We start from the raw sequence: 70,974 nt of genomic DNA, 5'->3' as shown, positions 1-70,974 counted from the left end.
ACAATTGGCTGCGCAATTCAATGGATAAAAACGTTGCTTTCTTTGACTCTCATTTTCTCTCCCGTTCTTTTCCCACGTTTCTCAACCAGCTACTCCCCAAAACAAAAGCCTCCCACAGTTAACCGAGCACGCACATAAAAAAGAGCTTCTCTGCGCGAGGATCAAGTTAGTGGTCCGCAAACATTAACCGAACAGAAGCACAAAGCCGAGGTGGAAAGGGGAGGAGCTGGATGCCAGGGTCAGGAAAGAAACAATCACAAGGGTTCAGGAACATCCAAATCTCCTCAGCGGTTAAACCGACTTCAAACCACTTCTGGGAAACCACCAGCATACACTGGTTTGGGGAACTTTAGATGCTCGTTACGCCAAACACTCTCAAAGTAAGCAAATCCCCAACCGACTTGCCCCTCCACAGAGATGCCTGCTTAGCGTCTAGGAGGCGGGCGAGCGAGCTCGGGGCAAAATTAACCTCATCACTGGGTGAAGCGTGAAGGTGGCCCCACGTGTCCCACGTACCGTCCCCACCACCCCGACAGCGAGGTGACCAGCAAATTGTAGGTGCGGTGTCCTGACGCTCCCCGCACTCTCGCCCTGAACCGGAGCAATCCTTGGGTACGAGGACTTTTGAAGGATTGCGGAGCTCACTTTCCTGCGGGTCCCAGGACCTCACAGACCCCTGGTCTAGCTGAGGAACCAAAGAGGGCGACCCAAGCAGAGCCGGAGCCGGCGTCCGCAGACGCTGACTCCTCGCTTAAACGAGGTGTCTCCAACCCCGGACAGCGGGGCCCTCGGGGCCCGAGAGCCCCACGCGCGGCGACCGCAGGGCCCGGCGCTGACGGGAGGAGGAAACGAGCGCGGCGGGGCAGCCGCCAGGACCGTGCCCCCGAAGACCCTGGGGCGCGCAGCGGAGGGGGCGGCGAGGGAGGCCCCAAGCCAGGGTGAGGTGGCGGGCCCCCCCCAGCCCGGCCCTGCACGGCCCCTGAAGAGGGTGGGAGTGGGAGGCTGTCCGGGAGAAGGAGTGTGGAGGCAGAAAAGGGATAAGGGGGGGACTTACTTTCCCCGCCGGATCCGACACCGGAACAGATTCTCTCAGGTGACTAGAGCTTGAAGAACCAGAGGCGACGGGAGCGGAGGCGGCGGTGGCGGCGGCAGCAGCGGCGTCCGGCTCTGCCTACCTCCCCGCCGCCATCTTGACGCCCCTCCCCCCAACCCCCCCGCCCCACGGGGAGGGGGTGGGGCGACGGATGAGGCGCCGCGCGCACGCAGCGCGCGCCGCGCGACCCACGTGACTTCCTCCCTCCCCCCCCCCACAACACCCCACTCCCTAGCACCTCTCCGCCCCGCCTCCCTCCTAGGTGAAGGAAGATGATTTCCACCCCCCCATGACTGCCCCCTGCCTTCGCCGCCAAGCACGAACTCCGTCGCTCCTGCCGACCGGGTACCAGTGGTTGGATCCAAGGGAATTCCGGAACTCAAACGGTCCATTACGGCGGCTCCCGGGTGGGCGAGGGGTGAGGGGGCCGGGTTTCCGAGAAGGGGGAGGGGGGGAAGGCGAAGGCCGCCTAGGAGAGTCACGTGTCTACTGCTTCCGCTGGCGCTCGAAAGACCTCGCGAGAGTTCCGTTCCTCCGCCCTATCTCCCCCGCGGGCTGTCGGGAAGAAGGTCGGTGCTTTGACTTGCCACGAGGAGGTCAGCTGGTGGGCCGGGCGCATGCGTGCCACACCTACTTTCAAAGTCCGGCTAGGAGGGGCCTGAAGCTGTTTTCAAAACGTTTTTGGTGTGTGGCTTTGGTCCAGGAAGTTATCTAGTAGTGTCTCTGTCACTTTGAAACGCTTGTTACCTTAATGAATTCTAGAAGAAAATATTCGCCTACTTATTGCTTCTTAGGCTTGCTCAGAGCACTTTATTTAATGTGAAACCGCAAGTAACTGGAGCTCCTCGGCTGTTTCATTACCATAATCAGATCCTAAGGAGTGAGAGCGCGGTTAGCCCCTCTTTCTCTTTTTCTCGCGCACACCCACTAACCTGAACAAACTGTTGCTCTCAATTAATGATTGCTGCAGGTCTGTTGCTACCCCCTTCTCTTCCTTATTTTTGTATTCTCCGTTATGATTTTTGTTACTGGTACTACTACTAAATGACCTGACCCAGAATAAACAAATTAACTTGGTAACCCTTTTGTAAAGTCATCCTGAGAATGCTGTTTGAACCCGTTGCTTAGGTAATGGGCACGCTGAGTGATTCTTGCCCCCTACCGGTGGCGCGTCGAACTCGCCTTGTGCTCAAAGCAAATTTAGTGGTTTGGTTAACTTGGAGGTAAAAGTGTGAGCTCTTCTAGAGACAGTATGGGGCTAGGGGAGAGAGGGAAAAAAATTACGGCAAGAATAATTGAGTCTTCCAACGTAGTGTCTATATACATAAATATGTATTGTTCAGTTCAGTCGCTCAGTCGTCGTGTCCGACTCTTTGCAACCCCGTGGCACAGGCCAGGCTTCCCTGTCCATCACCAACTCCCTGAGCTTGCTCAAACTCATGTCCATACAATCAGTGATGCCATCCAACCATCTCGTCCTCTGTCGTCCCCTTCTCCTCCTTCCTTCAATCTTTCCCAGCATCAGGGTCTTTTCTAATGAGTCAGTTCGTCACATCAGGTGTATTGCAGCTTGAGCGTCAGTCCTTCAATGAACATTCAGGACTGATTTCCTTTAGGATGGACTAGTTTGATCCCCTTGCAGTCCAAGGGACGCTCAAGAGTCTTCTCAAACACCACAGTTCAAAAGCATCAATTCCTGTGTATTATATATGTGTGCTGCTGCTGCTGCTACTGCTACTGCTAAGTCACTTCAGTCGTGTCCGACTCTGTGCGACCCCATAAACGGCAGTCCACCAGGCTCCCCCGTCCCTGGGATTCTCCAGGCAAGAGTACTGGAGTGGGTTGCCATATGTGTACATATAAATAAATATTTTAAAGTATGTTAGTGGCTCAGTCGTGTCAGACTCTTTGCGATCCCCATGGACTGTAGCCTGCGAGGCTCCTCTGTTCATGAAATTCTCCAGGCAGGAATACTGGAGTGGGAGACCTTCCCCACCCAGGGATTGAACCCAGGTCTCCTGCATTGCAGGCAGATTCTTTACTGTCTGAGCCACCAGGGAAGTCCAGGCATTTTAAATTGAAAGTTAATTACTTTGCTGTTCACTTCTGTTATTTCATTTACTGCATACACACACCTATAAAGATAAAAATAATTAAAATAGTTCTATAAGAACAATGCCTTAGAGGAACTTCCCTGGCAGTCCAGTGGTTAAGACTTTGCCCTTCCATTGCAGGGGCTCAGGTTGGACCCCTCATGGGGGGAAGTAAGATCCCACTTGCCCCACAGCAAGAGGTGGAAAAAAAAAACCATTGGAAAGCAAAGTCATTCAACTGTCTTGTTCACTACTTTCCAGTAGACTAGTTTATAATCTAGTACAGTTGACAGCAAACAAGCAATTGTCATATTATGAAAGAATGCAGCAAAGAAATCTAAGACAATGTAGTTAATGCATCACTGCCTTTGAAACTTGGTTGGAGCAATTCAGTTTCCACGTGGCCCCCAAACTCTAGCTGTACACTGGGACTTGATGAGTCCGAGATCCACCTTTTTTTGGTACTTTCTGAGCATTTAAGCCAGATTCTAGGGACTTCCCTAGCAGTCCAGCAGTTAAGACGCAGTGCTTCCAGTGCGTGGGGCGAGGGTTCAGTCACTGGTTGGGGAACTAAGATATCCCATGCTGTGTGGCTCAGGCAAAAAAACCCAGATCCTTACTGCCATCTCTGCACCATCTCTTTACCCTGAACCAAAGTAAAAGATGGAGTTTCGGGGCATATTTATACAACTGCACATATGCACAGAAATGTTATGCACAGAGTTATTCATGGCAGTAGCAATTTGCAGAAGCAAAAGATGGGAAACAACCTTAATGTCTTTGAAAAAAAGATGAACTTACTAAACTATGGTACTTTCCTACAGTGAAACAGTTGTTAACAAGAATGAAGCACTTCTGTCTATGAGAATACATAATATATTTTAATTGAGTGTACACTCGGGACATCTCAGAATGACAACACAAGTAGTTTGTATCAGGGGATAGAAACTGAGATACTGAGGGTCAGAGGTAGAAGGAAAACTTACTGGAAACACCCAGAATAGAGATACTGCTGGAAGCAGATACTTCAGAAAAATTCCCTTTTCAGGCATAGTGTCAACTCCTCCTCCCCTGTGGCTATTATATTTACACTATACTTTTTATTTCATTCAAAAAATATTTATTGAGTCAGATATGTTAGAGGTATTGTGTTAGGGACACAAGTTTAAGAATAACAAATCAAGGGGGGGGGGAGCGGGGGATGGTCCCCTTACAGAGTAGTAGGCGTTAATCCTCAAATTTCACCAAAAAATGTAAACTTGTAACTGTGACAATGCAACATAAAAGCTAACAGAACCTATTAGAATAATTTGATCTCATCAGGGAAATCAAATAAGGCTTCCTTGAGAGAGTGATAACCTCCATAAGATTTGAAAAATAGGTCTTAACTCCTGGAAGTGAACAGGGAACTTCAAGAAGAGGAAACATGTTTCTGTAACAAATGTTCAATGTAACAGACAGGAGCAAAGCTGAGAGAACAGACAGTAACAAAGCACGTGCACCAGTTATTAAGACATGGCTTTTCTGAACTTTCCTGGTGGTCCAGTGGCTAAGACTCCATATTCCCAATGCAGGGGGCCTGGGTTCAATCTTTGGCTAGGGAACTAAATCCCACATGCCACAACTAAGAGTTCTCATCCCATAAGTAAAGATCCTGCATGCTGCCAACGAAGATCCTGAGTGCCTCAACTAAGACCTGGTGCAGTCAAATTCATTAAAAATATATATATACTATTTCTCGGCTCCAAACTCAAGCATCTGTGCTCTCCTTAGTGATGCACTGCAAAACTACACTGCTGCTTTGCCAGCTGTTTCAACATTACACTCTGCAAGGCTACAGGGAGGCTGCTAGGCTTGAGGAGGAAAAAGTTTCCAGTGAACTTCATCCCAGCAACACCTCTTCACCCTGGCACATGCCTTTCCTTCGTACAGGAGGACCTGTATCCGTTTTGCATTTTTTTCCCACACTTTATGGGTAGAGCTGGCCTCAACACACCAAACTCTCCTTCCAGACACGAGGACCAGTGAGAGCATCCACAAGGTCACTCTCTAAGCTCAGAGACACCAGCTGAGCAGAACCCCCTCCTGGGAGTTTGGGTATCAGCAACATGGGGCCCCTCCTTTACTTTTTAACTTTCAACCTTTACTTTTTTAATTTTTTACAATTTTTTGACAATTTTGAAATTACCAGGAAGACCACTTGGTTTTTATTTTATATTTATTTTTATTTATTTGGCTATACTGGGTCTTAGTTGGGGCATGTGGGATCTAGTTACCAGACCAGGGATCTGACCTGGGCCCTCGGCAGTGAGAATCCTAACCACTGGACCACCAGGGAATTCTAGGGAGAATTCCTGCTTGCATTTTCACCCTATGCATTTAATGTATTTATAATGAATGCCCTGCTATTCATTTTTATAAACTTTCTCTTAAAAACACCATATTTAAATTATTAACTTAAAAGGATACTATGGGATACTAAGGGTTATGGGTTCAACTGTGTCCTTCCTGAATTCATATGTTGGAGACCTGACATAAACCTCAGAATGTGACCTTATTTGGAGATAGGGTCTTTACAGATCTAATCAAGTTAAAATGAGATCCTTGGGGTGGGCGCTAATCTGACATGACTGTGTCCTTAAAAGGGAGATTTGGAGATAGACATGCAGAAGAGGAGAACACCATGTGAAAATGAAGCCAGAGGTCGGGGTGATGCTTCAACAAGTCAAGAAAGCCAGCCTACCACCAGGAGTTAGGAGAAAGACATGGAAGAGACTCTTCCTAACAGTTCCTCAGAAGGAACCAACCCTGCCAGGACCTTGGTTTTGGACTTCTAGCCTCTAGAACAATGAGGTGATACATTTTTGGTACTCAAGTTGCTTAGCTTGTAGGGCTTTGTTAACAGCAGTCCAAGCAAACTAATGCAACTATTAAGAACAAGTCTCACAGGAATTCCCTGGCGGTCTAGTGGTTAATGATGGTCTAGTGGTTAAAAATCCGCCTTCCAGTGTAAGGGGTAGTGGTTCGATCCCTGGTCAGTGTGGGACCTGAGATTCCCACATGCCAAGGGGCTACTAGAGAAAACCCGGGTACTGCAAATAAGACCCAATGCAGCCAAATATATATATTTTTTTTTAAAGATTAATATTTCCTGGAAAAAAAAAAAGCCCACACAGAAAAAAAGGTGAGAAAAATCCCATTCTAAATTGAACACCCTGAGCTGTGTTGCTAAACCATCTCTAAAATGAATTTCAAAACAAAAAACTACCCTTGCTCATCAATGCATACATTTTCCATGTGCTTTTTCAATAAAATTATGATTTTTAAAACTGTAAGGAATTCCCAATCAATCGAACAACTAGCTTGTAATACCTTTTCTTAAAGAGAGATGTGGCAGTGGGGAAGGGGGGACTGGGAGAAGGGGAGGGCAGTGGGCATGGGGGTGGACTTTCCTGGCTGTCCAGTGGTTAAGACTCTGCACTTCCACTTCAGGAGGTGCTGGTTCAATCCCTGGTTGAGGAACTAAGATTCCACATGGCATGCAGCAGTGGCAAAAAAAAATTTTTTTAATACTCTGAAAAGAGATACAGGCAGAAAAGATAGATCTGTTTATTTACAATAGATGAAAAAAAGGCCCATCAAACATAAAAGCCATTTGCTATTTTTCATCGTATGCCAAATTTTTCACAGCATTGGCTATTTCTCATCCTATGCCAGATTTTGGGCTTCCCAGGTGGCTTAGTGGTAAAGAATCAGCCTGCTAATGCAGGAGACACAGGAGACCCAGGGTTCAATCCCTGGGTGGGGAAAATCCCCTGGAGGAGGAAATGGCAACCCACTCCAGTATTCTTGCCTGGAGAATCCCATGGACTGTAGCCTGCCTGGCTCCTCACAAAGGGGTCGGACACGACTGAGCACTGAGCACACACTTGCCACATTCTATACTCTCAATACCATTTTTGTGTTCATTCAAGTTTTGGTCTGCCTTCTAGAGAACCAAAAAAAAGAATGAGAAGAAAGTGTTAATAACTCCAAATTACAACAACTCATTAAGATGCAATTTTGTAACTTTATTTAGAAGTTAATTGCTAAACTTCTACATCCCCATACATTTTATTTTTATTTTGTCATTTAATTCTTTATTTTTGCCTGCACTGTAGCTTGCAGGATCTTAATTCCCCAACCAGGGACTAAACCTGCACTCTTAGCAGTGAAAGTGTGGGGTCCTAACCACTGGACCTCCGAGAAATTCCCCTCTCTCATTTAATTCTATCAATAAACCTATGAGGTAGGGAGAGTATTGTTTTACTCTTATTTGCTTGAGTTCCAAGTATATATGTATGTACTATATGTATATAGTACATATTAACATATATGTGTGTATTTACATATGGGGATTTTATATATTTTATAATCTGTGCACATCTATCCATACATATTAAACATATATACACACACATATAATGGGAAAATGTATGTATATTATATATTTTGTTGTTCAGTCGTTAAGTCATGTCTGACTGTTTGTGACTTGCGACCCCATGAACTGCAGCATGCTAGGCTTCCCTGTCCTTCACTATCTCCTGGAGTTGGCTCAAACGCACGTCCATTGATTCAGTTATGCTATCCAACCATCTCATTCTGTCACTGCCGTCTCCTCCTGCCCTTGATCTTTCCCAGCACTCACAGATGAAGGAAGTTAGCAGATTACAGTGACCATGAGTGTGGAACACATACCCTATTTGGTAGAACCCTATAAGAACTCACGCCAACGAAAAAGTATTTAGGACCTCTCTGGTGATCCAGTGGTTGAGAATCTGCCCACCAATGCAGGGGACATGGGTTCGATCCCTGATCTGGGAAGATTCCATGTGCCGAGGGGCAACTAAGCCTGAGTCACAACTACTGAGACTGGGAGTCTAGAGCCAGTGCTCTGCAAGAAGAGAAGCCCCCACAATGAGAAGCCCATGCACTACAATTAGAGAGAAGCCCCTGCTCACTGCGATTAGAGAAAGCCTGTGCACAGCAACAAAGACCCAGTACAACCAAAAAATAAATAAATGAATAAATAAAATTTTTTAAGTATTTAACAACAGCAAAAGCCTGGAGCAAATATTCATGTAAAGATAACAGTAGAGTAAGGAAAAATCATCTCAGCACTGGAGTGATTACACCCACATGGTATGGCCCTCTTAGGAAAATGGAGATCATTAAATAGACATTTCTAAAGCATGTCACGTTATTTCAAGATTCCAGGTCTCAGTGCAGATTACTGTCATTTAAGTAGCTATCTGCAGTCCTCTGTTTGCGTAACTGTTTGCAAAATTACTCTTTAGATTCACAAATCTATCCATCTACCCTTGGCTTAAAATCATGTAGTGGAGACTTCTCTGGTGGTCCAATAGTTAAGAACCTGCCTTGCAATGCAGAGGACGCAGGTTCACATCCCTGACAGGGAACTAAGATCCCACGTGCTGCAGAGCAACTAAGCCCAAGAGCCACAACTTGAGAGTCAGTTCATAGCAACAGAAGATCCCTCATGATGCAACAAAAATCCTGTGTCCAGAAACTAAGACTCAACATAGCCAAATAAATATTAAACAAACAGAAAACCATGCAGTAGTTTCTTATCAAACTTGCAATAAAAATCTCAGTCCTTATTAATGGCTTTTGGGTCCATCAGGGTCTGGTCAGGAAAACAGAATTTTAAATAGGTTGTTCATTAAACAGGTGGCAGAGGATTGAACAAGCAAAAAGGGAACACTGAAGTAATTTAATCATAACAGCAGGAAGCAGTTCCCACTTCTAGGGCCAGAGAACAAAGAGAACAGTTGGGGTTAGCAGAGCAAGAGGAATCAGAAGAGGATTCCTGGAGGGCTGGTTCTTATGCCTCTGAGAAAGGGTAACCGTGATGTTGGTGCTGGCCTTCAAGAGCCTCCCCTTGGCAGGGGAGGGGCCCTGCCAAGCTGGGGCTCAGAACTCTGAAAAGGGGCTGTTGCTGGCACTTCTGAGGTAGCACACAGGCTATTTCTGGAAAGAACCTGGAGAGTGAACCAAATGCCCTGTCTGAAGCAAAATGTCATTACTTACCATGATAGGAATAGCAAGTAAAAGGGCATGCACGAGTGAGTCCCTCCCCCTGCCTTCCAGTCTCCTCTCCTATTGACAGAACCTGAAACTAGCTGACAAAGGTGCAATACAGTCTGCAGGATGGATACTGCTGGGCAGGGTAGAGAAGAGTGCATCTGCAGCTGAGACCAGCACAGCCTTCAGTGGCCTGTTCGATCTAGCCCCTGCCTACTTTCCCAGCCTGATCCCCTCCATTCTCCCCAAAAGTGAAAGTCGCTCAGTTGTGTCTGACTCTTTGAGACCCCATGGACTACAGTCCATGGAATTCTCCAGGCCAGAATACTGGAGTGGGTAGCCTTTCCCTTCTCCAGAGGATCTTCCTGACCCAGGAATCAAACCGGGGTCTCCTACACTGCAGGTGGATTCTCTACCAACTGAGCTATCAGGGAAGCCCCATCCATTCTCCCCATGATATACTCAATTCCAACCACATTGGGTTTCTTTTTCTTTCCTAAAACATCCAAAGCTGACCCCCAATTCTAGGGATTTGTTTTCACTATTCCTTCTACCTGCAAGTATCTTCTCCCTTGGGGTTCACTTATTCAGGGTACAACCTAAAGTCACGAACTCAAAGAGGATTTCTCAATTTCCTCAATCTATAGAAGCAGCCATCTCCCCACACAGGCTCTGTAAAATTCCCTATTTTCATTTTACCCACAGCATTAATCACTATTCAGTATTATCTTTATTTTTAAATTTGTTTAAAATTTTTTTGGCTGCTCCCCATGGCATTTGGGATCTTAGTTCCCTGACCACGGATCAAACCTGTGCCCCCTGCATTGGAAGTGAAAATCTAAACCGCTGGACTGCCAGAGAAGCCCCTTAATATTACCTTTAAAAAGTGGTTTCTTATTTCTTTCCTAAGAAATTTAGGCATCTGTCTTATTTGCCACTGTGTCCTTGGGGGATCGGACAGAGCCAATAAACAGCTCAATAAATGTTCAATTAATGCATTTTAGTGAAAGTAAAAACCTCTGTATATCTATGGAAGGTGGAAGGAATCTGGCAGATCACAGATGACTCCATCATTTGACAGCTGGGTAAGCTGAGGACCAGAGAGCTGAAATGATATACCAAAAAGCACAGTGAGTGACAAGTGTTGCTTCCTACCTTCCCCACTGCTTTCACATATATCACCTTGTTTTGCTCTTCTACTTTCCTGGTGTAAATGATAGGCTCCTTGGGCAATGGTGGGGATTCCAAAATCATCTCGGGAACCAAAAAGAGAGAATGGACCTCTGCTCCTATCTCCAGGAAGGATCCCCAGGGAAGAGCTGTAACTGAACACCTTATCTGTGTTCAAAGCAAAGAATACCTAGGATACCTGTGCTTCTCAGGGACTTAACCGACAGAGGCTCCTCTGGGTGGGGAAAGGCGCAGGGTTGTTTCCCTGGGGTGAGGGAAGCCCTCTAGTGGACTAGCACTCAAAAGATTGATCCAGGACCCAGAAATAAACTGTTCCGTGACGTTGGGCAGCAAGTGAGTTACCTGTTCCTTCTGATCCTCTGTTTCCCCATCTGTAAAAACAGTTGGGGTATGTTGGGCTAGGATCGCTGTGGTTCCAGGAGGCTGACTCAAGTCAGTTGGTAAGAACTCTGCCTGCGGGTTTTGAATACTGGAAGAACAGACTCCATAAACCTTGCAACCTAGGAATGAATGGATTAAACTGCTGAAAAGGTCAAGGTGGTTCGGATGTTAAACTGCTGGGGGCTAGGCTTCCCATAAGGGGTGGTCGAGAGGTCAAAGGTCGGGTTCCGGTCAAACGAGAGAAAAACCGGAAGTCCCCTGTGGTTCTACTCTGAGCCGGGGCCGCCAGCCGCGTGACTAAATCTCCCCGGGGCGGAGCTTCAGCCGCCAGAGGGAGGAGTTTGGAGCCCCCCAATGGCAGGGCAGCTCCCCTTCCAGCACAGCCAATCAACGCGGAGAGACGGTAAAATTTAAACCCCCCCCCCTCCTCCTCCGCTGAGACCTGTCCCGAAAGCGTTTGTAGAAAGTGCGGCCGCTCGCCCCGCCCCCCTGAGGAGGCGGGGAAAAGGGCGGGCTTTCCCTCCAGAGTTTGCCTATCACGGCGGGCAGCCTGAGGAGAGACGGGCAGCAGCGCCAATCAGGGCAGCAGCCGGGACCCGGCGGAGCAGTTGGCTACAGTTGTTGCAACTTTTTTCGAAAGCTGCGTTTCCCGGGAGATCCTAGGCGGTGACAGAGCAGGGCCATGGCTAGAGGTATTGGCCCCGGTGGCCAGCGCCGGGGCTGCTGGGTTGGGGGACGGGAGCAGCCTCGGGAAGGCGCTCTCCCGCCGGCTGCTCGGAAGGCGCGCGGGGACTAGTAGGGTTGCGGGGGGAGGGGCTGCGGAACCTTTCTCACCTCTTCCCCACCCTTGCTCCAGAAGCCCCCAGAAACCCCTCCCACTCCTGTGCTTCGGTTTCCCCTTTTTAAAGTGTGGGCACTTGGTGACCTGCCTCTCGAGAGGCAACGGGGCCATATGTCAAAGATGTTTGGAAACTAAAGCGACTAGCACCTCAAGGGAATGGTTGTCATTGATACAAATGAGGGGGAGGGCGAGGCTTCGCTTGCTTAGGGGCTCTCTCTGGTTTGGAAAGGAGGTGACCCGAGGTGAGGGCACAGATCGGTATCCTACTTGGTGGGGAGCGCGTCCGAGTGGACACCGCGGCAGGCGCCTTCCTTTCCCTTTCCACTCCCTGAGTCAGCTCTGCGCCGCCGGGGCGGGGACGGGCCCCGCTGGCCCACTTTGGGGTGAAACAGGTCCCCTGGCACCTCCCGGCGCGGCCCTTCGCGCCGCAGCTGATCAGGGCTCCTGCCCACGGGAGATGGCTTGGGTGGGGTTGTGCTGCCGCGAGGGAGTCGATGTCTCTGCCTGAAGTTCTTCGCACAATTAGTTTGCTATCAAGACAGACCCACGTTATGCGGCAAAGTGATCTCTAACCGCCGGTCGTTTCCAGCCACTGTGTCTCCTTCATGCAAAAACTTGAGCGTGCCGGTTCACTTGAATTATTATGTAAAAGAAATAAGTCGAGGTTTTACATTTTTCTCAAAATTCCCAGGATATTGCACGTTAGTAGGAATTTGCCTTAATGCAGTATGCAGGCAGATCTTTACCTTCTCAGCCACTAGGGAAGCCCAGGCTCCCCAGAGCGGTCATAATGAACAAAATAAGGAAATATTTATTGGGCTTCTTTGTTTTCAGCCCCTGCACCCAGTTGCATCATTTATTGTCGTAGCATCCCTTTAGGGTCTTTGGGAACAAGACTTACCTAGATTTTGATTAAGAAATAAGGCATAGTGAACTTCAAGTTAAAGAACTTCATAACGTAGTCCACAGAGAAAAGTAAGATGCCTCAAATATTCTTCTTCAGGAAAGTGTTAAGCATCTAAAAGTATATTTAATAATATCTGGCTAATTTATCTGACAAATCTGAATAAAATTATGAAAGTGAAAGTAACTCAGTCATGTCTGACTTTGTGGCCCCTTGGACTCTAGCCCACCAGGCTCCTCTGTCCATGGAATTCTCCAGGCAAGAATACTGGAATGGTTTGCCATTCCCTTCTCCAAGGGATCTTCCCAACCCAGGGATCAAACCTTCATCTCCTGCATTGCATAGATTCTTTACAGGCTGAGTCACCAGGGAAGCAAGCTGCTGAATGTTTCTAGGCTCTATTATTTAACCCTCCCAACCTTTTATGAGAAGATAGTGTTCCATTTCACAGATGTAGAAACTGAGGCTTGGGGAAGATAAATCACTTGCCTGAGAGTTATGTGACTAAGATACTGATAAATATGAAGATGCTTTAACATAAAAAATGTATACTGCTGTCCTCAAACTCAAGACACTAAAATACTAATTCATTCATTTGACAAGCATTTATTCATTACCTACTGTGTTCCAGGCCCTTTGCTAAAGACACAACAATGAACACTGACAGAGATAGAGCACAGTGACGCTAGAGGGGTGGGAAGGCTGCTGTAGGCCACAGTGAGGACTGTGTATTTCATCCTAAGAGCAAAAGGGTATGGTTAGGGATGGGAGGAGTGGTGAGAAGCACATGATGAAAATCTGTGTTCTTGGGGACCCCTCTAGCTCCGATAAACTGGAGACGGTCACAGTGGAAAGATGGAGACCAAGTAGGAGGCCGTCTGATAGAAGGACAGATCCTACCCAAACAAATACTTTTGAGGCTGTAAATATTTACATGATTGTAAAATTTCTAAACCAGAGAGGAGTTGCCAGATATCTGAACATTATGTTCATGTGACTTAGCAGGGCTCTCAAAGTGAGCTACAAGCTGTGAACAAAGACTGCTTTTCTAGAAGAAAAAGACTGACCCTTTATTTGAAGTACTGTAAATAATTCGATATCTGATGACACTAAATGCCCAATTTAATGATTTGCAAGAATAATGAAGCCTAAGAAATAAATAACTACAAATGGCGGGGGGTGGGGGGGGGCGGTGGGGGGGGAGTCAAGTGACTCAGTGAAAATCACTGACCATACATTACAAAGGTGATTCATAAGCCTGTTATGCTAGAAGCTGGGAACTCTCCTCTTCACTTTGGCTAAATAAGAGAGGTAGAGGGACTTCCCTGGTGGCCCAGTGCATGGGGTGAGGGTTCGATCCCTGGCCAGGGGAGCGAAGATCCCATATGCCTCCAGGCCAAAAAAAAAAAAACCATAAAACAGCAGCAACACTAACAAATTCAATAAAGACTAAAAATGGTCCACATCCAAAAAAAAAAAATTTTTTTTTTAATGAGGTAAAGTGGAACAAGCAAAGAGACAGAATGGCTAGAGTATGTCCAGTGACTTTGGCCTTCAGCTTCCACCTCTGAAAAATGAAAACAATAGTTTGTAAAGATTAACTGACATAATAAAGTACCTGTCTCTAGGGGATAATTATTATTAACCCTTATTAAGTATTTATTTCAATGGCCAAGAGGTTCACTTTGTTTCCCCCTACAGATTAAGCAAACTATTTTTTAAATGCACTACTGCTAAAATAGGTAATTTTAAATGATTTTGATGTGATGGGAAAAATTAAAGGGGCTTCCCTGGTGGCTCAGCCGGTAGAGTCTGCTTGCAATGTGGGAAACTATGGGGTCTCAAAGAGTAAGACACGACTGAGTGAGTAACTCTTTCAAATATTCAGTAAATGATAGCGGTTAGTATTATTGGTGATGAATTATATTTCTACGAGATCCTGGGCACCATTAAAAGTTTTTATTTCTGTGACTGGATATTTGTTATGCACATAGGAACCTCATGACAGAGAAAAGAAACTGTTCTACAACTTTACTGAATGATTTGTACTATATTTTTTAGCTACTAGAGCTGCAGAGTTGAGAGGAATGGGCGCTAGACTTGTATTTTAGTGTATCCTCTGCATCTGTGCACTAAAATAGAGGAAGATGTAGCCATGGGTATGTGTGTGGGGTGGGGGAGTGAAAATAGTATGAGAAATGGACAAGATGACTTGAGCAACTGTTTCCTGCCTCCAAACCAAGATCCCCCCGATTGTTTGGCAACAAACTGCAAACCCTCTCTGCCCCACAGAGGTAACAGACACTGTTTCAAATGGCTCAACCTGGGTGTCCCAGTGTCCCTTTGGAATCCTAAGTCTCTGCATAGTCTCTTGGATATTCAAGTGGGCAGAGTACCCTACCCTGCTGGAATTAGTGGTTGGGTGGAGATGGACTTCCCCAGCCCTGCTGTGAAAGATTTTAAAGCATGAGCTGATTTGGGAGGCTGTGTCCTGAGCAGTGCCTTACAATTTAATCCACCGACTTATCCCTTCTAAGAGGAGGAGGAGGCAGCTACTTAAAGTGATAGCCATTTGTTTATGTGGGTGTTGGAAGGTGCCCTCCGTAGGTTGTGGAATTCATTGATCTTGGTTTTTTATCCATGAGGATGCTGCAGCCCAGGCTGGGGAAGAGACTTGCCCTTTGTCACAAAGCACCTCTGGAGCAGACGCAGAGAGAGATACCCAATCTTTGCTTCCCAGGCTATAACCGAAGGCTGGATGCCCTGAGGTGTTTGTTTGCATCTATGACTTTGCACAAATACAGGGACTCTTTGTTGGCTGTGAGCCCTCAAACCCTAATGGCTACAGCACCGTGGTTCAGGGCAGTAATCTATGCCAAGATACCACAGTGCCTGGAACCCCTGCCTCCTAGGACGTTTCTCATGGGGGGACGGGACACTTGGCTGACCTGCTAATAAGCCTTCTGCAACGCCATTAGCTCCTCCCTACCTATTTCTATAACTGGTAAGTTAGTGGCTGGGAGTGTAGGCTCTGGGGTCTGTTGGCCTGGAAATCTAGTTCTAGTTCTGAGAACTTGGCCAAGCTCCTCACTTCTCTGAGGTGGTTTTCCCTGTCTGTGGAAGAGAAAATAATAAGGCTTCTACCTTCAAAGGGCTGCTGAGAGGTTTGAATGACAAGGTATGCAAGAGAAGCGCCCAGCAAACATGCTATTATAATTCCCGCTTCATCTCTCCAGGGACCGTACGGATCTGGTGCAGCCCGCCTAGGTTTGACATCTGACCTGATCACTTCTAGTTCTGTGACTCTGGGCAAGCCCCTGCATCTCCCTGAAGCCTCAGCATCCCCATCATAAACGGGGATAGCCGCAGGACCTGGCTCCCAGGGGCTTGCCGGGAAGGTTAAATGCCCACGGAAACGCTCCGTGAGCACAGGCTCGGGCACACAGGAGGGCTCTCGTTCACCGCTGCGCGCTGCGCCTGGCACGGACGGGTCTCCCGAAATATCCGTGGAGCCCGCGAGAGTGGGAGCCCGGCCGGCCGAGAGCCCCGGGCTGTCATTATCATGTTTCCCACCCCTTCCTCCCCGAGTGGCTGAGGACGCGCGAGAGGGGGCGCGCCCGAGTTGGGATTCGTCGCGGCCGCGGGCCCGCCCTCCTTCACTCCCTCCCTCCCTTCGGAGGAGTTTCTCAGCTCCGCCCCTGCCAGCCCCCTCCCCGGCCGGGAGCGGACGGTGGGCGGCGGCGGCGGCGGCGAGCGGGCGGGCCGCGGAGGACGCGCCGCCAGCGCCTCCCTCTCTGCGTCCTCGGTCCCGGGCCGGCCGGGGCTGCCGCGGCGCGCGGGTGCCGGGCCCTGCCTCGCAGGCCATGGGGGAAGGGGGCGCCGTGGGGCGCCGCCGGCCCTTCCCCGGGGCGCCGCGGCGGCGCTGGTGGCGGCGGCAGCAGCAGCAGCAGCGGCAGCGGCAGCGCTGGTGGCCGGGCCGAGGCGGCGAGGGCGAGGGGCGCGCCGCCATGGGCCTGGCCGGGCTGCAGGTGGGTGTGGCGGGCCCGGCCGCGCGGGGGGCGGGCGGCGCGCGGGTCCCGGCCGGGCCGGGCGGCGGGAGGGCGACGCGGGCCCCGGCCCGGCCGGCCGGCCCACCGCCGCCGGGCCCTCGGAACATGGCTGCGGCGGGAGGCGCCGCCGCGGCGCCCGGCCCGGGCGGCCCCGCTCCCCGCCCCGCCGCGCCCTGAGCGCCCCCTCCCCCGCTTCCCCCGGGTCCCCCTCTCCAGGCAGGAAGATGTCCAAGCCCCGCGCGGTGGAGGTGGCGGCGGCGGCGGCGGCGGTGGCAGCGACGGCCCCGGGCCCGGAGATGGTGGAGCGGAGGGGCCCGGGGAGGCCCCGCACCAACGGGGTAAGCAGGCACCCTTCCCGCACTCGCTCGGCGCGCCCCCAGGGGCCGTGCGGCCGGGCGCCCCCGCGGGCCCAGCTCCGAGAGCACGTGGGCGCGCCCGCGGCCCTGGGGCGGGGGTGCGGGCGGGGCGCCCGGCCGGGCAGCTTCCTTTTCTGCTGCCTGCCTGGGAGTGGCGTCCCCACTCGCTCCGCCATGACCCTGGCAAGCTCTGACCTCGGAAAAGTTTGTCTTTATGGCATTTCCACACCCCGAGACCCGGCCATCCCGGTGGCGGCTGCGCCTTCCCAGAGTGTGCGGGGCCTGCCCGGGGCCCACGGGGAGGTCACAGGTCTTCGCTGACTTGGTGAATGGCCCACCAGGCAGAAAGGCCTCCAGCAGTGTTTCTGGGAAAGCCCTCCTCCCGTTTGTGCTTACTCGGAGGAGAGGCCCCACACCCAGAGACACCAGCGGTGACCCGTACCGCCCCACCGGCCTGCCCACCGCAGTAGAGTAACCGCCCTAAATGCCTTGGTCTGCTGTGCTCCGCACTCGCCTAGTTAGCCTGAGAGAATTTCCCCAGCCGCAGCCCAGTCCCGCAGTCCTGGGGCTGCACAATTTGAGAGGGGCCGGGGTTGGGCTCATAGAAGGATCAAACAGTCTTGGCAATTCCTACCAGCTGACCTCAGGTCCAAGAAGTGGTTATTCAGGTTCCCTGAGGCCTGTCTGTGCTGGAGTTCCTGCAGCTCCTGCCAGGGCAGTCAGCTGCTGCGCAGAGGCCAGCTCTTCCAATTCTGGCCTCGTTTGCCTTGGTCACTCTAACCTTCTTGTTACTGGTAGGTTGCCTCCTTCTATGGATCTTTGTGGACAGCTGGTTCTCTTTGCTGGCCAGATGTTCCCCCTGCCCTCTTTAACAGACTAGAATTAGAGACCAACTTGGACCTGGGGGATTCTAAACCTTCCACTACTAGGCTTCCCCTAGTAACCCAGTTTTTGAACCATGTTTTTGTCCTTTTTTCTTTTTTTTTTGTCTTTTGGATTCGAGTTACCCCTTCTCCATCTAAATGTTGTAAGATCTTCTTCTTCAAGCCTCTTTCAGAATATGCATTTGTCGTTTTAGGAGAATGTATTTACCGGGCAATCAAAGATCTATACCTACATGAGCCCGAACAAATGCTCTGGAATGCGTTCCCCCCTTCAGGAAGAGAACTCAGTTGCACAATACGAAGTCAAATGCCAGGGGAAGCCATTAGCCGGAATCTACAGGAAACGCGACGGTAAGCCTCTGAAATGGCCCCCCTCTATCCACCGCTGACGGGGTTGCATCCTCAGTAATAATGTATATATGCTAGGTTTCCTTATCCAATCTTTTCAAGCCAAAGTTTGCAGAGTTTGAATCATGTCCTGTCTTGCTGAGAAGAAACATAGATACGGGGGGAATAGAGCCGCCTGTTCCAGGGCGTGTGCCCTGTTGGTCTAACAGGTTCTCCCTGTTTTTACAAGAGTTAGCATGTCCTTCAAGCTTGGTTTTCTTGCCAAGTTGCCAAAATAAGGCAGCTGGCATGTCGTTAGAGAGGTTCACAGGCACTAAAAGTACAGAAATGATGAGTCTGACTTGTCCAGACCAAGCTCTTGTACTGCAGCTGAGTCATGTGAACCTAAGGAACTGACTTCCTTCTCTTTTATGAGCTGGACTTGACCTCAGTTCTAAAGGTTCTTTCCACTCAAGTGTTCAGTGCTACTCTCTGAAGCAGCATACTCCAGAATGAGATTTAGAGTTAAAATGCTGAGCAAGAAAGCACTCGGTTATTGAAAGTTCTGTCTGGCCCTGCAAAACATGCTGAAACCTGTTGGAAATTTTGCTGTAACTCAAATATTCCCTTTTAAAGTTGTGGGGATGGGGGCTAGTGGTGAACTTTCTCCAGTTACTCTGCTCTAAAACTTGCTTTTAAAGAAACAGCAGCTACCAGCTGCTCCAGCAGCGCTATACAAGGAAGCTTTGTATTTGTTAACAGAAAGTGCCATAAAGGGATGGGGTAGCCCAACCTCTGGTCCAGATCTGAGAACCAGGGGCAGGAGCCAACCCTTGGCCTGATTCCCCCTGGTGATGTTATTTCAAATGGACTTAGATTCTAATCCTAGCTCTACCATTTATGAAAGGAAGGGTCACAGGCAGGTTACTATGGTTTTTTGAGCCTCAGTTTTTCATTTGTACAGTGGGAGAGAGGAGTCCTGCCTGAAGACCAGTTAAAGCATGGGTGCAAAATGCCTTTGTGAGCGAGTTCCCTGGTGGTCCAGTAGTTAGGATTCTGTGCTTTTACTCTCAGGAAGAAAGTTCAATCCCTGGTTGGGGAGCTAAGATCCTACAAGCCTCATGGCACAGCCGAAAGAAAAGGGAGGGGGACTTTGTGAGCACGCCATACTGTCAGCCCATTTTCCGCTGGACGGGAAGCATCACAGCCTGCCCCTCCCTGCATCCCTGCTTCCGCAGCACTTAGGCCAGTACTAACCACACTGAGACTTGGGAAGGGCCTCTCTCTAGATCCCATAAGCCAGCCTCACATCCCTTCTGGGATGGGGCGGGATATAGATTGTCCTGAATGGTGACATGGGGCACAAGTTAGCTTATTTGACTCAAAGTGTTACTACATGGTGACAGTTGAAATGGGGAGCTGGATGAACACTGGAGGAGACCCCCATAGACCGGGCGTCTATCCATGATTCTCGTCCTTTTTCCTGCCTTGATGCAGACTTACGTGATAGCTAATGTTCATGAACACCACCCACTCCCAAGGTTACGCCCGACGTCTTGGCCTTAACTCCCTCTTATTCCACTCAAGACAGTATGTCAGGGAGCACTGTCTGTCTGGACCATCTGGAGAATGGTCTGGATGGCTGCTGATGTATTTATTTTTTTCTTTTGTTTGTTGAACTATTATTCAGATATCCTGACGTTCACCATTTTAAAGGGTACAGTTCACTGGTTTTAGGTATACTCACAGATTTGTGCAGCCATCACCTCTGTCAAACTCCAGTACATTTCCATCACCCCAAAAAGAAACCTTGTACCTATTCACAGTCATTCCCCATTCCTACCTTCTCCCAGCCCTGGGCAACCACTGATCTGTTTTCCATCTCTAGATTTGCCTGTCCTGGGCATTTCATATAAATGGAGTTGTAAAATATGTGACCTTTTGTGTCTGGTCTCTTGTACATTATAATGTTTTCAGGGTTCATACATGTTGTAGGCTGTCCGTACTTCATTCCTTCCTGTGGCTGAATAATATTCCGTCGTGTGGATAGACCACATTTTACTTACCCATTCATCAGCTGATGGACATTAGAGTTGTTTTCACTTTTTAGCTCTTATGAATAAGCTTCTGCAGGCATTCATGTATAGGTTTTTATGTAGACATATGTTTTTAATTTTCTTGATAGATGCCTAGAACTAGAACTGCTGAGTCAGATAATTCTCTGTCTAACATTTTGAAGTCTGCCAAACTCTTTTGCAAAGTGACTGCACCATTTTGCATTCCCACCAGCAATGTAGTATTTATTTTTTTAAAGTAAAAAAGAATTTTATGGAAAAAAAAAACAGTTCAATACTGATGTTCCATGAGTATTTTTAGTAACAAGTCATTGGCGACGTCCCCCACAACACACTGAACTGCTATTGGGGCACCATGCTGAGAACCACTGTGAATGCCATGCTTTGACCCTGTTAGAAGAGGGAACTAAAAAAAAGAATCTGAAATGAATCATGCCAGCGAGCTAGCCCTTGGGGAAGAGGTCTTTGTTGGGGAGAGGTTCTGCTTTATCACCTTACTTCCGTCCACCAGTGCTGCCCCACTCTGTAGGGACTGAGCTTTTCCCCCCTGGAGCCCATTTCCTCAAACGCCATCGATGGAGCCCTCATGCCAGTGTCGCTGGCTGTGACGCTTCTGCTTCAAAGGCTCTTCCTTCAAGATGCAGACAACCTGATGGGTTGATTAATCACAAGAGCAGAATCCAATCACAATACATATATATCAACTTATCGTGGTCTAATACTTCAAATATCTTATAATTGTATTGATCAGTCATACCTCAACAAAGCTGGAAAAGTGGGGGAAAAAAAGATGCAGAGACCAAAAGCTCTGCCTAGTGTCTGGGTCAACAAGTAAAGCCTGATCTTTTCCCCAAGATACTGGTTAGTGGACACCAGGCTTAACAGCCCAAGGGCACTACTGCCCAACACGCCCCCACCCGCATTCCCCCAATCTCCTCCCCGAGCCTGTCTTAGCAAGCAGCCGAGGGCTGGAAAGTGGGAGGTGTCAGGTCCAGAGTCAGCCTGTCTCTCCCCACCCTCTGCCCACAGAGAAAAGAAACTCTGGGAATGCAATACGAAGCTCCATGAAGGCCGAGGAACAGAAGATCAAAGACGCCAGGAGAGGTCCCCTGGCACCTTTTCCAAACCAAAAATCTGAAGCTGCAGAACCTCCCAAAACCCCGACCTCGTCTTGTGATACTCCCAATGCAGCTGCTGCCAAGCAGGCCCTGAAAAAGCCCGTCAGGGGCAAACAGGCCCCCAGGAAAAAGTAAGTGCTCCCTGGAGCCACTTCTCACGCAGGGCGACCTGCTGGGTACCAGCTGGGGGGAGGCCGCCCACCCTCTCAGGCCTTTGAGCTATTAAGGCTCAGGTTCCCGAGACACCACCAGGGATACTGTTACTTGTCCGCGTCCTGGTCTGCCTCAGGTCCAGAGCCCCGACCCTGCTGAGAGTAGGCAGCCTGCCTTTGGCACTCTTTCTGAGGCTGCTGTGGGCAGGTGAGCTGAAGTGACCCCGGGCCACAGTGGACAAAGGTGTTTTAAGTGACCCGATTTCCAAGGAGCCTGCTCCTAAAGGGTCGCCTGCCTCCTGGCTGTGAACATGGTCTCAGCACTAACGCTTGGTTCCTCCTCTTCCTTTCCCACCCCAGAGCTCAAGGAAAAACACAGCAGAATCGCAAGCTCACAGATTTCTACCCTGTGCGAAGGAGCTCCAGGAAGAGCAAGGCTGAGCTGCAGGTAGGGTCATGTGTTTCAATTCCGCTCTCAAAGGGGCGGGGTGGCCTGGTGGGCAGTGCTCACTGCGCACCACCTGAGCTCTCTTTGCATCATCACGGGAAAAGTCTCTTGGCCTCCGCGGCCCCGATGTCCTCCTGGGTCTAGTGGGGGTCATCATAACTCCTTTGGGTCACTGTAGTGCTTAGTTAAGATGCTTCTGTGAAGGAGCCCTGTCGCCTGTAATGTGGGGTATGGGAAGTCAGGACCTGCAAGGCTTTGGCAGGGCCATTGGAGCCTGAGACTGTGGGGTGGGCTGTGTGCTCTCTTAGAGAGCGTGTTTATCTGCTGTCCAGAGGTTTCCTGTCTCGAGATGATGAAGAGCACTGGCTTGGGAACTACTTCCTGGCTGTATGACCTCAGGGCTTAACTGCTGTCTGCCTCTGCCATGTCCTGTGAAATGGGATAATGTAGTCGAGCCCTGTGCAGTGGTTGGGAGGGTCACGCACGTTAGTGAACGCGCATGGAACACTAAGAACCGTGCCTGGGACGCAGTGAGGACCTATTAACCCTTGTCACCATTGCTTCCCCCGCATTGTCCTTTCCTGGGGCTCCTCTCTGGTCTTCCCCACGCAGCCACAGAACCTGCGAAAACCAGGCAGGAAGACCAGCTGGGCTCTAAGGCCCCCGCCCGCCGTGTTTGCAGAGTGCTGAGCTGTGCACAGTTGATCAATATTTGATGCAGTGAGGTGTGGTTATTGCCTTTCTGTTAGGGAAACCCAGGGTGTGGCCTGGCCCTGCAGCCCCCAGCTGCTTTCATCCCCCCTCCCACCCAGGGGCAGCAGAGCAACCTCTAGGCTTGGGAGGAACGTTCAGGACTGCCGCCCCCATAAGGGAGGTGGGGGACCCTGGCCTCTCAACCCTCAGACTCTTCCGCATTTGGACGTTGAATCTGTAGCTGTACAGACGGTGAGGCAGCATCTCTGTGTCTCCTTCTTTGAATTGACAAGACTTCATTTTTTAAAAAGGGGGGAGGGTGTCATTTTTCTCCCCCGAGAGAGAAGCTCTGGCTGTATTTCCTTAGAAAGGCAGTGTCTTTCAGCCAAGAACAAGCTGTTACAAGCTGTTTGCCTGCAGTGGGAGGCTGTGCGAGGTCAGCCTAGAGACAGCACTGCAGAGGGCGAGGCGGTGCCAGCCCCCAGCACCCGGGACACCTCCCAGCTGCGGTCAGGAGCCGCAGAGCCCACAGAGGGAACCTGGGGGTCCACCCAGCGCCGCTGTGGGCTGCAGGGTGGGGGAAGCCTGAGTTGGCCTTTTTTAATTAAAAAAAGAAAAACCAGGGACTTTTCTTTCTGGAGGAGTGGAGGCTGCAGTGGGTGTGTTGCCAGAGTGCTGAATTCTACCGCAGGCGAGCGGAAAGCAGCTGGCAGTGGCTCCCCAAAGCTTGGTCTGCAGGCAATCAGGCCCACTCTGTGGCTGGATGGAGAGCCAGGGGCCAGGGAGAGCCACGCTCTGCCCACCACCGTTTGTGTTGGCTCTGTCGGGTGGGCATCCTGGCCAGGTGATGGCGGGCCAGGCTGGTGGGGCTGCGGCTGGCAGAGGTGAGGCCTGAAGGCAGGGCAGCCGGGTCTCTTGGGTGAGGCCGATCCCAACCTGACTGCCCTTCTGGGCCAGCCAAAGCCGAGGTGGACAGGGCATTAGGGGAGGGTGTGGGTAGGTGGGGCGAAACAAACAAAGAGCCCCGAAGACACCTCATTGTGGCTGAAGACGGAGCAGGCGGGGCTCAGTCCAAGGTCCAAGTCCAGGGCAAGAGGGTGGAAACAGGGCCCTGGAGAGATGCCCTGAACCCCTTGTTGCTTCGCTGTGGGAGCCCCTTCTCTGGTTGGCCTGGCCGTGGGTGGGTGACAGCCCGCACTGGGCAGGGACTGCAGTGTTGGCAGTGCCCTGGCCGCGTCATCACCAGCCCAGCCCAACCCTGGCTCTGGCATGCAGAGCAGCCTGCTGACTCCGGCTGGGCACGTCTCGAGTCCTTCCTGCCTTCACCCTGGTTCGCACCTTGCTCGCTTTCCAGGCCCTCGGTCCCCCAAGGACCGACTACTGCTGCAGTCCTCTATAGGACGCTTGGAGCTAGTTGTTCACATGTCCCCAAACCCTCCCCAGAGTAAAATGGACTCCTTGGCTGCACATTCAGAGTGTCTCACCTGGCCCCAGCACGTCTCCTCTGTCTCATTCTGTCCCAGCAGGAAAGTCCCTGTCCCCACTGCCCACCACCTATCCCAGTTTTCCCACGATTACTCCCATCTACTTCTGCATGCTTATAACTAATTATTTAACAAGGTGGTTGTGCCTGTGCGTGTGGGGGCGGGGGATTGTTGCCTTGAGGGCTCACTACGTCCAGGTGCTGTTCTCGGCCAGGAGATGCCACAGTGAACAGGGTGGACGTGGTCGATGGTGGGTACACACCTCTTGTCCAAGTGGCGCAGCTTCTGATCAGTTTAGCCCTGGCTAATTTTATATGCAGTCAGAGTCCTGATTCTTACATGTCCATGATTTAGATATTTTGTAAAAGTCTGTGTGGGCCAAACAGAGCATGGCCCCAAGCCACATTCTGCCACAAGCCCTATTCTGCCCTCGAGGCGCCCCGTCCCCCTCCTGGCCCACCTGAACGCCAGGTGATGAACGGCCCACCTGAGACAGGCAATGAGGAAAGGATGGGGGCTTGGTGGCCTGGACATCCCTGGGGACCGATGCCATGTAGGCTGACTGAGTGGACCCTGTGGCGGCCGGGACTCCCAGAGCGGCCTTGGTGAGAATGCTGACGCACTTCTTGTTTTTTTGTTTTTTTTTCTTTCCCTCCCCATCCAGTCTGAAGAAAGGAAAAGAATAGATGAGTTGATTGAAAGTGGGAAGGAAGAAGGAATGAAGGTAAGGGGCCGCAGGGCCCACCGTGTGGAGGCTGAGGCTGTGAGATCACGCCCTCCCTGGTCCAGAGGCCCATGCAGGAGTCAGGCTGCCTAGATCTTCTGATGTCGCTGTGACCAGGCAGACTGTTGCAAGCTGTCAAGGGACTGAACCCTAAAAGTATCCTTAAGGGAATGCCTCCTGAGGGAAATGAGATACTGTCCTGTGGAAACTTCTCATTTATTTATGGCTGTGCTGGGTCTTCGTTGCTGCGGGGACTTTTCTCTAGCTGCGGTGCGCGGGGGCTACCCTCTAGGTGATGTGCTCAGGCTTCTCGTTGCAGTGGCTTCCCTGTGGAGCACGGGCTCTGGGGCGCGCAGGCTCCAGTAGCTGAGGCTTCTGGGCTCTAGGGCACAGGCTCAGGAGTTGCGGCGCATGGACTTAATTTGCTGCTCCGCCTTTGTGAGATCTTCCTAGACCAGGGATCGAACCTGTGTCTCCTGCACTGGCAGGCGGATTCCTACCCACTGTGCCACCACGGATGCCCCTGAGGAAACTTTTCATGACGAAGGACTTCCCTCACAGTCCAGGTTAAGAATCCGTCTGCCAGTGCAGGGGACTCGGGTTCAACTCTTGGTCAGGGAACTAAGATCCCACATTGCCACAAGGCAGCTAAGTCCAAGTGCCCCAACTTCTGAGCCCATGCGCTGCAACTAAGATTTGACACAGCCAGTAAATATTTCTTTTTAATCACGATGAAATTTATACATATGTATGTAACTTACCATCGTAACCGTTCTTTAAGTGTAAAATTCAGTGGCATTAAGTACATTCTTCATTCACAGTTATGCAACTATCCCCCTGTCTAGTTCCGGAACCCTTTTGTCCTCCCAAACGGAAATCCCGGACGCACCAGTAGCCACTCCCATTCCCTGCCCTCAGCCCCTGACAACCAGTCTGCTTTCTGTCTCTGTGGATTTGCCCCTTCTGGACATTTCATACAAATGGAGTCATAGAATGTGTAGCCTGTTGTATCTGGCTTCTTTCATTTAGCATGACACTTGGGGAAACTTTTAAAAGGACAGGCTCGTTTTTTCCTATACTGTTTTCCTGGGAAATGGCAGTGCCCAGGAAGATTTGCTTTTCTCTCGCGTGCTCAGTTGCTTCAGCTGTGTCCTACTCTTCACGACCATATGGATTGTGGCCTGCCATGCTCCTCTGTCCGTGGGATTCTCCAGGCAAAAATACTGAGTGGGTTGCCATTTCCTTCTCTCTGGGATCTTCCTGAGCCAGAGATCAAAGCCAGGTGTCATGTCTTCTGCATTGACAGATGGGTTCCTTACCACTAGCGCCGCCCCCTATTTTAGTATATTTCAGACACATTGGGACCATGAGAGGGGAGGAAGTCTCAGTGGTAGTGGCCAGATGGGTCTGGGCTAGGACCCAGGGGATGGGAAGCTTCAGGTTCCACCTGCCACTGAGGGGAATCTGAATTTAGTTCTGGGCCTCTCAGCCAGTCACCCTCCATCTCCATTTAAAATGGAGTGCAGGAGGAGGTCAAAATAAATGGAGTGAGGTGAAACCCAGGCGTGTACATTATGGACTAAAGGAGAGACTCAGAATGTCAGTTCCTACTCTTCCCCTAAAGAGTAGGCCAGAATGTGGCTTTGAGTCTGTGCTACATCACTTCCTAGCTTGGTGGCCGGGGAGACATGACTCTGCCTGTCTAATCCCTAATTTTGCAGGTTTTCTCACCAGCAAAATGGGGCAGCACCCACCTAGCAGATCTCTCAGGATCCCACATAACAGTGCTTTGCAAACGAACACAAGGGAGCTCTTTGGGGTGATGGATTCTGGCGATGGTTGCACAACTATGTATGCTGAATGGGCTTCCCTAGTGGCCCAGTAGCAAAGAATCTGTCTGCCAATGCAGGAAACACAGGTTCAATCCCTGGGTCGGGAAGATCCCAGGGATCCGGAGAAGGAAATGGCTACCCACTCCAGTATTCTTGCCTGGGAAATCCCATGGACAGAAGAGCCTGGCGGGCTACAGTCAATGGGGTCGCAAAAGAGTTGGACACGACTTAGTGACTAAACAACAACAATATGCTGAATGATACCCTTCAAACCATGCGTGTGAAATGAGTGGATTTTATGACCTACTGCAGTAAGGCTGTTCAAAGAATGTATTGCAAGCTGCTGGCCACTCACAGTGGCATTTGTTGATGTTTATGAACCAATCCTCTCTCGGCACCTCCCAACAGATTGACCTCATCGATGGCAAAGGCAGGGGCGTCATCGCCACCAAGCAGTTCTCCCGGGGTGAGTTTGTGGTGGAATACCATGGGGACCTCATCGAGATCACCGACGCCAAGAAGCGGGAGGCTCTGTACGCACAAGACCCCTCCACGGGCTGCTACATGTACTATTTTCAGTATCTGAGCAAAACCTACTGGTAAGTCCCCTGGGGCTTCTAGTGGCTCTTCCCCACCCTGGCAGAGGTGCAACCAGAGGGCCACCAAGGGCATCGTGACTCTTCTTTTGGCTCCAGCTTCTTGCTTGGTGCTTGCTGCCATTTTTCAAAGCTGCAGTGCAACTCTTCCTACCCTTAATTCCCCCCCTCCACACACACACCACTTCCACTTTTAATTCTGGTGATTGAAGCAGTTCTGGAGGCAATCTTGGCCACCAAGTGGTGGACCCGTCATGTAAAAGCCCGCAGAGGGGCTCACCTGGCCTTCCGCCTGGGGCATGTGACCAGAGCAGCTCTGGGAATCGCTGATTTCTCTGTCCCCTATGCGATGATATCAGTGATTGTTGTTTTATTTTATTTTTTAATAGACTGTATTTGTAACGTTCCCAGCAAAACTGAGTGGAAAGTAGAAAGAGTTCCCATATATCCCACCTGCCCCCACCATCCTGCACAGCCTCTCCCCTACCCTCACCAACAGAGTTGATTTTTATTCATTTATTTATTATGCCAAACTCCACAGTCATCTCTGGTGCTTCCACAGAGTCTTTTGCATTCTCGTCTACACTCCCCCACCTCCCGCCCAAATACCCCATACCCAGTGCCCCTCTGGGCTCTTAAAGTTACATATATATATATTTTGAGTTGAATTGCTTTCCCAAAAACATGGCTATAAATCACCATCACCCCACCAGAACTGAGAGCAAGCCCTGACTCAAACTGGGTTCAAAAGCCTCTTTATCAATTTAATCCTCTGTCGCCCTCCCTCCCGGCCAGCGTGGATGCAACCCGAGAGACGAATCGCCTGGGAAGACTGATCAATCACAGTAAATGTGGGAACTGCCAAACCAAACTGCACGACATTGACGGCGTGCCTCACCTCATCCTCATCGCCTCCCGTGACATTGAGGCCGGGGAGGAGCTTCTGTATGACTATGGGGACCGCAGCCGGGCTTCCATTGAAGCCTACCCCTGGCTGAAGCATTAACCCAACGGTCCCGCCCCCTCCCCCCTTCTAAGGACAAAGTGCCCTCAAAGGGAATTGATTTTTTTTTTTTTACATACTTAATCTTAGCAGATTACTTCAGATGTTTTTAAGAAAAAAGTATATTAAGATGCCTTTTCACTGTAGTATTTAAATATCTGTTACAGGTTTCCAAGGTGGACTTGAACAGATGGCCTTATATTACCAAAACTTTTATATTCTAGTTGTTTTTGTACCTTTTTTGCATACAAGTCGAACGTTTGTGCTTCCCGTGCATGCAGTCCAAGACTCAGCACAGGTTTTAGAGGAAAGAGTCGAACATGAACTAGGAAGCCGGGTGACGCACCTGCCTCCAAACGAAGAGCCAGGACTCTCTCCCCCACTCCCCACATACCTGCCCCCTGCCCCCTGCCCCCAGCATCCCAGTGCCAGGTGGGCTCCCCCAGGGCCTGGATGGGATGTTCCCAAGCTCTTGTTTGTCCTGACATCTCGACAGGCGCACATTGAAGTGTATGAATATTTTTTAAAAAAAGGTTTCACAGTAAGATAGTCTTCCCCTCTGCTTTCTCGAAAGCTTACTGACCCGGTGGCTCACGGGCCAGGCCTCGATTTACTCTTCCACGGGCTGCCGCTTTTCCGGGCACCTTAAAGCATCAGGGCGGGGAATCAAAGGAGACGTGGGCAGGGACAAGCATTGCTTACCTAGCCCTTGCAGGGGCAGGGTTTCCCGAAACTGGGTTAGTTTCTTTATAGAAATGTGAACACTGAATTTATTTTAAAAAATAATAATAAAAATCAAAAAAAAAAAAGACAAAAAAAAAAAAAAAAACCACAGAAGACAACTTACATGTATATAGGTCTTGAAGTGAGTGAAGTGGCTGCGTTTTTGTTTTGGGTTGTTTTTAGTTCAGCTGTTTCTTTTTCCACCCTTGGTTTTGCTTCTGTAGAAGAGATATGAGATGGTACACTATTCTAATCTAAAGTTTTGTAGTGGGACCAGAAATTACTTACCCAATTCCCCACCCCCTCAGCCCCAACCTGATTGTGCTTGGGTTGAAAGCCCAGACCTGCTGTCAAGGCTTCCATGTGCCAGACCACCTGGTGTCCTTCCTGTAAAGCTGCAGCCGTGAACCAAAGAGCGAGCCTACAAGCCCCGAGAGGCAGGGCCCCTACACTAGCCGCCAGGGGGCCGGGGAGCCGGCAGGCCCAGGGGTCATGGCTGAGGGCCAAGTGTTCACCTCGACTGTGACAGCAGGAGTAGCGGGTAGCTTCTTCCTGAAGGGGGGACCGACTCCCACTTTCTGTCAACTTGTAGTTCAGGGGCCTGGGGCTCCAGAGCTGCGATCTGGGGTCTCTGGCGCAACCCCACCCCACCCCCCGACTCCCAGGTAAATGTGAATGGAGACAGGTATGAGAACCTGTCCTCAACTTCAATGCCCCCCAGCCCCGGCCTCATGACGGTGCTACCTAAGGAAGTCTTCCCCCTCCCATGCCCACCCCCACCCACCAATCCCACACTTGCCTGGTCAGTGGTCAGCAAATTGGAGGAGGATCCGATGGGAGTGTGTAAATGTGAGATAAAATGTCTTGGTTGTACCTGTTTGTGGTTTAGCTTTGTATTTAAGAAAAGGAAATAAACTTGAAAATTATTTGTCATCATAAAAATGAAACAAATTAAAATATTTATTGCCAGGCGAGGCTACCTGTGTCATTCTGTTGTTTTTCGCAAAGCGGTGGTAGGAAAAGGTAATGCACTTTCTGTTTCTTTTTGGGGCCGTACCACGTGGCTTATGGGGTCTTAGTCCGCAACTAGGGGTTGAACCTGGGCCCTCAGCTGTCAAAGCATGGAGTCCTAGCCACTGGACCACCAGGGAATTTCCGTTGTTTTTTGTTGTTGTTCCATTGGGTCTTTGTTGCTGTACTCAGGCTTTCTCTAGCTGCGATGAGGCAGGGCTACTCTGGTTGTGGTGCGCGGGCTGCTCATTGGAGTGACTTCTCTGTTGTGGAGAACAGGCTCTGGGGCATTTGGGCTCAGTAGTTGTGGCGGCATGGGTTTAATTGCTCCTCAGTATGTGGAATCTTCCCAGACTGGGGATTGAACCTGTGTCTCCTGAATTGACTGGTAGATAACTATTGGACCACCAAGGAAGTCTGCCCTGTTTATTTTACAAAAGGGCCACTTAACCAGTTTGAGTCAGTTTTGGTGACTGTCCTAGGGGACAGTCTCTTCATTTTTATGATGAGGGGTCAGAGGTTGCTTGTGGAGATTAAAAGTGAAGTACATGGCCCCTTAGAAGAGTGCCCAGCATGTAGCATATATCTTAGCTGTTGTAATTGTCATTGTTTCTAACGTGCTAGACTTGATTCTCAGGTAGGCGTCTCAGTCATCAACCTTGCCTGTCTGGTGCTGGAAGTATCCCAGATCCTGATCCCTAACCCCCACACCACAATCTACCCCCAAGAGGCTGCATTCCTTCAGCCCCAAGGCACTGGAGGCAGGTTGGAACAGGGCAGAGTCCTCAGTTTACAGGTGAAAGATCCATTTCCGGCATAGGCTTTCAGCATCTGTCAGCCGTTGCCCTAAACAAATCACTTACCCTCTGAAATCTGTCCATCAAGTTGGGAATGGCCTCTACCCACCTTCCTTGCAGGGGTTTCCTGAGGATTCAGTCATCATATACTTTACCATGGAGGATTCAGTCATCATATACCTTACCATGGAGGGGACAGTGTGGCCTGGTAGCCAAGTGCTCAGCCCTGGAACCGAACCTCTGGTTTCACCCACTTCACCGCTGTGTAACCTCTCTGGGCACCACTTTCCTCCCCTGTGACATAGAGACAATACCGGTGCTTGCATCGGGACGATCGTGAGGATTGACTGAGTTTAAGACATAAAAGTACTTGCATGAAGATAATCTTCAGGAATCAGCTATTATTAAGGTGAAAATTTGGGGTGTTTAAAAAAAATATTTATTTGGCTGCACCGAGTCTTAGTTGTGGCATGCAGGATCTAGTTCCCTGACGAGGGCTCGAACCTGGGACCCCTGCACAGGGAACGTGGAGTCCCAGTCTCTGGGCCACCAGGGAAGTCCCTTGGGTGGTTTCTATCATTCAGGATTTACAAGTGCCCTGGACTGACATAACTGCTTCTAAGCCTGCTCTCCTGGCTCAGGGTTTGGAGATGGAAGCCTACAGTGTGGGAGCAACTGTGTCTGTCTTGAATGTGGTCACACTGGGCCCAGCTCCAAGAACTTACCTTCTGGAATTCAAACACCCACATCCCAGCATCTGTGATTCTGAAGTCAGGATGCTCAGATTTGTTTCCCAAGTCAATTCTCACCTCCAAGGGGCAGAAATCTTCCTCCTCTCTACCCACTATTAAGAGGGGCACACCTAGTCAGGGATGCACCATTATACAGGGTGCCAGGAGTCAGAAGCTCCTGTGCTGTGGCAATCGCATTCTGGACCAGACATTCAAAGGTTGCCAACTTTTGGGAGGCAAGAGTGGTTTTGACCTTTGCACCTGAGTTCAAGTCCTACTTCTGTCACTTCCAGCTGGGGCCTTGGACAAGCTCCTTAGCCCCACCATACTAGCAGCTGCTTGGGTGAATAATAATAGTAATGCCCACCTCATAGGGATAAGGTGAGGCAACATATGTAGGTGCAGTAAATTGCATTCGTTATTAGTATCAGTACTTTTTGGAGACTCAGGGTACATAGAGCTTCACAGATAAGAACCTGGGCCTGAGGGGACTTCGCTCGTGGTCCAGTGGCTAAGACTCCATACACCCAATGCAGAGGGCCAGTGTTGAGCCCTGGTCAGGGAACTAGATCCCACATGCTGCAACTGGGAGTTTGCACGCTGCAACTAAAGATCTCGTGCCACAGCTAAGATCCGGTGCAGCCATATAATTAAGAATCTAGAATCAGGCTTGCATTAGCATCCTGGGCAGTAACTTCATAGCTACGTGACCTCGTGTAAGGTGCTTCAACCTCTCAGAGCCTTCATTTCCAAATCCATAAACTAGGCAATTCATATTAGTTAGTCTTCATCTCCTCCAGTTGTTAGATGAATAAATGAGATAATCCAGGCAGGAACCGAGACGTGATCACTGAGCCAGAGTTATTCATTGAGAAGACAGGCTCACAGGCTGTGTTCAGCAGGCTCATTAGTTTCTTTGCAAAGTGTAGTCTCCTGCTCCCTTCAGACTGTATCTAGATGGATTTCTTTTTCACATTGTAACACTGCTGAAATCAGGGTGAGCCTTAAAGTCAATAGCATCTTGAAGTTATTTGTAGTGTTTTTTTGTTCTCTGTCACAGCAACACACAAAATAAAGGTGCATCACTCAGATACAATGAAATACATGTCCACCATATATATTCGTGTACGTTATCAGTTCAGTTCAGTCGCTCAGTCACGTCCAACTCTGACCCCATGAATTGCAACACGGCAGGCCTCCCTGTCCATCACCAATTCCCGGAGTTCACTCAAACTCATGTCCATCAAGTCAGTGATGCCATCCAGCCATCTCTCTGTCATCCCCTTCTCCTCCTGCCCTCAATTCCTCCCAGCATCAGAGTCTTTTCCAATGAGTCAGCTCTTCGCATGAGGTGGCCAGAGTATTGGAGTTTCAGTTTCCGCATCAGTCCTTCCAGTGAACACCCAGGACTGATCTTTAGAATGGACTGGTTGGATCTCCTTGCAGTCCAAGGGACTCTCAAGAGTTCTCCAACACCACAGTTCAAAGGCATCAATTCTTCGGCGCTCAGCTTTCTTTTATAGTCCAACTCTCACATCCATACATGACCACTGGAAAAACCATAGGCTTGACTAGACGGACCTTTGTTGGCAAAGTAATGTCTCTGCTTTTTAATATGCTATCTAGGTGGGTCATAACTTTCCTTCCAAGGAGTAAGCATCTTTTAATTTCATGGCTGCAGGCACCATCTGCAGTGATTTTGGAGCCCCCCAAAATAAAGTCTGACACTGTTTCCACTGTTTCCCCATCTATTTCCCATGTATGTATACGTGTGTTATATGTGTATAATACATACGTGTGTGTGTATTTGGCCCTTGAACAGTGCAGGGAGTTACGGGCCCTCACTCTCCCCACATTGAAAAAATCCAAGTATAGAGACTTCCTGGTGGTCTAGTGGTTAAAACCAAGTTTCCAGTGCAGGGGTGTGGGTTTGATCCCTGGTCAGAGCACTAAGATTCCCGTGTCACATGGTATGGCCCCAAAATAAATAAAATCCACCTATAGATTATAGTCAGCCCTCTGGATTCAAGGCTCCTCCTCCATATATGCAGATCCAACTAGATTCAACCATCTCATATATGGAGATATGTATATATATCATACATGTCTCCACATATGCAGATTGTGCCATACTGTGGTGTCTACTGGGCTTCCCTGATAGCTCAGTTGCTAAAGAATCCGCCTGCAATGCAGGAGACCCCAGTTTGATTCATGGGTCGGGAAGATCCACTGGAGAAGGGCTAGACCACCCACTCCAGTATTCTTGGGCTTCCCTGGGGGCTCAGCTGGTAAAGAATCTGCCTGCAATGTGGGAGACCTGGGTTCGATCCCTGGGTTAGGAAGATCCCCTGGAGAAGGGAAAGGCTACCCACTCCAGTAATCCGCCCTGGAGAATTCCATGGGCTGCATAGTCCATGGAGTTGCAAAGAGTCAGACACGACTGAGAGATTTTCACTTTCAATTTCACGGTGTTTACTATAGAAAAACATCCATGTGTCAGTGGACCTGCGCAGTTTAAAGTGAATTGGTCAAGAGTCAACTGTATACAGTTGACAGATTTGGAAACCAAGACTCCAAAAGGCTGAAGTACCTTATACCAGGTCACATAACTCCAAGAGGCCACTCTAAAACACAGAAAGTGTAAAAGTCATTTTACTTTAATACAAAATCATATATGGAAAGTCATATGAGCAAAATCAAATATTCACTAAATATCAGTGAAGTCTTCATTGCAATGTCCATACCAGGTTTTCCTGCATCCTCTCCCCGTCCCCACTTGGGCTGGTGAATTTCGCTGCTGTGTGGCAAAGACGTGGGCCCAGGGACGCAGAGCTGGCATCCCCATCTGCGTGCTTGGGGCTCCCTGGGTGGCTGAAGTGGGGCTGCAGGTGACCCCACTGTTTTTTTCTTCTGCTTTCTCAATTTCTTTTGCCACTTCTCCTGCCCTGGCCCAGAGTTCAGGGGTGTTCAGTTCTGCAGCTGGGGAGAAAGCTTCACCCCTTCCTCCTCGGACGGTTTTGAGGGGAAGCGAAGAAGCAAGTGCAGTGGGTACGCATGGCACCAAGAGATGATTGTAGAAGTCGTCTTTCTGGGTGGTCTTCTGTGTCTGAGAACGCAGTCATGGCCTCAGGCCTAGGTCTGCTTCCCTGATCGGAAAGAGAACCTGGGAAGGGGGGAGGTCAGAGGAAACAGAGAGAGCGCTGAAGCGGGGTGTGCACAACCCCCTGCAAATTCTGTAAGCAGCTCCTGCAGGCCATTCACCCAAAAGTTTATTTCTTAAGAGCTCATTATGCAACAGGCACTGTTTCAGGGCTTTCCATCAACTCGTTCATTTCACACTCATAACAACATGAGGACGTTGAGTATAGTCAATATCCCCATTTTATAGATGAGCAAACTGAGGTTCTGGGAGGTTAAGTAACAGGCCCAAGGTCACACAATTTTGTCTTGGAACTGGGAGTTGGGCCCAGAAGCCCACTTAACCACTGTGCTAGACTGACAAACGGAGTCTGAAATGTTTTTGTTTTCATTTTAAGTGGTTTTTATTGTAGAGGAAACGATAACTTCTCAGTGTTCCCTACAATGATAAAATGAATAATGACTAACATGTAAATTCTTGGATATAACAGATAACATCTATAAAGATATCCCCTGAAGCATGAACACCAGACTTTCAGTCCTCCTGATGCACTTGACACGTGGGGGTGATCACAAAGTACAGTGTCAGTGCTAGTTCAGGTTGTCGGAAAGATGCAAAGATGGCCAGTGAGCTGAACAGTCAGCGATGGGGATACAGGCTCTTGCTTCTAGTCAAAGACCAGCCCCAGTCCCAGCCCCGCTAGCAGCTCTGCCGGCAACGGCAGGGGCGAGCCCTTGACTCATGTGTGGATACAGGCGTTAGGGCACATCCGCCCTCCCCCTGAACCTATGTATACCACCTCCCAACCCCCACTTCCCTGCCTCAGGAAATGACATCAGCCCCCACCCAGTCATTCAAGCCAGGAACTGGGAGTTGTTCTCAATTCCTCTCCTGTCATCCCATCTGTTGTATTTTAGTCACCATGCCCCAAATATGTTCCTAATCCCACCACTTATCTCTTCCACTGCCACCCCCAGGCCGAGCCACCCTGATGAGCACCACAGCCTTCCTGTCCGCCCCCTCCCCCGCCACCCCCACAACCCACTCACACAGCAGCCAGCATGACTGCATCACTGTGCAGAGATAAGTCATTCCTCAGCTTAAACCCTTCCAGGGCTCCCCACTGTCCTCGGGACAAAGATAAAACCCTTCTTAGCGTGACCTAATTCTTTGGAAAGTCATGCATTCATTCACTCCATAACTTGTCTGATCATGAAACCGCAGCCTCACTATCTTCAAACCTGTGTGTTCAGTGTATGCTCAGTTGCTCAGTCGTGTCTCACTCTTGGCAGACCCGTGGACTGTAGCCCACCAGGCTGCTCTGTCCATGGGATTCTCCAGGCAAGAATACGGGAGCGGGTTGCCATGCCCTCCTTCAGGGGGTCTTCCCAACTCAGGGATCAAACCCAAGTCTGGCATCTCCTGAACTGGCAGGGGGGATTCTTTACTACTAGTGCCACCTGGGAAGCCCATGTCCTTAGGCTGGCTTACATACATTTCATTTTTGCCATATCAGGCTCAAACTCCAATTATGTGACCCAGAGAAACTCCCCAAGAAGAGGCAGAAAGAAACCAGTAGCTTATGCGTCTGGAACCCTTGTTTCCAGTGCAATCCTCAGCCAGTGAATATCCCACATAAACACTTTCAGATCTGATACACTCTGTAGGGTGGAGATGTTCTCTCGTACATTATCTTACCACAGGAGACCCTTTCTAGGGAGAAGAAACAATTTGACTCTGTCCTATCAACCCTTCTCCACAAAGTGGTCAGAGTAAACTTTTTTTTTTTTTCCAAAAAGATTCTATATTTTATTCTCGGCTGCATCGTGCGGCATGTGAGATCTTAGTTTCTGGACCAGGGGTTGAATCCATGCTTACTGCATTGGGAGCACAGAGTTTTAACCCCTGGATCACCAGGGAGGTCCTTAAGCTTTTTATAGGTGAATTCGGACATGTCACTCCCCAGCTTAAAACCTTCCAAGGTCTCTCCAAAGCACTTAAAACGAAATCCAAAGTCATCACTGGGATCCATGTGGCCTAGAACGACCCGATCGCTCCCCACTCCAACCTCACCTCCCTTCTCTTTGCTGCCCCAGCCACTATAGTCTCTGCTGCACAAGCTGTCTCCAGCCTCTGGCCTTCATACCTGCCGTTCTTTCTGCCAGGAAGGCAGGGAAAACTCAGATCATTATGATCTTTCAGAACTTAGCTTGAATGCTGCCTTTTCACAGGAGCCTTCCAGGACTCACCAAATCTAAAGTAGCTCTTAATCGGGACTTCCCTGGCGGCCCAGCAGTTAAGACTCAGTGCTTCCACGGCAGGGAGGATGGGTTCAATACCTGGTCAGGGAACTAAGGTCCCCCATGCCTTGAGGTGAGGCCAAAAAAATTAAAAAAGTAGCTCCCTATCAACCTCTCTCTTAGCACCCTATTTAATGGTCTTCAGTGCATATAGGGCCATCTGAAATTGTCCTGACCAGTTCACTCTCTACCTCTCCCACTAGAATGTAAGCACCATGAGGGCAGGGACTCTGGCTTGTTCACTCTACCCCAGCACCTAGAACAGTGCCTGCTGCACGGTAGACCCTCAATAAATATTTGTTGGAGGCATAAATAAATGTGGTTTCAGGTGGTCTTGTCTGACTAAGCTGTTTTCATGCAGTCATTCAAGAAAGCCTGGACTTCCCTGTGGTACAGTGGATAGGAATCTGCCTGCCAACGCAGAGAACACAGGTTCGATCCCTGGTCCAGGAAGATTCCACATGCTTTCAAACAACTAAGCCTGTGTGCCACAACTTCTGCGCCCACGTGCTGCGACTACTGAAGCCCGTGTGCCTAGAGCCTGTGCTCCACAGCGAGAGAAGTCATCGCAATGAGAAGCCCATGCACCACAATGAGAGAGTAGCCCGTGCTGGCCGCAACTAGAGAAAGCCCGAATGCAGCAATGAAGACCCAGCGCGAGCAAAAAATAAGGAAAGAAAAGAAAGGAGGAAAGAAAGCCTGGCAGAGACATCCTTGGTTCAGTGGTTAGGACTCCACCCCTCCACCGTAGGGGGCCTGGGTTTGATCCCGGGTGAGGGAACTAAGATCCCACAAGCCTGGTAATACTTAACTAAGAAGATGCATCCTCTGTGGGCTATCTGCCCCCACAGAATCATGTCCTGCCTTCTCTGGCCCGCTCTCCGCTCCAGGAGGCTGACATCTGTGGGTGATCTCAACAAGCTCCCTTGTCCTCTAGCTTCTGGCTGTGCTCAGCCAGTGGCAAGCACCAGCAGGAGCTGGGAGAGTGGGAGGAGAGGAATGCAGGGGTATTCACTCCCAGCTCTGCCCCTGCCAGCCTTGTCTCCCTAGCCACTGTGTGTTCCTCTTCTGAAGGCCACACTCCAGTCTGACCCCCCAGGGCCCCTCACAGCTCCCTTTCCTTGCTCCTGTTGCCCGCCCCAGGGCGCGTCTCCATCCCTTATCTCTGTTCCCACACCTGTAAGATGTCCCTTCTTGAAATCTGTTTCAGTCACTCCTTTTGAGTGAGCCTTGGTTTCTTGATAAACAAGAACCCTGGCTGATAGGCCCCGTGGCCCTGCAATTTTCCTCCTGGATGTCTATCCCTGGGAAATTCACACACAAGTCCATGAGAGGACATGAATAAGCATGCAGATATTCACTGCAGCACTGTCCACAGTGGGGGAAGGCAATCTGGGATCCCATCACTGGGGTTAGAAACAAGATGTGTGTCTACACCGCTAGGAGGATAGATCTTAAAAAACTGTTTAGGGACTTCCCTGGTGGTCCAGTGGCTAAGATTTCAAGTTCCCAATGCAAGGGGCCTGGTTTGATTCTCGGTCAGGGAACTAGATTCCAGAAGGTCACAATTAAGACCCAGTATATTCAAATAAGGCCTTCCCTTGTAGGGAAGGTGGTAAAGAATCCACCTGCAACGCAGGAGACCCTGTTTCGATCGCTGAGTCCGGAAGATCCCCTTGAGGAAGGCATGGCAACCCGCTGCAGTATTCTTGCCTGGAGAATCCCATGGACAGAGAAGCCTGGCAGGGCTATAGTCCCTAGTGTTGCCCCCCAAAATAAAGTCTGACACTGTTTCCACTATTTCCCCATCTATTTCCCATGAAGTGATGGGACCAGATACCATGATCTTTGTTTTCTGAATGTTGAGCTTTAAGCCAACTTTTTCACTCTCCTCTCTCACTTTCATCAAGAGGCTTTTGAGTTCCTCTCAAAAGGCCTGAAGCGACTGAGCACGCATGCATGCACAGTCAAATAAAGAAACAAATTAAAGCAAAACAAAAAAATTGCTTAATGTCCATCAAGAGATGAAGAGATAAATCAAAAGCAGTCTACACATACCATGGAATATCACCAGGCCTTAAAAATGAAAGAAATTCTGACATGTGGTACAAAATGGATAAACCTGAGAACAATATGCTAATCATATAAGCCCGTCATAGAAGGACAAATACTGTATGTCTCCTCTTATATGAGGTCTCCAGAGTAGTCAGATTCATAAAGACAGAGAGGGGAGTGGTGGTTGCCAGGGGCTGGGGGAGGGGAACTGAGCAGTTAGTATTCAATGGGGACAGAGTTTAAGGGTGGGGTGATGAAAAAGTTCTGGAAATGGATTGTGGTGATGGCTGCATAATATCATAAATTTCCTTTTTTCTTTTTTTAGCCACACCACAAAGTATGTGGGATCTTAGTTCCCCGACCAGGGATCAAACCCACGCCCCTTGCAGTGAAAGTTTAGAATCTTAACCACTGGACCGCCAAGGGAAGCCCCTGTACACATATTGACATTTAACACCCCTGAGAAATGGGGACTTCTCTGTTGGTCCAGTGGCTAGGACGCCACACTCCCAGTTCAGGGGCCTGGGTTCAATCCCTGGTTGGGGAATTAGACCCCACGCGCCGAAACTAGGAGTTCGAATTCTGAGACTAAAGACTCAGAGCACTGTGGCTGGGGATCCAGAGCACCCCAACTAAGGATCCTATGTCCCACAATAAAACCTGGTGCAGCCAGATAAAAAAGGATTTAAAAAAAATGATTAAAATGGTCTCACAGACATAGAAAACAATCTATTATGGTTACCAAAGGGGAACTATGGGGGAGGAATAAATTAGGAGTTTAGTATTGACAGATACACACTGTATATAAAACAGATAAACAACAAAGACCTACTTCCACACATGGAGTAATATTCAACAACTTGTTATAACCTATAACAGAAAAGAATATTTTAAAAGATATATATTAAATATATATATAATGGAATCACTTTGCTATACACCTGAAACACAACACTGTAAATCAACTATACTTCAATTTTTTTAAAACAATTAAAATGGTAAATTTTATGTTAGGTATAACTTTTTAAAAACACTGAAGAAAAGGATCATTCACACTCAGTTCTCAAAACCCAAAGCATTTGACCATATATTGCTTAAAGCTGTGCCGCCCAATACAGTGGCCACTACGAGTCTTAATTGAAATATGCTGTCAGTGTGAAATATACATAAGATTTCAAGGGCTTATTATTTTTAAAAAAAGATTGTAAAATATCTCATTAATAATATTTTATAGTGAACACATATTGAAAATGACAGTATTTTGGAAGCATTGGATTAGTAAAATATATTACTAAAATTTTTGTTTAAAAGTGCCTGAAGAATTCCCTGGCGGTCCAGAGGTTAGGACTCTGAGTGTCCACTGCAGGGGGCAGGGGTTCGATCCCTAGTTGGGAACTAAGATCCCGCAGCCATGGCACAGCAGGAAAAAAAAAAAAAGCCTAAAAAAGAAGAGTGCCTGGTAAAAAAGAAAACAATGACAGTGCTTAGTGAAGGCGGAAAAAAGCACTAGGAAACAGAATGAAAATGAAGTGTTAAAATATCAGTTACCATTGAAAACACATCCGCATAAGACAATATATACTTTCTAGAACACATTAAATACATATGAGATGGGCTGAGCGGGAGGGGAGCTGGGAAGCAGATTGCAAATGGGCGATGGAGATAAAGAGGGAATAAATAAAAGCAAGAAGAAAGAAAGCTTGTGTTGACAACGAAGCTCATCGTGCCATGAGCTGAGAATCACTAATGGAACACTCCGTTCCTGAGGATCCAAAAAAAGAAAAAGAAAAAAATCTCTCTTCTCTCTTGAAACAAAGGCATCTTAATTAAATCTGCCCTGGGAGGTAACCCAGAATCTCTGACCCCACAAAATTGCTTCCCTGTAAAACTGGAGTCGACAGAGTCCTTATAAAATCGGTCACGGCAGTACCCCCAGGGTGAACATCTCGCCTGGCACACAGTATAGACTCAGTGAGGGTCTGTTGACTAACTAATGACCAGATAACGTGAATGGAAGTTGAGGTCCCCTCAGCCCTCCCTGGGAGGCAAGACTAATGAAGCAAGAGCTGGATGGAGGCTGAGGACCTGATGCAACCCACAATGATGGTTCATTCAGATCACACGGTTTTTATTTTTAAGCTTAAACAATTTGCCAGCATTTGGAAAACAGATTCCATGAACAAATCCGACATCTTGGCATCTCTCAAGAATCATAAAATCTGTTAACAAGTTGTTCACCGGCCAGACAGAACTGAAGGGCAAATGTCCCCTTCCCCACCCTACGCCCCCCTCACAGATGCACAGGAAGTGCTTGGCCCCCGCAGGCTTTCGAGTTTGACATCCTTGACCAAGGCTGTTTCTCACTTTCAATCCAAAAGACCAGGAGCTGATAAACTGTCACCAGGTCAGACATTTTCAAAGCAACCAAGACCAACAGGCTGCTTGCTTCAGCCTGGAGTTGAGGAAAGGTGTGCCTCAGTTCAGCTCAGTTCAGTTGCTCAGTCATGTCCAGCTCTTTGCGACCCCATGGACTGAAGCACGCAAGGCTTCCCTGTCCATCACCAACTCCGGGAGCCTGCTCAAACTCATGCCCATCTAGTCCGTAATGCCATCCCACCATCTCATTCTCTGTCATCCCCTTCTCCTCCTATCTTCCATCTTTCCCAGCATCAAGGTCTTTTCCAATGAGTCAGTTCTTTGCATCACATGGCCAAAGTATTGGAGTTTCAGCTTCAGCACTAGTCCTTCCAATCAATATTCAGGACTGATCTCCTTTAGGATGGACTGGTTGGATCTCCTTGCAGTTCAAGGGACTCTCAAGAGTCTTCTCCAACACCACAGTTCAAAAGCATCAATTCTTTGGCACTCAGCCTTCTTTATGGATCAGTTCTCACATCCATACATGACTACTGGAAAAACCATAGCCTTGACTAGATGGACCTTTGTCAGCAAAGCAATGTCTCTGCTTTTTAATATGCTGTCTAGGTTGGTCATAGTTTTTCTTCCAAGGAGCAAGTGTCTTTTAATTTCATGGCAGCAGTAACCATCTGCAGTGATTTTGGAGCCTAAGAAAATATAGTCTGTCACTGTTTCCATTGTTTCCCCATCTATTTGCCATGAAGTGATGGGACCAGATGCCATGATCTTAGTTTTTTGAATGTTGAGTTTTAAGCCAGCTTTTTACTCTCCTCTTTCACTTTCATCAAGAAGCTCTTTAGTTCCTCTTCCCTTTCTATGTTGTCACCCTGCTTATCTGAGGTTATTGATATTTCTTCTGGCAATCTTGATTCCAGCTTGTGCTTCATCCAGTCTGGCATTTTACATGATGTACTCTGCATATAAGTTAAATAAGCTAGGTGACAACATACAGCCTTGATGTACTACTTTCCCAATTTGGAACCAGTCCGTTGTTCCATGTCCAGTTCTAACTGATGCTTCTTGACCTACATACAGGTTTCTAAGAAGGTAGGTAAGGTAGGTATTCCCATCTCTTAAAGAGTTTTCAACATTTTGTTGTAATCCACATAGTCAAAGGCTTTACCATAGTCAATAAAGCAAAAGTAGATATTTTTCTGGAATTCTCTTGCCTTTTCTATGATCCAACAGATGTAGGCAATTTGATCTTTGGTTCCTCTGTCTTTTCTAAATCCAGCTTGAACATCTGGAAGTTCTCGGTTCAAGTTCTCTGTTGAACCCTAGCTTGGAGAATTTTGAGTATTACTTTGCTAGCGTGTGAGATGAGTGCAATTGTGCAGTAGTTTGAACATTTTTTTGGCATTGCCTTTCTTTGGAATTGGAATGAAAACTGACCTTTTCCAGTCCTGTGGCCACTGCTGAGTTTTCCAAATTTGCTGGCATATTGAGTGCAGCACTTTCACAGCATCATCTTTCAGGATTTGAAATAGATCAGCTGGAATTCTATAACCTCCACTGGCTTTGTTCATAGTGATGCTTCTGAAGGCCCACTTGACTGCACTTCACACAGGATGTCTGGCTCTAGGTGAGTGATCTCATCATCATGGTTATCTGGGTCATGAAGATCTTTTTTGTATAGTTCTTATGTGTATTCTTTCCACCTCTTCTTAATATTTTCTGCTTCTGTTAGGTCCATACCATTTCTGTCTTTTATTGTGTCCATCTTTGCAAGAAATGTTCCCTTCAGTTCAGCTCAGTTCAGTTCAGTCGCTCAGTCGTGTCCGACTCTTTGTGACCCCATGAATCGCAGCACGCCAGGCCTCCCTGTCCATCACCATCTCCTGGAGTTCACTCAGACTCACGTCCATCGAGTCCGTGATGCCATCCAGCCATCTCATCCTCTGTCGTCCCCTTCTCCTCCTGCCCCCAATCCTTCCCAGCATCAGAGTCTTTTCCAATGAGTCAACTCTTCGCATGAGGTGGCCAAAGTACTGGAGCTTCAGCTTTAGCATCATTCCTTCCAAAGAAATCCCAGGGCTGACCTCCTTTAGAATGGACTTGTTGGATCTCCTTGCAGTCCAAGGGACTCTCAAGAGTCTTCTCCAACACCACAGTTCAAAAGCATCAATCCTTCGGCACTCAGCCTTCTTCACAGTCCAACTCTCACATCCATACATGACCACAGGAAAAACCATAGCCTTGACTAGACAGACCTTAGTCGGCAAAGTAATGTCTCTACTTTGAATATACTATCTAGGTTGGTCATAACTTTTCTTCCAAGGAGCAAGCGTCTTTTAATTTCATGGCTGCAATCACCATCTGCAGTGATTTGGGAGCCCCCAAAAATAAAGTCTGACACTGTTTCCACTGTTTCCCCATCTATTTGCCATGAAGTGATGGGACCGGATGCCATGATCTTCGTTTTCTGAATGTTGAGCTTTAAGCCAACTTTTTCGCTCTCCTCTTTCACTTTCATCAAGAGGCTTTTTAGTTCCTCTTCACTTTCTGCCATAAGGGTGGTGTCATCTGTATATCTGGGGTTATAGATATTTCTCCTGGCAATCTTGATTCCAGTTTGTGTTTCTTCCAGTCCAGCGTTTCTCATGATGTACTCTGCATAGAAGTTAAATAAGCAGGGTGACAATACACAGCCTTGACGTACTCCTTTTCCTATTTGGAACCAGTCTGTTGTTCCATGTCCAGTTCTAACTGTTGCTTCCTGGCCTGCATACAGAGTTCTCAAGAGGCAGGTTAGGTGGTCTGGTATTCCCATCTCTTTCAGAATTTTCCACAGTTTATTGTGATCCACACAGTCAAAGGTGTTGGCATAGTCAATAAAGCAGAAATAGATGTTTTTCTGGAACTCTCTTGCTTTTTCCATGATCCAGCAGATGTTGGCAATTTGATTTCTGGTTCCTCTGCCTTTTCTAAAACCAGCTTGAACATCTGGAAGTTCACGGTTCATGTATTGCTGAAGCCTGGCTTGGAGAATTTTGAGCATTACTTTACTAGCATGTGAGATGAGTGCAATTGTGCGGTAGTTTGAGCATTCTTTGGCATTGCCTTTCTTTGGAATTGGAATAAAAACTGACCTTTTCCAGTCCTGTGGCCACTGCTGAGTCTTCCAAATTTGCTGACATATTGAGTGCAGCACTTTGCTCCCAATGCCGGGGGTCTGGGTTCAATCTCTGGTTGGGGAACTAGATCCCACCTGCCACAAGTAAGAGTTCGCATCACACAACTAAGGGATCCCACACGTCACATAGAAGATTGAGGATCCTATGTGCTGCAACTGAGACACGACACAGCCAAATAAATAAATAAGTACTTTTTAAAAAAGAAGAAAAGGCATATCTCAGGCTGTTGTCCAAAGTTTCCCCACATTCAATTGTCTGGGCATTCATTAAAAATCCAGATTTCTGGGCCTCATCCTAGAACCAGCAATTTGATTTCTGAGAATCTGAACTTTAACTGTCATCTCACAGTCTATGGTTTGAGGTGCAGAAACCAAAGAAACTAGGAATGAACAAAGGTGCATGAAAACAAGGGGAGTGTTTGAAGGAAACTGTCTTATGTGTCCTAATGTTGGGAGACAGGGGACCCTCCAGAGCTGGAAGTAGAAGAGGTGATGATTTAGCCCCCGTAAAATCCAATAATTATTGCTATTGTTTTTCTTGCTGTTTAATATTAGTATTATTATCTGGTTACTGTATTATATCACAGGGAGGCAGCAGAGTGTAGAACCTGGACTTCCTTGGGTTCCTGACTTCACTACTCACAATGTGTGTGACCTTGGGTACAGAACTTTACCCCCTGGAATTTATTTCCCCATCTGTGAGTCAAGGATGACAACAGTGTCTACCTCATAGGGTCATTGTGATGAGTCAATGAATTAATAATGTCAGGTGCTTATGCTACTGCCTAGAAGATACCATAATACACCAGCATAGCATTTTCATATCAGCTGCAGGACCACCACCAGGAGAGCAGGGCCTCCCCTCTCACCCCCACTCCTTCCTTTAGTGATTATTTAGTGGTAACATGGGGCAGCAAGTCAACTTACAGTTTCCTTATGATTGTCTTCTCCTCCTTGTTGCTGTTGGCACTGCTGCCCCTGGGAACAAAAGCCTCTTTCTCTCTTCTTCCTCCTGGGCCTTCTCTTGGTGGAATCAGACCACTGGGAAAAATGAGATAAATAATGGGTTGTTTTATTGCAGATCTCTTATCTGTTCATCTTTGAAAGTGAAGGTTCTTTTTTTTTTTACAGTTTATTTATTTACATATTCATTATTATTATTAAAACATACAGAATGCTTCATGAAATTGCATGTCATCCTTATGCAGGGGCCAGGCTAATCTTCTCTGTTTTGTTCCACTTGCAGTATATGTGCTGCCGAAGCGGGCACTGAAAGTGAAGTTTCTTCGTAATTATTATTATACTAATAATGCTATCATTGAAAGCTCTAGAGTTAGACATCCTGATCCAGATCTCTGGAATCTTCCTTCCTCTTTTCCAATGTTGATACCTCTTTTTTCCTTCTCTTATCTAATGACCATGGCTGGTACTTCAAGCTTCTCTAATTTCTAGAAATATGATCATGTATAAATTCTCTAACTCAGGGCTCCCCAACCTTCGGGCCACCGACTGGTACCTCCTGTCGGATCAGTGGTGGAATTAGATAAGAAATAAAGTGGACAAAAGTGTAAAGCTCTTGAATCATCCTGAATCCATCCCCCACTACACCCTGGTCTGTGGGAAAACTGTCTTCCATGACACTGGTCCCTGATCCCAAAATGGTTGGGGACGGCTGCTTTAACTTAAGCTTTGATTTCCTAATTGGTAATAAAAGGATCATAAAAGTACCTGCCTTCTAGGATTGAGGGATTAAGTGAGATAATACATAGAATTCATTCATTTAACAAATATTATTAAGCTACATAGTCTACCAAGGTATATAGACATAGCAATGAACAAAACAGATAAAATATCTTCTCTCATGCAATTTATATTCCATTGAGAAGAAAACAGTCAACAAACAAATAAGTAAAAATGTAAAAATATATGGTAAGTCAGGTGGTGCTAACAGCTAGATTGATATTAATCAATAAGATACTGAGGTCAGGTGACCCAAAGAGGGCCAGAGTATTTCCCTGGACTTGATGTACAGAACTTGGAAGAAGGCTGTTCTCTCTTACTTGTTCAAGTGGGACCGCCAGCATTCATGCCCCCTAAGATTCAGAAAAGGATTGTCTTTCATACATGATTAGGAGGCCAACAAAGAAAAAGAATCAAAGAAAGAATCAGGACTGGTGTCCCTGATTCCAACCCTGAGGTCTTAGATGCAGTTTTTTTCTTTATTTCTGAGAGCAATTCTAGGATCCTTCCCAGCTCTGTGAACCGACAAAATCTCCTTTTGTACCTTAGCTGGTTTGAATAGGATCTCTGTTACTTGCAACCAAAAGAAGCCTGACTGTGATGAAGCATTTCAATGTCTGACCTAGTAAGCTCATTAGATCCACTTATGTATGCTTATGCTACAGGTACAAATTTCCCCCTTACCACAGACTGAATTATGTCCTCCCAGAATTCATATGTTGAGACTTCCCTGATAGTTCAGTGGCTAAGACTCTGAGCTCCCAGTACAGGGGGCCTGGGTTCAATTCCTGGCAGGGAACTAGATCTCACATGCTGCAACTGAGAGCTTGCATGTCACAACTAAAGGAATCCACATGCTGAAACTAAGACCCAACACAGTCAAATAAAAACAATAAAAATTTTTTTAAAAAATTGTTTTTAAAGAATCTGTATGTTGAAGCCCTAACCCCCAGTATTACAGTATTTGGAGCTAGGGCCTTTGGAAGACAATTAGGTTTACATGAGGTTATGAGGGTGGGCCCTCATGATGGACTAGTGCCCTTTTAAAAGGAGATACAGCTTTCTCTCTTTCTCATTCTCCCCACCAGCTGAGGACACAGCAATATGGCAGCTGTCTACAAGCCAGAAAGAGCCCAAACCAACCATACTGGCAGCTTGATTTAAAAATTACCTTTCCCCACTACCTACAGCTACAAAACACCCTAAAACTTAGTAATTTGCAATAATGATGGGGGACTCCCTTGGCAGTCCAGCGGTTAAGAGTCTGCCTTCCCACGCAGGAGATGTGGGTTCAATCCCTGATTGGGGAACTTGGATCCCACACATGACACAGGGTGTAGCCAAAAGTTAAAAAAAAAAAAGTGAAAACAAATAAACAAAAAACAATGATTTATGACTTCTCATGATGGCTCTATTTTTTTTTTTTCCTGGCTGCTCTGCACAGCTTGTAGGATATCAGTTCCCTAACCAGGGATTAAATCCAGGTCTTTGGCAGTGAGATTGTGAAATTCAAACCACTGAAAGGGCCAAGAAATTCCCAGATGGCTCTATCTCTTATGGTTGATTTGGTGGTTCTCCTAATGGTCCACGTTGGGGTTCTCAAGTAGCCGTGTTCAGTTGGTGGATCAGCTGGGGCTGTCATATGGGACCCCTTGATTCTTCTTCATGTGACCTCTCCACGTGACTGCCTTGAGCTTCCTCATAGCATGGCAGTCTCAAGGCAGCAGTCTGAGAGCACAAACATGGAAGCTGTTAGGCCTTTGAGAGTCTTAACCTTGGAAGCCAAACAGCATCATTTCCACCACATTCAACTGGTCCAAGAAAGTTATAGGGCCATCTAGATTCAAGAAAAGGGAAAATAGACTCTACTTGTACTCTGATGAGAGGAGTGGCAAAGTCTCACTGCAAAAGGAGATACAGCTTTCTCTCTTTCTCATTCTCCCCACCAGCTGAGGACACAGCAATATGGGAAAAACTGTTGTGTCCATCTTTGGAAACAGCCTACCATAGCTGCCTTCAGTTAAAAACTATCCTTAGTACGAGCCTGGGCTTCCAAATTGATGCAGTTGCTAAGAGAACACCTCAGTTGACATGCTGGTTTCTCCAGAATATATAACACTAGAGACTAAACAGAATCCTGCTATCTGTCTATCAGCCTGCACCAGATGGGAAGTGCCCATCTGTTGTTCTCTGGGAATTCAAAACTGGAACCAACATGTGTTGCTTTATTCACTTGCAAGCTGCTTACGGCATTGGCAGTCTAGCAGTTTCTCTTTTTAATTAACTGTGTCTAGAGCACTTATTAAATGAGATGAAGGCAGGTCTTTCCATTAACGTGGTTCCAACCTCAGAGGAAGGAAGACAATTAAATTCCTGTTGGCGAATTCAGTCCTTTCGGGTAGGGCTTTCTAAGGACATTTTTACTTTGCTGCTCTCTTAATGATGTCACATTGAATGAATTTAACGAATAATATCATTGGAGGACTTCCCCGGTAGTCCATTAGCTAAGACTACAGAGTTCCCAATGCAAGGGGCCTAGGATGGATCCCTGGTCAGGGAACTAGATCCCACAAACTGCAATTAAGAGTTTTCATGTTTCAATTAAAGATCCCTCATGCTGCAAACCCGGCAGAGTCAAATTTAAAAAAAATTAACTTTTTTGTTTGGTTTTGTTTCAGAGTACATCCCATACTTCCAAACTTTTCAAGTTTCAATGTGGTGTGATAATTAGAAGCTCAGGCTCTGATGTCAGTCTGTCTGACATTACATCTCAAGGTTGCCACCACCAGCCCAGGGACTTTGAGCAGCTACTTGACCTCTCTGACCCTTAGATCATCTTGGGGATAATATTACCCTAACTCACAGGCTTGCTGTGAACACTAATTGAAATTATGCTTGGGATACACTAAGCAGAGTTCCTGGTAAATCTGTACACAGGTCAAGAAGCCACAGTTAGAACTGGACATGGAACAACAGACAGTTCCAAATTGGGAGAGGAGTACCTCAAGGCTGTATATTGTCATCCTGCTTATTTAACTTATATGCAGAGTACATCATGTGAAATGCCGGGCTGGATGAAGCACAAGCTGGAATCAAGATTGCCAGGAGGAACATCAATAACCTCAGATACACAGATGACACCACCCTTATAGCAGAAAGTGAAGAGGAACTAAAAAGCCTGTTGATGAAAGGGAAAGAGTAGAGTAAAAAGCTGGCTTAAAATTCAACATTCAAAAAAACTAAGATCATGGCATCCAGTCCCATCACTTCATGGCAAACAGATAGGGAAACAATGGAAACTTTATTTTATTTTCTTGGGCTCCAAAATCACTGCAGATGGTGACTGCAGCCATGAAATTAAAAGACACTTGCTCCTTGGAAGAGAAGCTACAACCAACCTAGACAGCATATTAAAAAGCAGAGACGTTACTTTGCCGACAAAGGTCTGTGTAGTCAAAGCTATGGTTTTTCCAGTAGTCATATATGGACGTGAGAACAGGACTATAAAGAAAGCTTAGCACCAAAGAATTGATGCTTTTGAACTGTGGTGTTGGAGAAGACTCTTGAAAGTCCCTTGGACTGTAAGGAGATCAAACCAGTCCATCCTAAAGGAAATCAGTCCTGAATATTCATTGGAAGGACTAGTGGTAAGCTGAAAATGCCAGTACTTTGGCCACCTGATGCAAAGAACTGACTCATTGGAAAAGACCCTGATGCTGGGAAAGATGGAAGGTAGGAGGAGAAGGGGATGACAGAGGATAAGGTGGTTCGATGGCACCACCGACTTGATGGACATGAGTTTGAGCAAGCTCCGGGAGTTGGTGATGGACAGGGAAGTTTGGAGTGCTGCAGTCCATGGAGTCGCAAAGAGCCAGACACGACTGAGCGACTGAACTGAACTGATAAATATCAGTTGGCATGGGACGTCCCTGTGATCCAGCAGTTAAGACTCCACGCTTCCATTGCAGGGGATATGGGTATGACCCTGCGGAACTAAGATCCCATGTGCTCTGCAGCACCACCAGTACACCAAAACAAAACAAATACTAGTTGACTGAGCCTGTGCTCTAAGTCTGTGTGCGGCAGCTACTGAAGCCTGTGCACCTAGAACCTGTGTTCTGCAACAAGAGAAGCCACCACCAAGAGAAGCCCTCACACTGAAACCAAGAGTAGCCCCAGCTCGTCGCAACTAAAAAAAGCCTGGGAAAAGCAACGAAGACTTAGCGCTGCCAAAAACAAATACATGAATAAATAAGATAAAAGCAAACAAATATTAGTAGGCAATACGTTTTTCTTCTTTTGGTCTTTCCTTTGCCTGCCTCTAATGAAACCTTTGTTTAACTGCGGGCTTCTCAGAATTATTCAACCACAGAGCTCCTTTATGCCGTGCCCTGTGGCTTGTGGGATCTCAGTTCCCCAACCACAGACTGAACCTGGGACATGGCAGTGAAAGCACCGGATCCTGACCACAGGACCACCAGGGGACTTCCTAGAGCTTCCTTTTCAAGAAATACCCACGTAAAGCAAAACATTTTGAGAAACATGGTACAGAGGGATACAGCAAAGTCCAAACCTGCTCTATCAACAACTTCCTTATTTCCTGCCTTGATTATCCTACAATTTTTCCTGTATACAATACTTATTATGATTTTTTTAACTTTTAATTTTTATACAATTTCAAACTTAGAGAAAAGGTATAATATTAGTGCGAAAACTTTCCATATACTTTTTACCCTGATCCTTCAAATGCTTATCCATGTATCTATCTACCTACCTAGCCATGCATCCATCTTTCCATCCACTGACCCATCCACCCCTACAACTATCTACCTTCTCTCTGAACTCTCTTGAGAATAAACTGGAGAAATCTTACCCCCTTACTCCTAAATACTTAAGTGGCCTTCCAAAGAACAAGGACTTTCTGTTACATGACCAAGTTGTTCAGTTATCAGAATCACCACATTGATCTTTTCAAATAGTGAATCAGACCTGGTCATTCCCTTGATTAAGGCATCCCAGAGTCTTCTTGTTACATTTGCTATAAAACTAGAGCTCCTTGGTGGGGGTGGGATGAATTGGGAGATTGGGATTGACACATACACATTATTGATACTATGTATACAATAGATAAGTAATGAGAACCTACTGTATAGCTCAGGGAACTCTACTCAATGCTCTGTGGTGACCTAGACGGGAAGGAAATCCAAAAAAGAGGGGATATATGTATACAAATAGCTGATTCACTTTGCTGTACAGCAGAAATTGATATGACATTGTAAAGCAACTATGTGTGTTCGTCACTCAATTGTGCCTGACTCTGGAATTTTGTGGACTGTAGCCCTCTAGGCTCCTCTGTTCATGGAATTCTCTAGGCAAGAATCCCGGAGTGGATTGCCATTACAACTATACGCCAATAAAAACAACAACAACAAAATAAAAAACCTAAAGCTCCCTTCTGTGGCCATCACGACCAGCTCCTGGTCTCTTCTGAACCATTGTATACCTCACAATCCAAGGTCCACCATGGTGGGTCCCCTAAAGTGGCCAAATGGTTCCCACCCCAGGACCTCTGCACTTCCTGTTCTACTTTTGCCCAACCAAACTGTTACTTGGTTGGCTGCTTCTTGTCATTCACCTCAGAGGGGTCTTCCCTGTCCACCCAATCTGACACAGCAGGCCCCTCCCCAGCACTCCGGTCTCCGACGAGTCACTTTTCTACATTCTCTTCAGCATCTACCACCCTCATGCTGCGGGCTCACTGCAGGCTTCCTGGCTGAGTGCCCATCTTCCCGCTAGCCTAGCATGGACTTGCCATTTTGTTTCCTGCTCTACCCTCAGTGCCGGGAATAGTTTCCAGCATAGACTGGGTCTCCAGTAAGTTGACTGAACGAACATCAGAACAGATAGGTAACATATCAGGGAGTTCCAGACAGGATCTGGGTCTGCAGAGCAGGAGCCCCAGGGCAGCACAGCCCACCTCTTATAGCACTGCAGCTCTTCCTGTACCACCAGCAGCTGTGACTTGAGCTTGTTGCGCTCCTGAAGCACGTCCCTCAGCTCCTGCAGAGTAAAGCGCGGTCGGTTGGGATCTGTCAGGTCAACCACCATTTTGTCTGGTCCCAGGTTCACCTGTAAGAAAGGACACCGCTTGTACATTTTACCTCACGAGGATGGGCTTTCCATCCCCGAAAGGAAAGTTCTCTTGTTCTGTTACTCCAGGGACCTGATGAGGTGAGGCACCGCCTGCTGCCAAGTGTTTGGTTGATGGTAAAGAGTTCTGGGAATTCCCTGGCAGTCTGGTGGATAGGACTCTGTGCTTTCGTTAGGACTCTGGGCCCTGGGGTGATCCCTGGTTAGGAACTAAGATCCTCTTTAAACATTTTTTAAAGAAGAAGAAGCAAGAGTTCTAAGTACTATTCTCCAAGAAAGGAGCCAGGGCTCCTTGGAGAGGGGCTGAGTCTAGGGCTGGAGCAGGGAAAGTCCAAGTTTAGTCTGAAATATTCCATTGTGTAAGGGATGGAGACAGCAAAAGGACATAGTTTGAAAGTGCTCCTAACTGGCCAAACTGAACAATCTGAGTAACAACATTAATAACAAGAATGGATAATAAGCCATCAAATAAAAAGTGGAGGATTCAGGAATCTATAATTTTTAAATTTAACTAACTAATTAATGGGGATCTAATAGCTAATTTTATATGTCAACCTACTGGGCTAAGGAATACCCAGATAGTTGGTTAGCCCATTATTTTGAGGTGTGTGTGAAGGTGTGTTTTGGAAGAGATCAGCATTTGATTTGGTGATCTAAGTACAGCAGAGGGATCTCCCCACTGTGGGTGGGCATCATTAAGGGCCCGAATAGAACAAAAAGGTGGAGAGAGGGTGAATTCACTCCCTGCTTGAGCTGGGACATCCTTCTTCTCCTGCCCTTGAGCACTGCACATCAGCGCTCCCGGTTCTTGGGATTTCCAACTGTCCCAAACCAGGACTTTTACTATCAGCCCCTGAGACAAGCCTTCCAACTTGGACTGAATTACGACACCAGCTTTTTTGGTTTTACACCTTGCAGACATTAGATTGTGGAACTTCTCAGCCTCCATAACCACCTGAGCTGATTCCTATAATGAATATTCTCATCTACATCTCTAGCTACATCTATATCTCCTATTGTTCTATTTCTCTGACTAATATGCTGGGAAGGAAGGGAATCTGTACTTTACAGCAGAATGCCAATTAATATTTATTTATTTATTTATTTATTTGACTGCACCAGATCTTAGGTGAGGCACAGGGGATCTTTGATCTTTCCTGTATCATGCAGGATCTTATAATTGTGGCATGTGAACTCTCAGTTGCAGCAAGCGAACTAAGAGTTGCAGCATGCAGGATCAGCATGGGGGATCTACTTCCCTGGCCAGGGATCAAACCCCAGACACCTGCATTGGGAGCACAGAGTCAACCACTGGACCACCAAGGAGATCCCTGGAATGCCAATTAATGTGCAGAAGATGATAAGAGTTAGAAAATCCTTTTGCAACCAATTTAGTAATAATTGATTCAGGCAAGACTAATGAATGGATCTAAAACCATTGGGTGAAAATTTGTCAGAGAACAGGATATTTTACACAGTTTCAAAGTATTTTCCCATAGGCTACTTGCGCATTACAAAGGGCATAAAAGCACCCTTCCAGTGCAGAAATTTTGTAGACAACACCTTAACCAACGGCTAGAAGTTAACATCACCAAACATCACCAATAACAACAAACTGAATCAGGCACCTTCTGATCCAAGACACTGAGAAGGATATAGCATCGCTTGAGTGATAACCCTGCTAAACATGTATTACTTGTTTAAACATGAATCTAACTGTGAGGAGACACCAGAACAAGCTCAAGTTGAAGAACATTCTACAGACACTGATACATAATATATTCAAAAATGTCAATGTCATGAAGGAGAAGGAAAAGCCCAGGAACTGCTCCAGACTAAAGGTGACTAAAGAGAGGTGTCCTACTTCCCTGGTGGTCCAGTGGTTAAGACTCCGAGCTCCCACTACAGGGGGCAAGGGTTCGACCCTGGTTGGGGAATTTAAGATTCCGCATGCTTAGAGGTGCAGCCAAAAAGAAAAAAAAAAGGAGAGAGAGATACTTCCTAAAGATACTGTACAACTCTATACTAGATTATATATCAGAAAAAAATGCTATAAAGGTCATTATTATGAATTTTGAATAGGGATGGCATTTAGATCTTAGTATTCTACCAACTTTCCCCTCTGAATCTGATCGTTTATTGTGGTTATGTACCAGTATGTCTAGGAGATACACACTGAGTATTTAGTATTTAGGGTGAAAGATCCTAATCTTCTACTAACTCTGCAGCTAACATAATGTCTGCTCAAATAGCTGGGCAGACTTTGAATGAGTAAATAATGTGTATATACATATGTGTATATGGATGTCTATAAATAGACACCTATAAATGGGTGTCAGTCTGTATATCTTTTTTTTTTTCCGACTGGACTATGCGACATGCAGGATCTTAGTTTCCCTACCAGGGATTGAACCCACACCCCAGGCAGTGGAAGCAGGGAAGTTTCAGTGTCTATTTCTGTTCTTTTAAAAATAATTTTATTTATTTCTGGCTGTGCTTGTCTTTGTTGCTCTGCATGGGCCTTCTCCAGTTTTGGCAAGTGGGAGCTACTCCCTAGTTGCAGTGCTCCAGCTTCCCATTCCGGTGGCTTTTCTTGTGGAGCACGGGCTCTAGGCTCCAGTAGCTGTGGTGTGTGGGCTTAGCTGCCCCGCGGCATGTGGAATCTTCCCAGACCAGGGATCAAACCCACATCCCCTGCATTAGCAGGCAGACTCAACCACTGGGCCACCAGGGAAGTCCCCAGTGTGTATTTCTTCAGACATACTACACACACACACAAACACACATATACACACACCTGAATAAAACAGCTGAATCAGGGTGAAAGGAATACAAATGTTCATTGTACTTGTCTTGCAACTCTTCCATAGGTTTGACATTGTTTCAAACTGAAGTTAAAATGAAGCAAATATTTGAAAACAACCTACATGTCCACCAGCAGAAGTCTAGTTAAATAAACAGAGGCACAACCACACTGGGGAATATTCTACAGGTGATAAAGAGAATAAGGCACACCACAAAGAGAAAGGTGGTGGTGCCCACATTCCTCCTCTTGGACTGACAAATATCAGTGGTGTTTGAGAAAACACTGTCGTAAAAGCTGTGTGGAAACTGGCTCCTTCACTGACTGCAAAGGGAGCCAATCACTTTATCCCCTTTAGAGTGGAATTTGGCAATAGTTCCTGGTGGCACCGGGCTTCTCTGGTGGCTCAGATGGTAAAGAATCCACCTGCAATGCGGGAGACCCAGGTTCGATCTCTGGGTCAGGAAGATCCCCTGGAAAAGGGAATGGCAACCCACTCCAATATTCTTGCCTGGAGAATCCCATGGACAGAGGAGCCTGGTGGGCTACAGTCCATGGGGTTGCAAAGAGTTGGATACAACTGAAGTGACTTAGCATCTATACACATTAAAATGTCAAATGCCTTTCCTTTGACCAGTGAGTCCACTTCCTCTACATACTCAGGGGCCAACTGGTACAGATCAGAGTAACCCACTGAGGCTCGGGCTCAGAGCAAATGATTGGAAAACAAAGGTCTTTTGATAGGAAACTGGTTAAAGCAGAGATTCTTAACATATTTGTGTTCTACAAACTTTTTTTGGCAGTCTGGTAAAGCCCATGTGGATTCCATCTCAGAATAATGATCTTAAATGTATAAAACAAAGGCATAGGATTACAAGGAAACCAACTAAGATAACATACACTCATCAAAATCTAAAAATAAATATGTGATCCCGAGACCTGCTCCTTCATTAAACACAATGTAGCTACAGGTCCAATAAGATACAGAACAAAAGCAAAGTTTTGAGATGTACTACATTGTAATGGGATATGAAAACACCTGTGATTTCCATTGATGATTGTCACAGGTACTACTGATAATATTACTGTGGTTTGTTTTCTACATTCATGATTTTTTTTAATTTATTTATTTTTAATCAAAGGCTAATTGCTTTACAGTATTGTGTTGATTTCTACCAAATATCAACATAAATGCCTTCATGATTGAATAAAGTGGTACATTTCATCTGGAGGCTGGTGAAAATAAAATTATAACTTCTTCCCATGCAAGTTCATGGATCTCATGGATCAGACTCATAATCTTGGGGAACAGGGGGGAGCAGGGTTCCCAAAACTCTAAGCTGAGAACCCTCAGGTTGAACAATTGATATTACTGTCCAATGGAAATTTCCAAAAGCCATTAAAAGATGAGGAAGTAGAGATTTTGCTGGTGATCCAGTGGCTAAGACTGAGCTCCCAATGCAGGGGACCCAAGTTTGATCTCTGGTCAGGGAACTAGACCCCACAGGCCACAACTAAAAATCCTGCATGCAACTAAGACCTGGTGCAGCCAGTAAATAAATAAATACATTTTTTTAAAAAAAGATGAGGAAGCTCTTTATATTCTGATGTAGTACCACTTTCATGCCATATTAAGTGAAAATAAGCAAGGGGCAGAGTGGGGTATATATTATCATACTATCTGTGTGAATAACAGAAAACTATATTCATATCTGCTTGCGTTTGCATGAAGTATCTCTGGATACTTTAAGAAACTGCTTAAATTTTTTCCAAGGAAGGGATGTGAGAGCTTTTCCAAGGCAGATACTTTTGTAACTTTCGAATTTTGAACTTAAATTTAAAAAAAAAACAAAGGAAAAAAAAATCTCACACCTATTGGGATGGCCACTGTAATCAAGCGAACAAAATATAAAATAACAAGTGTTGCCAAGACTTCCCTAATGGTCCAGTGGTTAAGACTCTGTGCTTTCACTGCAGGGGACATGGGTTGATCCCCTTGTGGCTCAGACGGTAAAGAATCCACCTGCAGTGCTGGATACCTGGGTTCAATCCCTGCCAGGAGTCAGCATGGGGAATTGCCCGTGGCAAAGGTCATGAGGAAGGGGGCCTGGCAAAAGGCAAAGGCTGAGATCAGGCCTCAGGAGTACCCCTGGATTTCCCTCAGCATCTACCCCCAAAACCAGAGTCTGCTTGCTTTATTGTACTGTGCTTTCCACTCTTCTGACATAACAGGGGGCTATCCCCAACCACCTTTCTCTGGAAAGAGTTAACTTAGAGCTCCAGTTAACAGTCTCCTGCATATAAAAGGAGTGTCTCAGCTCAAACCCCTCTGATGGCTCTCTAACTTGGCTGACAGTTAGAGACTTTTACAATTTGTGATTGTTTACAGCCCCTCAACCGAGAGAGGCACGCAGCTTAAAACATCTTAAAGATACAGAGCCTTTTCTAAAAAGCTAAAAAATTATATTGGTGATGGGTTTCACTGTTGAGTCAATGACTGCTGCCAGGCCTCCATATTCTTTATCTTTTAGGCACCCGGAGGATATTAATCAATGTAATTGGGATATAGAAAAAGGAATATAGTAGTTTTGATGTTAGCAACACTAGACTTTTGAGTTAATGAACTTTCTCTTTGTTATAAATCACTGTACTCCTCTTTCCTTGTTATAAATTGATGTGTCCTTGCTATGTAAGAATGTAACTTTATTTAGTGCTTTCTGAGAGCGGCACCAGACTTTAGTAAGAACAACACTTTTAAGGCAAATAAGTTTTCTGGTTGACGGACCCTTATCAGAAAAGGACCATAAAATGCTAATAGGCCTCCTGGCCAGAAGATGATGTAAATCACCTAAGACTTGTGTATACAGCTAGGTATGCAGAGAGAAAGCCTGGTCTCGATAAGAGTCAGGGCTGCTGACACTGCATAATTTTGTATTACCCATTGATCTCTATGTACAACCCAAAGTATAAAAAGCTTTCCTGGACAAAAGGGATGGACCAGTTACTGGAAAGACTGGTTTCCCCTGTGTGGTCTTTTCTCCTTTTCTGGCTGAATTCCCATCTGGAGCGTGGAGGCTCGCCATGTCTACTTACTTGCCCTGGCTTCTAAGGCCCACGTGAGAGGGAGCCCAAGGCAGGGCACCTTCCGCTATTCAAGCGGGCTCCGGTGGCCTACGTAGGTGGTGCAAGTTTCTTGTCTTGAGACTTTATTAGCTTTCCACGTAAACCAAGTTATTCAGCCACTTTCCTCCACTAATTTTCCTACTATACTATTCTTTCCTAATCTCTCTTTATATTTCTAAATAAATAAGTTTTTCCTCGCTGACTCTGTCCCCGCTTCGAATTCCCTGGATCCACCGGAGCTAGACCCCGGCAGATCCCTGGGTTGGGAAGATCCCCTGGAGAAGGGAAAGGCTATCCACTCCAGTATTCTGGTCTGGAGAATTCTATGGACTGTATAGTTCACAGGGTGGCAAAGAGTCAGACACAACTCAGTGACTTCCACTTCACTTGACTTCACAAGGAATATCCCACATGGCATATGGTGTGGCCAGAAAAAAAAAAAGAAAAGACAAGCTTTGGTAAGGATGTGGGAAAACCGAAATTCTTGGGCACAGTTGATAGAATGTAAAATGGTGAAGTCACTATGAAAAACTGAATGGCTGATCCTTTAGAAATTAACAACAGAATTATCACATGATACAGCAATTCCACTTTTGGGTATATACCCCAAAGTCTTGAAAGCAGGTGCTTGAAGATTGATTTATAGATCCATGTTCAGAGAAACAATATTTATACAGATCATGAGGTGGAAGCAACCCATGTGTCCACTGACAGATGGATAGACAAACTGGTAAATCCCTACAATGGAATCTTATACAGCCTTAAACAGTAAGGAAATTCTGACACATGCCACAACATGGAGCAACCTTGGGACATGAAGTGAAATAATAAGTCAGTGGCAAAGAAACAAAAATCATCTGATTCTACTTATATGAAGTATCTAGAATAGGTAAATTCATATAGACAGAAAGGAGAACAGAATTACCAGAGGCTTGGGGGAGAAGGGAATTTGGAGTTAGTGGTTAGTGGGCACCGAATTTCAGTTTCGCAAGATGGGCATTTTGGAGAGGACGGTGGTGATGTTGCATAATAGTGTGAATTGACTTAATGCCACTGAACTCTGTTCTGAAAAATGATTAAGATGGTAAATTTCACCTCTACTTTACCACAGCTAAAAATAGTAATTAAAAAAACAAGAAGAAAAAAAAAGACAAGGGCATATTTTTATAAACTGTCTAGCAGCATTAAATATTCATTCTCTCTACCTTTTCCCCCACACTCGTTCTCAAGACTATGGTTTGGGAGGAAAATGTGCTATCTCATCTGGGGCTAATGAAGCTTGTCTGCTACGTCCCAGGCAGGAAATGGCCCGGGCCCTGTGCAAACCACACTGTTCATGATCCATCGTGGGTCTATCTTTGTGCCTGGAGTTGGAGATGACAGGAAACAAGCGCAAAATGTGAGCTGAGGGATCTTGGGCAAATCATTTAACTGCTCTTGAATCTCAAAAGTCAGGCTACTAATGATATTCAACCATCTCATATGACAGATCCTAAAGAAGAACCTTATCTACAAATAGAATTGTCACCATGACTAATGAGTATGTGAAGTAAAAGTGTACCAACAAAGCTACCAGAAATCTTCACTCTTCCCTGTGAATTTCAGCCACCCTGTTCCTGTTGTCCTTTCATGGCACACATCTTGGTCTGTAACTCTGTGGGCTGGTTTTGAAGGTCTGTGTGCCTTGCTTTTCCTACTAGTTGTGAGGTTCCATGAAGGCAGGGACGTTGTCTAATTTAGCTCCATAGCTCCAGGGTCCTCACAGTGTAGTCACTCATCAAATGTTACCACAAGTAAAGTTACAGGTCTGTACTTCAGTACTGTGTGGTTAAGACTAGCATCTCTGAGGACTTCCCTGATGGCTCAGTAGACAAGAATCTGCCTGCCAGTGCAGGAGACATGGGTTTGATCCCTGGTCTGGGAAGATTCCAGATGCCCTGGGGCAACTAAGCCTGTGCTCCCCAATGGGAGAAGCCACCACAATGAGAAACCTGGGCACTGCAACTAGAGAGTAGTCCCTGCTTGCTGCAAATAGAGAAAGCCCTCAAGAGGCAATGAAGACCCAGCACAGCCAAAAAAAAAAAAAAAAAATAGACTAGCATCTCTGAACTAAAATCCTGCCTCCACCTCTTACTTGCTACAAGTCCTTGGCAGATTACTTAATTGTTCTATGTCTCTGCTTCTATAAAACGGGAATAATAATAGTATGAGGATTAAATGAGATAATTCACTTGAGGAAGGTTTTTTTTTTTTTTAAACTGTAACTGGAGACCTACTAGAGAGTTGTGATATTAATTTAGTGAGTTGCAAAATAATTTAAAAATTCATAAAAAAGAATAGGAAAGTATGACTATATATCATGTTTAGTAAGGGTGAGTTAGGATAAATTGTTTCTTGAAACTTTTTGTTTCATCAGTTCTGAATATTGAGGCAAAATGTAATTTTGTAAAATGGGGGTATAACATATATACAGAAATACACACTAATCTTGAATTTATAGCTTGACGATTTTTACCATATGTATATACCCAAGTAACCACACCCAGATTAGTTCCCTATATATTTCCTTCCTGTTCTCTCCCACTGTCCCATCCCAGGGTTACCATCAACCTGTCTTCTATAAGTAAAGATGGGACGTTCCTGGTGGTGCAGTGGTTAAGACTCCACACTACTAATATAGGGCGCTTGGGTTTGATCCCTGGTTGAGGAACTAAGAATCCACATGCCACCTGGTGCAGTCAAAAAATTTATATATATATAAAGATTACTTTGCCTATTCTTGAATTCTGTGCACAGGAGGCTCTCTTTTGTACCTGGCTTCTACCTCTCAATGTAATATCTGTGAGATTCATCCATGTAGTTCTGTGTTTCGGTACCTTCTCATTGTTGTGTAGTATTCCATACCACAAGTTAAAAAAAATCCATTCCTCTGTTCCATCTGGATTCCCAGTTTGACACAATTATGAATAAAACTGCCCTGGATATTCTTGTACATATTTTTCTGTGGTCATAAGCAGTAATTTCTCTATAGTTAAAATGTATGTCTTACTCCAGGTCAAAGATTCTCAAATCGTGAAACCTGGACCGAGAGCACCTGTATCATCTTGGAACCTCTGAAAAGCTGTAGATTCTAGGTCCCACTGCAGACCTACTAAGTCGGAAATTCTGGGACTGGGGCCAGCCAATCTGTGTTTTAATCACTCAAGGTGATTTTGATGCCTGCTAAAAGCTTGAAATGCCTGCTTCCCTGGTGGCTCAGATGGTACTGAATCTGCCTGCAATGCAGGAGGCCCAGGTTCTATCCCTGGGTGGGGAAGATCCCCTGGAGAAGGAAGTGGCAACCCACTCCAGTATTCTTGCCTGGAGAATCCCACGGACAGAGGAGCCTGGCCGGCTACAGTCCATGGGGTCACAAAGAGTTGGTCACGACTGAGCGAGTAACACAGTAAAGCTTGAGAACCACTGCTCAAGGTCCCCATCAACCTGTCTTTTGCAAGTAAAGATGGACCTCCCCGGTGGTTCCAGTGGTTAAGACTCTGCCCTCCCCTCTTCCAGCAGGAAGCCTCTGCTTTAGAACATTTAATGTTACCTATCACAAAGCTTCTAGGCTTCCCAGGTGGAGCAGTGGTAAAGAATCCACCTGCCAATGCAGGAGACATAAGAGATTCAGGTTCCATCCCTGGATCGGGAAGATTACCTGGAGGAGGGCATGGCAACCCACTCCAGGATTCCTGCCTGGAAAATCCCACGGACAGAGTAGTCTGGTGGGCTACAGTCCACGGGGCCGAAAACAGTCGGACAAGACTGAGCAACTGAGCACACACAACACTTCTAAACTGAGGACTTGATACTCGTGGGGATTTGTTTTGAGGGGCTTGGATGTTCAGGAGGGGTAAGCGGCCCCCCTCCCACTGGGCGCTCCCTGCACCCCGCCCCCGGGGCGAGTCCCCGCTCTCCGGCACTCACCTCCGGGCCGGCAGCCGAGCCCTCTCTCCGCAGCCCCTCCACCTCCTTCCTGAGGTTGTCCCGCTCCAATCTTAGCTCCTCCACCGTCAGGTTCCCTTCATTCACCAGCGTCTCCAGCATCTCCAGGACGCGGACGATCTTGAACTGCAGTTGTGTCACGCGGGGGTCACTGCCCAGGGCCATCAGCTCACGGCCCATCACGTAGGAGATGTCATATACGTCCTCAGCGGTCAGCTGCAAGGGGCTCTTGCCCAGAGCCCCCTCGGGTCCCGCCTCGTCCTCCTCCTCTTCCTCTTCTTCCTCTCTCAAAGGGGGCTCCTCCATGGCGGCCCAGACCCCTACAGCCTCCGGAGCTGCTTTCTCGGAGTCTGCGAACGTTCAACTTCCTGCCGGCACAGAAAACTTTCCGCTGGGCCGAGGACCCTGCCGGGCCCGGGGGCGGGGGAATGTGGCCCAGAAGCGGCCAATCAGCGCCGCCGAGGGGTGGGCCCGGGAGGTGGGGGCGTCTGTGGAGGCCTCGCAGCGCGGCTCGGAGGCCGGTGATCCCGGTGCACCGTCCGCCCCGAAGCCCGTGCAGGAGTGCGGGCTCCAGGATACGGTTCGGGGCACGAAAAGACCAGAGGAAGAGAGGGCAGGGGAGAAGAGGAACTGAGAGGTTAAAGGGTGACTGTGATCGCTCTCAGCCCGGGAGCGGCTGCAGACCGGGGGAAGGGCAGCGTCCCCCAGCTCCGCCCCTTGGTAACGGCCACCGCGGAAGCCGGGTTTCCACGGAGACGGGGGCCGGGTTTCCACCGCAGCCTGGGAAAGAGGCTAAAAAAGAGCACAGTTTTTCCCTTGCAGCACTCGGGCCTTCCAGCCATAGAATTTGCATGGTATGTGGAGGCAGATCCGGTCTCTGACAGTATTTTCTGCGGCAAAGCGGAAAAACAGCAGTAGGTGGCAGCTCCAGCAAGTCCGAAGATCTGGACTGCGTAGAGCTTTCAGGCCCGTTGTCACCGGGACCTGCAGCATCTGACCCTCAGTAAACTGGAGATTTCCCTGCGCTGTGCACCTGGCCCTCTCCTGGGATCCTCCCCTTGTCCAGCGTGTGGCCTCGGAGAGTTACTTAACTCCTCCGAACCTCACTTTCAGTTCAGTTCAGTCGCCCAGTCGTGTCCGACTCTTTGCGACCCCATGAATCGCAGCACGCCAGGCCTCCCTGTCCATCACCAACTCCCGGAGTTTACCCAAACTCATGTCAATCGAGTCGGTGATGACATCCAGCCATCTCATCCTCTGTCGTCCCCTTCTTCTCCTGCCCCCAATCCCTCCCAGCATCAGGGTCTTTTCCAATGAGTCAACTCGTCACGCGAGGTGGCCAAGGTATTGGAGTTTCAGCTCCAATGAACACCCAGGACTGATCTCCTTTAGGATGAACTGGTTGGATCTCCTTGCAGTCCAAAGGACTCTCTAGAGTCTTCTCCAGCACCACAGTTCAAAAGCATTAATTCTTCGGCGCTCAGCTTTCTTTATGGTCCATCTCTCACATCCATACATGACTACTGAAAAACATAGCTTTGACTAGAGGGACATTTGTTGGCAAAGTAATGTCTCTGCTTTTTAATATGCTGTCTAGGTTGGTCATAGTTTTTCTTCCAAGGAGCAAGTGTCTTTTAATTTCATGGCTGCAGTCACCATCTGCAGTGATTTTGGAGCCCAAAAAATTATGTCTGCCACTGTTTCCACTGTTTCCCCATCTATTTGCCATGAAGTGATGGGACCAGATGCCATGATAAGATCTGAATGTTGAGTTTTCTGAATGTTTTCTGAATGTTGAGTTTTTAGACAACTTTTTCACTCTCCTCTTTCTCTTTCATCAAGAGGCTCTTCTTTGCTTTCTGCCATAAGGGTGGTATCATCTGCATATCTGAGGATATTGTTATTTCTCCTGGCAATCTTGATTCCAGCTTGTGCTTTATTCAGCCCAGTGTTTCTCATGATGTACTCTGCATATAGGTTAAATAAGCAGGGTGACAATATACAGCCTTGATGTACTGCTCTCCCTATTTGGAACCAGTCTGTTGTTCCATGTCCAGTTCTAACTGTTGCTTCCTGACCTGCATACAGATTTCTCAAGAGGTAGGTCAGGTGGTCTGCTATTTGCATCTCTTGAAGAATTTTCCACAGTTTATTGTGATCCACACAGTCAAAGGCTTTAGCATAGTCAATAAAGCAGAATGTTTTTCTGGAACTCTGTTGCTTTATCAATGATCCAATGGATATTGGCAATTTGATATCTGGTTCCTCTGCCTTTTCTAAATCTAGCTTGAACACTTGGAAGTTCATGGTTCATGTACTGTTGAAGCCTGGCTTGGAGAATTTTGAGCGTTACTTTACTAGCATGTAAGATGAGTGCAATTGTGCAGTAGTTTGAGCATTCTTTGGCATTGCCTTTCTTTGAGATTGGAATGAAAACTGACCTCTTCCAGTCCTGTGGCCACTGCTGAGTTTTCCAAATTTCCTGGCATATTCAGTGTAGCACTTTCACAGCATCATCTTTCAGGATTTGAAATAGCTCAACTGGAATTCCATCACCTCCACTAACTTTGCTCATAGTGATGCTTCCTAAGGCCCACTTGACTTAGCATTCCAGGATGTGTGGCTCTAGAAGAGTGATCACACCATCGTGATTATCTGGGTAGTGAAGTTTTTTTGTACAGTTCTTCTGTGTATTCTTGCCACCTCTTCTTAATATCTTCTGCTTCTGTTAGATCCATACCATTTCTGTCCTTTATTGTGCCCATCTTTGCATGAAATGTTCTCTTGGTAGCTCTAATTTTCTTGAAGAGATCTCTAGTCTTTCCCATTCTGTTGTTTTCCTCTATTTCTTTGCACTGATCACTGAGGAAGGCTTTCTTATCTCTCCTTGCTATTCTTTGGAACTCTGCATTCAAATGGGTATATCTTTCCTTTTCTCCTTTGCCTTTAGTTTCTCTTCTTTTCTCAGCTATTTGTAAGGCCTCTCCAGATAGCCATTTTGCTTTTTTTGCATTTCCTTTTCTTGGGGATGGTCTTGATCACTGCCTCTTGCACAATGTCACGAACCTCCGTCCATAGTTCTTCAGGCATTCTCTCTATCAGATCTAATCCCTTGAATCTATCTCTCACTTTCACTGTATAATCATAAGGGATTTGATTTAGATCATACCTGAATGGTCTGGTGGTTTTCCCTATTTTTTTCAATTTGAGTCTGAATTTGGCAATAAGGAGTTCATGATCTGAGCCACAGCCAGCTCCCAGTCTTGTTTTTGCTGACTGTATAGAGCTTCTCCATCTTTGGCTGCAAAGAAGAAAATTAATTTGATTTCGGTATTGACCATCTGGTGATGTCCATGTGTAGAGTCTTCTCTTGTGTTGTTGGAAAAGGGTGTTTGCTATGACCAGTGCGTTCTCTTGGCAAAACTCTATTAGTCTTTGCCCTGCTTCATTTTGTACACCAACCCTAAATTTGCCTGTTACAACAGGTATTTCTTGACTTCATACTTTTGCATTCCAGTCCCCTATAATGAAAAGGACATCTTTTTTGGGTATTAGTTCTAGAAGGTCTTGTAGGCCTTCATAGAACCATTCAGCTTCAGCTTTTTCAGCATTACTGGTCAGGGCATAGATTTGGATTACCGTGATATTAAATGGTTTGCCTTGGAAATGAGAAGAGATCAGTCTGTCATTTTTGAGACTGCATCCAAGTACTGCATTTCGGACTCTTGTTGACTATGATGGCAACTCCATTTCTTCTAAGGGATTCCTGCCCACAGTAGTGGATATAATGATCATCTGAGTTCATTTCACCCATTCCAGTCCATCTTAGTTCGCTGATTCCTAAAATGTCGACGTTTACTCTTGCCATCTTCTGTTTGACCACTTCCAGTTTGCCTTGATTCATGGACCTAACATTCCAGGTTCCTGCGCTCTTTATAGCAATATTGCTCTTTACAGCATTGGACTTTATTTCCATCACCAGTCACATCCACAACTGGTTGTTGTTTTTGCTTTAGCTCCGTCTCTTCATCCTTTCTGGAGTTATTTCTCCACTGATCTCCAGTAGCATATTGGGTACCTACCGACCTAGGGAGTTCATCTTCCAGTGTCCTATCTTTTTGCCTTTTCATATGCTCATCGGGTTCTCAAGGCAAGAATACTGAAGTGGTTTGCCATTCCCTTCTCCAGTGGACCACTTTTTGTCAGATGGAATGGAATCATTATGTCAGATACAATGGAATATTATTCATTCATAAAAAGGAATGGGGGAATAGAATCGATGGTCCAGAAAGGAACCCTTGCATATATGATCAAGTTATTTTCAACCAGGGTGCCAAGAACATTCACTGGGGAAAGGACAGTCTTTTCAACAAATGGTATTGGCAAAATAGGATATCCACATGCAAAAGTGTGAAGTATCTTCCCTTACACCCTATACAAGAATTAACTCAAAATGAATCAAAGACCTAACCTATAAAACTGTAAGAAGAAAACATAGTGAAAAAGCTTTATGTCAAAGGATTTGCCAATGATTTCTTAAAAGACACAGGCAACAAAAGAAAAAATAGATAAATTGGATTACATTGATGAAATAAAATTCACATTTTAAGGTGGAACAAGAAAATGTAAACACAAAATCTCTCTCTGTCAATTTGGGCCTCCTCCTTCCCTCACATGCAATGTGTATTTGCATTATACATTAACCAGACCTCCTCAAAGGTGCAAATGCCTGCTTGACTGCAAAGATCAGGTTTTTTTTCCTTTCTTCTGATGCTCCAATGTAACTTTTCTGTGTGTTTTTTTGGCCTGACTGTGTGGCATGCAGAATTTTAGTTCTCCAACCAGGGATCGAATCCTGGTCCCTTGCCATGGAATCAAAGAGTCCCAGCCACTGCACAACAGGGAATTCCAGTAACTTCTTGAAAGACTGGCATTCCTTTCTCTGGCAGTCCAGTGGTCAAGACTTATGCTTGCTGCTGCTGCTGCTAAGTCGCTTCAGTCGTGTCCGACTCTGTGCGACCCCGTAGACAGCAGCCCACCAGGCTCCCTGTCCCTGGGATTCTCAAGGCAAGAATACTGGAGTGGGTTGCTATTTCCTTCTCCAATGCATGAAACTGAAGAGTGAAAGTGAAGTCGCTCAGTCATGTCCGACTCTTATCAACCCCATGGACCCCAGGCTCATGCGTCACTCATGGGATTTTTCAGGCAAGAGTACTGGAGTGGGGTGCCATTGCCTTACACTGAGATAAACTGGAGTTCATTTCCTGGTTGGGGAACTAAGATTCTACAGGAATGGGTCCCCTGGACCCTGACCCTGAGCCAAATAGCATTTTTTGCAAACTCTGTAAGGCCGTAGGGAGTCATGGTGACTTGCTGCCTGCATACTTGGACTAGATATTTTTTTACTATGTCATTTTGATGTAAGATTCTTTGTCCCCAAAATGTGTATAATGTGCCTTCTAATGGGCAGAACAGTTCTCAGGACTTCCAAGAGTGTCTCTTGGGTTATAATTCTTAGTTTGACTTGAATAAAATTCTTTTTTCTTCTTAATTTGATTGTTAATTGAATTTTTGTTGCCAACATCAACATTTAAAATTTGTGCATCAAAGATTACAATTAGGGACTTCCTTGGTGCTCTGGTGGCTGAGACTCCATGCTCTCAATGCAGGGGACTCAGGTTTGATCTCTGGTCAAGGAACTAAATCCCACATGCCAGAGCTTAAAAAAAAAAAGAAAAATATCCCACATTCCCCAGTGAAGATCGAAGATCCTGAGTATCTCAACTAAAACCAGGTACAGCCAAATAAATAAATAAACAGTTTTTAAAAATCTGTGCAGAGCCTGGATGAGAGGGGAATTTGAGAGAGAATAGATACATGTAAATATATGGCTGGGTCACCTTGCTGTGGGCCAGAAACTATTATAACATTGTTAATCAGCTATTGTTGCTGTTTAGTTGCTAAGTCTGTCTGACTCTTTTGTGACTCCATGGACTCCTCTGTCCTGCCAGGCTCCTCTGTCCATGGCATTTCTCAAGCAAGAATACTGCCATTTCCTTCTCCAGGGGATCTTCCCAAGGGATTGCACCTGCATTTCCGGCATGGGCAGACAATTCTTTACCACTGAGTCACCAGAGAAGCCATACTCCAATATAAAATTAAAGGTTTATATTAAAAAAAAATCTGCTGAAGATAGTTAACAAACAAAGCAGGCCCAAGAATGCTATCATTTGAAAATACTTCTTGCAAGGTTGGCCTTGGCTAGGATCTGGGAACTTGAATTTGTGTAGGGTTCCCACCATCCCAACTGATAAGAATGCCTTAACCATATGTGCAAACAAAATATGGCTTATGATGAATGTGCTAGGCAGGTGGTACCTGCAGGACCAGATACAAGAGAAACGTTTGACACAGAGTCTCTGATGCTTCCTTCATAGACAATATTTCACGCATGTCACGACTCATTATTTGGAAATTATTCTAAGTCAAAAAGCCAGTCACAAAAGACTTTGCGTTGTCTGATTCCATTTACATGAAATGTCCAGAATAGGCAAATCCATAGAGACAGAAAGTAGACGAGTGATTGCCTAAGGCTGGGGAGTTACAGGGTTTCTTTCTAGGGTGATGACTCTGTGCATAGATTAAAAATCACTGAATTTCACACTTTGGGAAAATTATATGGTATGTAAATAACATTTTGTTGAAGCTGTTACGAAAAAATTTAAAAATAATGGGCAAAGGACTTGAGTAGACATTTCTCCAAGGATATAGAAGCAGCCAATAAGCACAGGAAAAGATGCTCATTATGGCTAATCACTAATTTCATTACAACCACAATGAGGTATCTCCTCACACTCATTAGGTTGGCATTTTTTTTTTAAGGTAGAAATTAACAAGTGTTGGCAAGGATGGGGTAGAAACTGGAACTCTTGTGCATTGTTGGTGGGAATGTAAAATGGCATAGCCTCTATGGGAAACAATACAGTTGTTCCTCAAAAAATAAAAAAATGGAATTATCATATGATCCAGCAATTCTGGGTACATATCCAGAAGAACTGAAAGCAGCATTTCCAAGAGATATTTGCACACCCATGGTCGCAGAAGCATTATTCACGATAGCTGAAAGGTGGAAGTAACCCAAATGTCCATCCACAGATGAATGGATAAACAAAATGTATACACACACAATGAAATATGAATCAACCTTAAAGGAAATTCTGACACATGCCACAACATCGATGAACCTTGAGAACTTTATGCTAAGTGAAATAAGCCAGTCACCAAAATATCAGTCCTATATGATTTCATTTACATGAGATATCTTGTGTACAAACTCATAGACAGAGAAAGTAGAATGGTGGTTGTCAGGGGTGGTGGGGAGCAGGGAGTGAAGCCTGGTTGTTTAGTAGGTATGGAGTTTCAGTTCTGCAAAGTGAAAAAGCTTTAGAGTTTGGTTGCACAATGTGAATGTACTTACTACTACTGAACTGTACACTTAAAAACAGTTAAGATGGTAAAATACGTTTTTTCTGGTGAAGTACACATGCCATGCACACACTGCCATATTTATTTGTTTTTGGCTGAGCTAGGTCTTTACTGCTGCCCTCGGACTTTCTCTAGTTGTGGTGCACGGGATTCTCACTGCGGTGGCTTCTCTAGTTGTGAAGCACGGGCTCTAGGAGCACTGGCTTCCGCAGTTGCAGCACGTGGGCTCAGGAGTTGTGACTACTACTACTTGTGGATTTCAGTAGTTACAAGAGGGTTTCCATAGTTATGGCACAGGGGCTTTAACTGTGGGTTTCAGTAGGTATGGTATAGGGGCTCATTAGTTAATGACTTGCAGACCCCAGAGTATGCATGCTTCAGTAGTTGTGGCGTGGGGATACTCTGAATCTCTCCAAATCAGGGATCAAACCTGTGTCTCCTGCATGGGCAGGCTGACTCTTTATCCACTGTGCCATCAGGGAAGTCCCAGGTTTGGTTTGAATTCATGATAACTCTCTGGGGAAACTCTCTGAGGTGATGAAGATGTGCTACATCTTGATCTTGGTGGAAATCACAGGAGTATATACATAGGTGAAATGTTAGGGGACTGTATGGCTAACCTTGTGTATTTCCTTTAGGTAATTTATATCTCCGTAAAGAGCTGGTGAGGAGGAAAAGGATGAAGCTCTGACAGATGCTACAATGTGGGTGAATCTTGAAAACATCTTGCTCAGGCCAAGAAGGCAGCCGCAAAGCCATACATACCTCTTGTATGATTCCATGTATAGGAAACCTGCACAATAGCAAATTCGGTTTAGTGGTTGGCTAAAGCTGGAGCCGGGGGTGGGGGTGGGGTGGGGGGAGGGGGATAAGAAGTGACTGCTAATGTGGATAGAGCTTCTTTCCAGGGTGATGAAAATGTTCTAAAATTAGATAGTGGTGATGGTTGTACAACTCTGTGAATATACTAAAAACCACAGAACATCATTCGTGGAATGTAGAATCAGCAAGAACTAAATATGACTACCTTTATTCCTTTCTTACCTTTAGAATT

The 70,974-nt window shown here is 46.8% G+C and overlaps 2 protein-coding genes and 1 non-coding gene across 7 annotated transcripts; 1 reads left to right on the top strand and 2 right to left on the bottom strand.

The window, feature by feature from the left end:
* Positions 1-11,524: 11,524 nt before the first annotated feature.
* KMT5A (lysine methyltransferase 5A) lies at positions 11,525-29,151 on the top strand. 4 transcript variants are annotated; one of them, XM_068989754.1, is made up of 8 exons: positions 11,525-11,534; positions 16,853-16,884; positions 18,071-18,227; positions 21,308-21,527; positions 21,909-21,996; positions 24,838-24,897; positions 27,138-27,328; positions 28,121-29,151. In XM_068989754.1, the coding sequence occupies exons 1-8, from the start codon at positions 11,525-11,527 to the stop codon at positions 28,329-28,331; spliced, it is 969 nt and encodes a 322-aa protein (XP_068845855.1). In that variant the 3' UTR covers positions 28,332-29,151. The 4 variants fall into 4 exon arrangements, with proteins under 4 accessions (XP_068845855.1, XP_068845854.1, XP_068845856.1 ...); XM_068989753.1 differs by having other exon boundaries at positions 16,853-16,974; XM_068989755.1 differs by lacking the exons at positions 11,525-11,534; positions 16,853-16,884 and adding an exon at positions 16,595-16,615.
* A 5,043-nt stretch (positions 29,152-34,194) lies between these two features.
* RILPL2 (Rab interacting lysosomal protein like 2) lies at positions 34,195-62,997 on the bottom strand. 2 transcript variants are annotated; one of them, XM_068990093.1, is made up of 5 exons: positions 62,418-62,997; positions 52,353-52,504; positions 45,563-45,676; positions 39,917-39,954; positions 34,195-34,753 (listed from the first exon to the last, which is right to left on the bottom strand). In XM_068990093.1, exons 1-4 carry the CDS (start codon positions 62,739-62,741, stop codon positions 39,948-39,950), a joined length of 597 nt encoding a protein of 198 aa, XP_068846194.1. In that variant the 5' UTR covers positions 62,742-62,997; the 3' UTR covers positions 34,195-34,753; positions 39,917-39,947. The 2 variants fall into 2 exon arrangements, with proteins under 2 accessions (XP_068846194.1, XP_068846193.1); XM_068990092.1 differs by lacking the exon at positions 39,917-39,954 and having other exon boundaries at positions 34,198-34,753.
* On the bottom strand, positions 45,799-45,905 carry LOC138094208 (U6 spliceosomal RNA). The gene has a single exon (XR_011146237.1). It is a non-coding gene; the product is annotated as a U6 spliceosomal RNA (small nuclear RNA).
* Positions 62,998-70,974: the final 7,977 nt, after the last annotated feature.

This window comes from Capricornis sumatraensis, chromosome 17 (assembly GCF_032405125.1).
Source record: "Capricornis sumatraensis isolate serow.1 chromosome 17, serow.2, whole genome shotgun sequence".
NCBI classification, from domain to species: domain Eukaryota; kingdom Metazoa; phylum Chordata; class Mammalia; order Artiodactyla; family Bovidae; genus Capricornis; species Capricornis sumatraensis.
This window is presented reverse-complemented; position numbering and strand designations above follow the sequence as displayed.

Coding starts and splice junctions, on each gene's coding strand:
- KMT5A (XM_068989753.1), top strand. Junction 16,975..18,070: donor GGAGGCCCCGCACCAACGGG/GTAAGCAGGCAC, acceptor TTGTCGTTTTAG/GAGAATGTATTTACCGGGCA. Junction 21,997..24,837: donor AGAGCAAGGCTGAGCTGCAG/GTAGGGTCATGT, acceptor CTCCCCATCCAG/TCTGAAGAAAGGAAAAGAAT.
- RILPL2 (XM_068990092.1), bottom strand. CDS start 62,741: ATGGAGGAGCCCCCTTTGAGAGAGGAAGAAGAGGAAGAGGAGGAGGAC. Junction 52,505..62,417: donor GCTCGGCTGCCGGCCCGGAG/GTGAGTGCCGGA, acceptor CCTTTCTTACAG/GTGAACCTGGGACCAGACAA. Junction 45,677..52,352: donor GAGCTGCAGTGCTATAAGAG/GTGGGCTGTGCT, acceptor CATTTTTCCCAG/TGGTCTGATTCCACCAAGAG.